At 45.4% G+C, this 50,506-nt stretch overlaps 5 protein-coding genes across 16 annotated transcripts; all 5 read left to right on the forward strand.

The window, feature by feature from the left end:
• The first annotated feature begins 669 nt into the window (after window positions 1-669).
• Window positions 670-2,141, forward strand: LOC117137585 (glutathione S-transferase 1). The gene is made up of 3 exons (XM_033299091.1): window positions 670-773; window positions 853-961; window positions 1,351-2,141. Exons 2-3 carry the CDS (start codon window positions 864-866, stop codon window positions 1,928-1,930), a joined length of 678 nt encoding a protein of 225 aa, XP_033154982.1. The 5' UTR covers window positions 670-773; window positions 853-863; the 3' UTR covers window positions 1,931-2,141.
• Window positions 2,142-11,656: 9,515 nt separating this feature from the next.
• LOC117137270 (sodium-dependent neutral amino acid transporter SLC6A17) lies at window positions 11,657-23,197 on the forward strand. Of its 4 annotated transcripts, XM_033298635.1 has the most exons (10): window positions 11,657-11,861; window positions 15,995-16,306; window positions 17,205-17,437; window positions 17,501-18,078; window positions 18,430-18,571; window positions 18,639-19,000; window positions 19,061-19,223; window positions 19,279-19,482; window positions 19,735-19,803; window positions 19,960-20,466. In XM_033298635.1, exons 2-10 carry the CDS (start codon window positions 16,036-16,038, stop codon window positions 19,963-19,965), a joined length of 2,028 nt encoding a protein of 675 aa, XP_033154526.1. In that variant the 5' UTR covers window positions 11,657-11,861; window positions 15,995-16,035; the 3' UTR covers window positions 19,966-20,466. The 4 variants fall into 4 exon arrangements, with proteins under 4 accessions (XP_033154526.1, XP_033154524.1, XP_033154525.1 ...); XM_033298633.1 differs by lacking the exons at window positions 19,735-19,803; window positions 19,960-20,466 and adding an exon at window positions 20,997-23,197; XM_033298634.1 differs by having other exon boundaries at window positions 19,735-20,466.
• Window positions 23,198-24,186: 989 nt separating this feature from the next.
• Window positions 24,187-31,607, forward strand: LOC117137006 (phosphoenolpyruvate carboxykinase [GTP]). Its single transcript, XM_033298192.1, has 2 exons — window positions 24,187-24,567; window positions 29,633-31,607. Exons 1-2 carry the CDS (start codon window positions 24,533-24,535, stop codon window positions 31,515-31,517), a joined length of 1,920 nt encoding a protein of 639 aa, XP_033154083.1. The 5' UTR covers window positions 24,187-24,532; the 3' UTR covers window positions 31,518-31,607.
• Window positions 31,608-33,729: 2,122 nt separating this feature from the next.
• LOC117136755 (phosphoenolpyruvate carboxykinase [GTP]) lies at window positions 33,730-36,371 on the forward strand. Its single transcript, XM_033297791.1, has 2 exons — window positions 33,730-34,033; window positions 34,193-36,371. The coding sequence occupies exons 1-2, from the start codon at window positions 34,002-34,004 to the stop codon at window positions 36,102-36,104; spliced, it is 1,944 nt and encodes a 647-aa protein (XP_033153682.1). The 5' UTR covers window positions 33,730-34,001; the 3' UTR covers window positions 36,105-36,371.
• Window positions 36,372-36,944: 573 nt separating this feature from the next.
• LOC117137534 lies at window positions 36,945-45,798 on the forward strand. 9 transcript variants are annotated; one of them, XM_033299021.1, is made up of 7 exons: window positions 36,945-37,250; window positions 40,761-40,913; window positions 40,971-42,103; window positions 42,172-42,573; window positions 42,740-43,030; window positions 43,103-43,203; window positions 43,711-45,798. In XM_033299021.1, the coding sequence occupies exons 2-7, from the start codon at window positions 40,771-40,773 to the stop codon at window positions 43,867-43,869; spliced, it is 2,229 nt and encodes a 742-aa protein (XP_033154912.1). In that variant the 5' UTR covers window positions 36,945-37,250; window positions 40,761-40,770; the 3' UTR covers window positions 43,870-45,798. The 9 variants fall into 9 exon arrangements, with proteins under 9 accessions (XP_033154912.1, XP_033154919.1, XP_033154917.1 ...); XM_033299028.1 differs by having other exon boundaries at window positions 42,746-43,030; XM_033299026.1 differs by having other exon boundaries at window positions 40,764-40,913.
• The last annotated feature ends 4,708 nt before the right edge of the window (window positions 45,799-50,506 follow it).

Below are 50,506 nucleotides of genomic sequence, written 5' to 3' on the forward strand. Positions count from 1 at the left end.
GTGACCAAATATTTAAAGGCATTCGACGTGAGCGGCACTTTCAGTTCGGAGTTCGAGTTCGATGGGGCAAAGGCCAAAACGAACCATTATCGACGTTTTTGTCCCCCTGCATGCCACATTAATGTCTCTATCTACCTGATGCCGAGCATCAGAAATCCAATTATATTCACTTTATGTACAAAAAGCTCCTGCAACCGAGCAAAGTGAATCCCTGAATGGAGAACCCTCTGGCCTGAACCATTAACTAATTCCGAAATCCGCTTAAAAATTTAATTTTGTTCACCTTGCAAAAGGGCTGTCAGTTGGGGCTCCGAATCCGCTTAGTTAGTCACCTTTTCAATTGGCCCAAAAGAAGATGCTCATTCGATCGGAGTTTAAAGGGCTTTCTTATATACAATTTAAAATCAATAAATATATTCAATAATCAATAAAAAATATATACCCAGATAGTGGAAAAACTAACAGGAAATTTTTTACATTTTTCTGGCATATCGATCTGTGCAATCTACATACCTAATATAATAGTTAGGATAGTTAGGATACTTTAATGTAAACGACAGTCTCTTTTAAGGTATGTGAGCTTTTGCTCAGGGTAAAGCTTCGATGACACGATCAAATAAAGAGCGCCACTCTTTTGAGAGCGTTGAACAACTCGATGATGAGCTTTGTGAGAGCTTCGACAACGTCAACAATCAACTTGTTTGTCTCTCTTTAATATTTCAGTTGCGTTTTTAACCTCAGCTAAGCCGGTTGTATTTTAGTTCAACGAGAAAGTAAATTAAGTGGCATAATATTTGTGTTTTGTAGTAGTTCATTGGTCACACAAATAAGTAATTAACCAATCTATTTTAGCTGCCTGTACTATGTCGGCCAAACCCATCCTCTATTACGCTCCCCGTAGTCCCCCCTGTCGTGCTGTTCTGCTGACGGCCGCCGCCCTCGGTTTGGAGTTGGACTTGCGGTAAGTTGTTCCCTCCTCTATCGGACTAGCTGATAAACCGGTCTCCAACACGACCACTCTCTTCATTAACCCTACGTTTGAGCAGTGGGGTCTTGATAGCCCCGCGTTTAATATGCTGGCCATTTATTATTTAATAATTAAACATTAGGGTACTTAGCTAGGATAGCAGATGGTAAGATTATACTGTCAACTAATGGGACTAGTCATGTTTAATAACATTTTCATTAGTTATGCTTAGCTTAGTAAATTTAAAAGCTGATCATGAAATGGGTCAAGAATTAGTTGTTGTTTTGACAAACTAATGGCTAAACGACTCTCTGCTCTCTCAGCACCTGTACTCTCGTTCCTCCGCTATCTCGCTCACTTTCTCTTCTGCCATCTCTTTCCAGACTGGTCAACGTAAAGGCCGGAGAGCACAAGTCCGCCGAGTTCCTCAAGTTGAATGCGCAGCACACGATCCCCGTGCTCGATGATAACGGCACCATCGTGAGCGATTCGCACATTATCTGCAGCTATCTGGCAGATAAGTACGCACCGGAGGGCGATGACTCCCTGTACCCAAAGGATGCGGAGAAGCGCCGCCTGGTGGATGCCCGTTTGTACTACGATTGCGGTCATCTATTCCCGCGAATCCGTTTCATCGTCGAGCCGGTGATCTACTTCGGGGCTGGTGAGGTGCCCAGCGATCGAGTGGCCTACCTTCAGAAGGCCTACGATGGCTTGGAGTACTGCCTGGCTGAAGGAGATTACTTGGTGGGCGACAAGCTGACCATCGCCGATCTCAGCTGCATCGCATCGGTGTCCACGGCGGAGGCTTTTGCGCCCATCGAGCCGGATCAATTCCCGCGCCTGGTGCAGTGGGTCAAGCGCATTCAGGCCCTTCCATACTACCAGAAAAACAACCAGGAAGGTCTGGATATGTTGGTGGGACTGGTCAAGGGACTTCTGGCCGAGCGACAGCAGAAGTAATCGAAATGGCTTCGAGGAAGATATATCGGTTTTTATTCGAAATTATAATGGTCTTTGTGTATTTTGCTTGAGTTCTGGTCTAAAAATCTTAAGCTTTAATTTAGCACACAAAAGAATAATTTCCGATTTAAGAACTTTTGATGCCATAAATCCATCTCAAACAATCAATCAATACGGCGAGTAATAAAAACATGAGTTTCATTAGACAGCAGCCAGGACGATGAATCAAGGCCGGAACAGCAAACAATAATAGGAGATGTGATACTGTGGGTGTGGGTGGGTGCTTTGTTGGAAGGTGAGACAGGACTAGAACCGGAGACAGGGACAGCGAATGCGAGAGCGACAGTTATGTGCAGCTGGTCGAAAAGTAATGGCAAAACTTTTTTATGGGGAAAATGGGAAAAGCCGCGTTGGCGAAGGCAACCAGTAACCTGAACTGTGTGTGTGTGAAATTCAAGCCAGAAAGTTTTTCCTGAGTCCGCTCGGCTCCTGGCCATTGTTGTTGTTGTTGTTTGTTTGACTTGTCGGTGTTTGGCGGCGGTTCTCGTTATTGATTACAAGCTGTAAGTGATCGCATTTATAGTTGGTAAAGCTTCTTTTGGCTTTAGCTTGTTGCGGCAGCCTCTTGACTTTGCTTTTGGCTTTTGGTTTGCCATTGCCATTGGCATTGGTTCGGGCCACTTGAACGGAAATAACTCGGAAGTGTGACACGGATTTTCTTTCAGTTTAAGTCTATTTAAACTTGTTCTTCAACTTTGAGGGGGAAAGTCATTTATTCTGTGTACTCGAAGATTACACAAATGGTCGCTAGAAGAGGTTGTGCTACAAGCTTGAAATATTGAGATGATTATTCTATTAATATTTTAGTTTTTTTTTTTTTTCTATGACTAATCTTGCCCATCTTATGGGAACATTTGCTCCTTCATACGTTTTCCACAGTTAATATATTCCCAGTTTGTCAATAAATATTTAAAAAACCTTTCGGCCAACATGTTCGAAAAGTAAATGCAGCCCAGGGACACGGAGCTGCAAAATGGAGCTGACTTTTTGCACACATTCTGCCTTGATGCACTCGGATATGGCTGACGACTTTTCGCAAACGTGATGTGACACTTCACTTTGCACTTATGGCCGCCAGTCATTGTCGATCAGAAGTGGCGACACGAGGCGAGTTGCGTGCATCCAGTGCGGTATCCGGTATCCAGTATACAGTAGCCAGTATTCCAGTATCCAGAGCCCAGTAACCAACAGCCATCAGCCAAGGGGCATCAGGCATCAGCCGCAGGGTGGCACTCCGTTCCGATTGAAGTGCAACACTGCGGGACAAAAGTTTCGCCGCCGAGGAGCAGCGGTCCGTGCAACTGGATTTCGGCCACATTTTCATCATGGTTTTTTCACAGTCTTCAAATGCCATTAACTGTGCGGCGTGGGACGATGGGATACGATGGGGCTTTTACTTTTCTCCCTTTTGTCGGGGCAGCGAGTGTGTTTTTGGGATTAAAATTTAATGCCGCAAAAGGAAAAAAGGCAACCTAAGCGCGTGCCAGGAGCGTTAAGTAAATCGGGGCCAAAAACTGTAGCTACCCATGATTAATGATGCCTTTTTCGGTGGCCAGGACGCCAGGACGGTAGGACGGCAGGACCTTCGCCCATTTCCGGTTCGTTTAAAGTTGAAACGTCGCCGGCCATCTGTTTGCTGCCTTATGCCTTCAGCCGGGGTCGCTTCATTGTTTGCTCTGCGGTTGCGGTTTGTTTAACAATGAAATTAACTTCTCACTGAGCAAAGGTCCATCCAGCAATTGCCAAACAAAATTCAATATTTTGCTGGCATTTGGAATTTGGCATTCGGCCATGAAGCGGGCTAATTAAACTAATTGGAATACGCATTTATTGTGCGCAAATCACAATCTGACCGATTACCAATAAGCCAAACAAAGCTAATCAACGTTAACGATTTGGAAGTTTGATATATAATTCTGACATAATTTGGACACGGGTTTCCAATCACAGCAATCAGAATGCGGGGACATTGATGGATATGATATGTTTTACCATCAAAACGCAATACATGTTGTTTAATGAAAAGGGCGCACCAGACAACTGTATTTAAAATCCTTATTTAATAATCTGTTATCCGAAGATCTTGAAATCCAGCAATGTTTTGTCAATTAAGTGGTAAGCCGCTCAGGACTGTATGCAAATTGGCATAACATCATAGGTATTTGCCATCACGGCGTCAATTGGAGTGGGCCACTTGCCGTCGACATGGTTCTGCTCTTCGGATGGATGGACAAAGGGACGGGAGGACACTCGTGGGGCATACATGTCTCCACTCGATGACCGGACAAGATGCGTTGATGGGCGCACTCTTCGTGTTTCGTGTCCATGTTCAGTTCCGATTCGATGTGTATTCCGACACTCGCACTCAACAATTGACAGGGACAGGCTGGCCATACATAATGCTGAAGATGCCCACTTAAATGGGCATGGGGTGGTCATGATGCGAACTAATCACCGGGCAATGAAACTAAATCTGTTTTGAAAAACCAACTAGCCCAACTAGCCCGTAACGAGCGAGTGCACTTGTGAGTGTGCCACTACAATGAAAGGCGATTATCCTGCTCAACTGTCCTGTCCGTCCGCCTGGATGTCCTTCGGAAAGCCTGCTGCCTGCTGTCTGGCCGGCTCCTGATAAACGGCCGCACAAACTTGTGGGCTTTTGTGCCGAGGCCTGCCATTCAAACGGGGCCAGGTCGCTGCGAGAAAATCCTGCGAGCGCCAGGACTCCGGGCCTCGTTTCGATGCACGTTGATTAAGTGCTCGCCATTCGAATGCCGCCTGCTGACAGCAGCAACATTTGCATTTGCATAATTGGATATGTATGAACGCAGCCAAGTTGATCTGTAACTGCACAATCCCAGACTCCGGTGCAGAGCAAACTTTCTCATTGCCGTTGACATGTCAGTGCGCTTTCATTTAATCAATATCGTGTGGAGCGTATGGCTGGAAAATGCATATATAGATAGGTAAAGTGCTTGCCGGCAGTATAAGTGTCTGGGGAAAATGAAAATATATGTGAGGCTCAAGAAGCAGGCTATAGAATCAATATTCAATAGCCGTGAAAACAGGCGCAGTCCCAGTTTTCTTAAAGTAATAACAATTTAATTATGTGATTATAATTAAGATAATAATTTATTATAAATTGTCTTATTACTACTAGAGGTTACTAGAGGTCTGTATTACTTGCAGATAATTACAATATTCCTATTATATTTCAATTTCCCATCTACTCCTTACTATTTTGTTAGTCACTGTACGCATGGGCCTGCCTTCTTCATTGTTGACTAATTAATTCGGCAAATGTGTTAAAAGTGTACTTTTTCTGGACTGGCTGTTGCAAGTGTAATTAGCTTGAATAATGGACCCTGGCAGCCGAGGATGTGTCGGATTCAGGGCATTCGTGCCTCATTCATTATCCATTTCACGGCTGCCAGCGATGTTTGAACTTTGCTTGCAACCTAAGTGCCCCAAAAAAAAAAGGGGGAGGAATGGTTTCTCGCATAGCAGCAATTATAGACAATAAATTCGTTGACACTAAGTGCTCAACAAACTTTTCCAATTAGAGCCAACAACAAGCGAATTATTGCCCAGGAATGGGGCTGGGAAAATTGTATTTAGGTGTGGGCGTGGGAATGGGTGCTTTTGGGTGACTCTAGGCTGACTTGCAAATGAATTCATTCAGCCATATGACTCGAGCCAAGACCGAGCCTGATTACAGGGCCCCCGGCAGCCCAAGCAACTGGCTTTCACGCCGTTTTCACGCATCCGCCTCATTGCGCTCCGCCAGGCACTTTGGTTGCCATTGCCACCGTGGAGTGCCTATTGCCACTGCCACTTGGCCACCTAGCTGTCTCGCTGCCTCGCCGCCTCCATTGGCAATCTCCTTAAACCAATTAACTTTCATTTGCCGCCGCAACACAACCACAAAAGTGTGCCTGCCAGCTTCATTCGGGCTTTGACTCATTGGGTTATCTATGGCAAGGCAGTGTCGCCCGATTCAGTTGCTAGTAATTTGAAAAAAGCCAGCATATATGGCTTCGCACATGTCCATTGATTTCAACCGTGACTGCTATACACAAGAAAATATAGCATTATAGTTTTCAGTATAATCTAAATATATTAGGTTTGCTTTTCTTTCTTAGTAGCATGGCAAACTGCGTTAATTATATAGGTAAAAACATTAGTTCTCTAGGTGGCATATATTCAACTTCCTCACTAAAAGACTCAAATTGTATTTAAAGTACTTATAATTCTGTGTTTTTTTTTTTGCCATTGCATCACCGGTGGCTTGGTGTTATCGTTTGTACAACACCAGGAGCCAGCTGCCATCCGCCAGATTCCAGATGCATTCAGTTTGCATCCAAAATTTTTGCAACCCTTCTTGCCGCACGGCCAGACACACAAAAGCTTTTGTAATTGCCTGACTCATGGCCCACATGACGTATACGTGTTTTGCATACGTGACTCGACCCCTCGGCGCCATTTGCATCCCCATCTCCCTATAAATCTCTTTCTCTTTTGCAATTTTTGGGGCAGCTCTGGTAATTGGTTTTGAGTTTCCCGCAGACGGATTCAACCTGTCCCAGGAGCGAAGGTGAAATGGGGGCCCACCTGGTTTAATTATGAGCATTATGCCCAATGAATGAGTCCGGCCTGGATGGCATCCCAAGCAGCAACTATGCTCCAACTTTTTGCACCAAAAGCTGACGGCGCTTCTTAATAACTTGGCAACAAAGCATTTTGACGCCCCCAAAGAATGGGGATAAAACGGGAATTAATTATCTTTCGACTTTCACTTTATTCTGAAAAGATTTTTAGACGAATTTTAGGAGGGCGTGTAGTAAATTCTCAAGTCACTTAATGCACTGACGTTAGGATGTTCGAAAAGTACACGAACCAGCTGCCTAAACTGGGGAGTTTATTTTAAACTGAAGTGTGCAAAAGTAGTGCACATAAAAAATGAGTATGAAATGAAGATTAATACATTATAGTGAATTTAAGTGATGGTTAGTCTAGTATGCAGTATGATTTCAAATGATATATAATTCATGAAATAAAAATAAATGTATTTTTGTAGCAAAAAACAAAAGTATTGTTTGCTGTGTAGATCTTTAAATGGGACGAGGATATGGGCTGGCCAAATAAGGAAGCTCGGTAACGAACTCGCATTTAACTTTGTCTAATCCTCGTTAGCATTTATTTGGCCAGCTCAGGTGCGCCGAAGATGGTGGGGGGATTTAATTTTTGGCCATGGTCGTATTTGTTGAGTGTGTGGAATACAAAGGCCCACACGCACACTCACTCACACACAAACTCACACATTCGTGAATATTCATTCAGTTCGCATTACTAAAGCCCATTGTTGTACGCACTCGTTGTTATTGTTGTCCTACGTGGAAATGGCTGGGTGTGTGTGCGTGAGTGTGTAAAGTTATTAAAACCATTCAAAACGTTTGCTTTGGATCCAGACGCACCGTTCTCAGAGCCCCATTGTCCCCATCCATGGATATCGCCCGTGCAGTCATGTGTGCGGGCGTGTAATTTGCATAACTATACATGCCAGTCGAATCCGCATCCTGTTCGGATTTGAATAGGTTTTCCTAGGATGCCCGCTACCCCTCCTCCTCCAGTCGCTCTCGTAACCATCGATAGTCCCAATAAGGGTACACTTAATACCAACAAAATGCCCAGAAAATTACATAACCGTTCCAAATTAGCACACAATGGCCGGTGTAAAGAGACAGAAGTCAATCCAATGTGACGAGCGTTCGTGTGCATTAAAGGTCCTTTTGCCCATTAGAATCGGATAATCGTCGGTTTGACTGCTACTCCTGGGCATTTATATAAGCATTTACCTATTCATGGTGTTGCTTACAAATTACTGGATTAGTTATTGAAACTCTTTGGGGGAAATTTTGGTATCCAAACACAGTCGAGTTGCTATTTGTATATATGTCCCTTATAGATGTTTTCTTTTTGGTAATATGTCAACTCATCGAACAAATAGGATTTATTCCGTAAAAATGTGAAAACGGAAACGGAAATTATTTGAACTGTTCGCAGAAAAAACATGATGTAATTCCTATTAAAATAGTTTAAAGAAATATATTTAGTATTTTCATTTATTTATAAATCGAAATATCTTTGGAAACTACGGCCAAAAACTGGCTGCCATCATAAAATAGAAAAAAAGTACAATCAAGTTTGGAATTTAGCGGCGAACAGCGGGACCTCTATAAAATTACACGTTTACGGCTGGCGAAGATACGTTTTTTTTTTATTCCGGCCCTTTAAGCAATGGGTTTATATCACTCCACATGCAGGGAAGCACTCCCTGGCCGAAGACAATGTCCTCGGAAATGTGTCAGGGGCAATAGCCAGTTGGCCAGTCAACCAGAGTCCGGCCAGTGGGCAACCTGTTGGCAAGGACGGGTCAGGAGCAGGTGCACCTGTCACAAAAAGGAACTCAATGGGCGGTCCAGTGGGTGGGTCTCATTGGGTGCTTCGGTGGGCGATGGGAGGTGGAGTGGAATGAATGCGGCTCCGCCTGCTGCGGAATATGAGAAATTGGGTTTGCGGTATTCCAGTCAAATGCACATTGAAATGGTTTTCATGCGATTCGAACCGAATGTTGTTTGGCTAACCAAAGGTATCATGGAAATTCATTAACACACTTCGTTTGGCAAAAAAAAAAAAAATGAAACTAATTTTGTTTCAAGTTCAAATACCAATGCCTTTCATGTGGCTTTCTTGGCTTCATTTCTCTACTCACTCTCATAGGAAAATACTTAAATATTTGGGGTTTCTTAGCAATATGAAAAAACTAAAGATTTAATATGGAAAATGTTCGTTTGGTTTGTTCAAAACCTAGGTAAATGTGTAGCCACCAATCCTCATCCGCAAATGCCTTGTTTTCACTGCATAAAAAGCACATTTGTAATTTGTTAGCCAGAATCTGAGGTCTGGCTGTTGGTCCTTTGGTCGCTCCGCAAAGTCGGTTGCCTGCATGTTAGACTCTCGGGTAAAATGTACTTGCATAATTTATGCGAAATCAGCGACGTGGCTGAAAAAACAACCCGCACCAGCTGGGGAAGAGAGGAGCACTTTATTTGGCAGCCGGTGGCACGTAAAATGCTTTATCCCCGATTCATTGTCACCGAAAAGATGCTTTATCGCTGCCAGACTACAAATTCCAGCGCAGCTGAAAATATTAACGCTTGAATCTCATCCCAGACAGGTAGGGATATCTGGCGGGCGCAAAAGTGGGTGGATGCGGATGTGTAATGGAGATGGTGTCCCTGTTACGGGGGACATGGCTGGGGGGCAGTAGAGAGAAGTAGGAGCAGGAGGAGTAGCAGGAGCAGTGCCCGCATTTATCTTCTGGGCGAGGGAAAACTTTGTCTTTAGTCATTCAATCCTGCCCGCCACACGGACGCTTTTTTCGGGGGATTATGGATAATCACCTTGGCGAGGAGAGCAAAAGGAAGATGCCCGGTGCCGCGAGGAAGACGCATTTGTTTTTATCGCACTTTTTACTTTGGGCGTGCACTGAGAAAAATGTATCCCTTTATAGAAGAATTTATAGAAGATGCAGTTGAATTAACTTAATTTAATATGAAGCATTACCTGTTCTAATATTTAGTTTAGCTCCATGCTGAAATTTTCATTTTTTGCACACTTTTGATTATTTTGGCTACTTTTTCCGCCTCAGTGTGTGGGCTTTTGATCCAACTTTTTTTTTATCCCTGTTTATTTTTGCATAATTTTCTAAGCGTTGTGCCTCAGTTTTAGTACATTTTCATTTACCTTCTGCCATCGTCGTGCAAATTTGTTTACCTTCGTGCGTGCGCAAGTGATTCCAGATTATGCAAAAGTTGAATTTTTCATTGCATACGCCGTGGCATATTATTCGCACTGCGTGTCAATGCAAAACAAAAACATTTTTCCGAAAATTCAGTGAAAGTGCCATGGGTAAAAGCAACAACGACGTTTATATTAAATTGTATTGTTATTCTTAAGGCGGGAGCCTCATTTTCGGGCTGCCCACGGGCCGCCAAAGATGTTTACTCTACTATATATTCTGTAAACTTGCCGCCGGGTGTTTTTGGCCTGTTATTGTCAGCGTGCCAGGCAAATGAGTTTACGAGCAGGACAAAACAAAAAAAAAAAGAAAATGGGGAAAAGGAAAAGCGAACAAGGAAGGGAAAACTAACTTTGTGCACATCTTACTCGGTTACAGGCCTCCCTTGTTCGACCCTCTTCTTCAGCTTAAAGCTGCTTTGCTCCTTTCGGTAAAAAAAGGATACTCTGCACAGGGTCATAGGTTTTCAATATAAACCAATTTGTACAAATTCAAGACTTATTAAAATAACTTAAAATAACTTCTTAGTTACGCTCATTTAATAGCGACTGGATTACTAGATTTAAAAATATGTTTATTCTATTGTTTATTCGCTTATATAAATATTATACACATAAAAAGTGTACTAATACCATCGGTGCAAATACAAACGAAAGACTCTTTTGTTCACATCCTATCTTTAATGTCCTCGTGTTCGCTGGCTGGGCCTGGAAAAGCAAATTTCAAACATAATGAGGGTCAAACAATATTTGTGATTTGGTTTTTCCGAGGCAGGAAAAAGAGCTTTGTTGCTCGCGAGGCATTCATTGTTTTTCTTTTTTTTTTCTGGCCACGAAACAATATTACAACCTCGTGTACATGGGCAACATGTTTAACCTTTTCAGAGCTAGGGTGAAGTATTTAACATTTTGGTCTGGGTGATTGGGACTTTTAACATAATAAAATGGAATTAGTATTGGTTGAGTGTTTTCAATATTGCAGTGATGTTTCCCAAACAATATAGATGTATAATTCGGGAGGATCTTTAAAATATATAATTTAATGTGGTAATAAGCTATTTTTAATGGGTTGGAGAAATATAAATGACGCATACGATTGCTTGAAAATCTTGGGTAGTACAATAAATGTAACATAAATCTATATTTACGTTGTTTAAACTGCGCGGTGAAATGCAATTATCGATGACTGCTTATCGATATAAATTTAAAGAAATGGTCACACATGTTACATGCGCCATCTGCCGGGCGGTAGGAAAATGCGCCCAAAAGGCTGCAATTGAATTTGATTGCATTTGGCAGGCTATTTGAAAGGAGATTTCTTGTATTATTCAGTTATATACCTTCAATGAAACTATAATGCTTATACTATATTAATTCCTTAAAAATGTATTTAATATAATTAAATATTTTTATTTTCGGAGTAAAATACAAGCGAGTCCTTTTAAATAATAAATTGGTTTTCTCTCCCAACGTAGTTCTCTCCTTCTGAACAACCACCACCACAACAGGCGATAGCGGCGGCATTTGAACTTTCAACCCCCGAAAGCCACGTGCTCCTGCAGCTTTTGGCCTCCTTTCCGCGTGCGGCAATCAATGAAAGTGAAGCTTTGCCCAATTTAAGCCCGTTGCCAGCCCAAAAATTTCCATGCAGAGTCCTGCGTCAACGGGTGACATGTGTGCGTGTGTGTGTAGTGGATGTTCCTGCGCTGGTGGTGGTTAGTTCACCACCGATTCAAACACACCATGCCAATTCGCGAGCTTCGCAGTGCGGCGCCAAGCGATTTGGATTCAGTTTACAACGGAAAGCACAAATCAACGGTCGTGAAAATCGAGCAAAGCTCCGTGAGAAAAACGCAAAAATTCGTCGAACGAAATTGATATCGAGCGTTTGTCTGAATTTAAGCGGAAATCAGGGATAATCGGTGATTTTCCAAAGCGCGCGAGTGTGTGTGTGAAAAATCCGCTTTAAAGCAATCTGGAATTTGAAATCCCACAGCCAAGACAAACTTCGGTACGGAACAAGAAAGCGAGGCGAAACTTTCTGCCTGACGTGTCCTGCCCACTAACACACACACACATACCAAAAGGACTCCCTTCCTGCCCTTCTCTCTCTCTCTCTCTTTGTATATCTCTCTCAGGACAGACTCTCTGGCGCTCTCTTTATCTTGGGCGCTGTGTCAGTAAAACTCGAGGTTGGGGATGCACGTGGACTTCCGTGAAAAACAGTGAACTTAGCTTTATGTTAATTTCATTTGTTTCGTGCCCTTAGCGCCAATCGAAATCTGCATTTTTGTGCATTTACAGCGAATTCGCATTCCAAAAATCAACAAAGTGCAAAACTTTGCCATACATTCAACTTTGCACGTTGACATAAACTACTATATATAGTACATTGTAAGAACATGGGAAGCAAAATCAGATTTTGGCATGGGTACACATCCACCGTTTAATCACTTGACTGAAAGGCCAGCGTAAACAAAATTTTTAATTTGATTCTTTAAGCGATTTGAGTTGGCTTGTTTGGGTTGCTTTCACTAATGGTATTCAATCGATAAGCACACAGCATTTTCTAAACAACTGCTTAAAATAATATTTTATGAATTATTTATTAATTTAATAATTGAAAAATGGGAATAAGTACCTCAAGCGATTTCACTTGAATAATATTTGACTTAAGGTGTGAATACCTTTTCAAATCCCAAATAAATTCAGATAGCCATAAGATACAAAGATACATCATCCTAAATCATCAATTCCGTTTTGACATTCTCTTTCTCTTGGAGATTCTGATAAAATGCATTGGGGCTGGCAATGGCATTGGCCGAGGGGATGTTTTGGGCTCCAACCCTCCCCATCGACCTCAACAGGCCAACAGTTGATGCTGTGCCAAAAAAATAGTGGGAAGCACAAGGAATTGAACTTTGTGCCCGTCTGATTGCACTTCGCTTCCTCCCTTCTCTCTCCGTCTCTCTCGCACACTCTGTAGCCATCTCTCTCGCTCTTGGGTGAGAGCGAAAGTTGAATATGTACAATGGGCTTATACATGGTCCATATAAGATACAGATAAGATTGGGCCAGACAAGTGCAAGAGTCCGCCGGATGCGGCCAAACTGACTTTGTTTGATGAAAAATTAATGTTGCGCTTGGGCTGGGAGTGAAACATTTGCTTGTTATCGATTGTTTACTCGGGGCAAAAGGTTAAGACGCACAAATGCTTCACCACATGCTCTGAACTCATTTGATTAGTTTGTTGCTATTATACGTTATTATTTAATATAACATTTTTTAAAAATCAAGTATTATCCAGTTTTTGAAAACTGAAACTGAAATATATTTGTTTGCTTAATTTATAACTAGAATTGCATTGTTTATAATTTAGTTTCAGGAATAGAAAAAGTCTATAGGTTTCTAGATTTAGATACATCTAGAAGTGGGCTTTAAATGTAACAATAATCTGTGGAAACTTTCCGCAGTTCTGCATAAGAACGTCGGCTGCGTTTATTTACATAATGTTTTAGCAAAACAAACCCCCTATTTTATTCGAACAGCAGCTGACCAAGGTTTAGCAATCGTAAGCAATCGAAATTGGGGCTTGGGAAAGTAATTCAACACCTATCAGCGGGATCCATTGTCTGTTAAAAGTGCTCGCAAAGTTTCAGAAAATCCACAGTGGCGTGCATCAAGGTCAAGCGGAAACGGAAGTGTGGTTGTGTTTTCGCTTGGATTTTGGGGGCCAATTGTCCTCGCAGAGTTTCGGCGTAATTCGCGCCTTGGCGCCAAACGATGGCCAAATCAATTACCAAGAGCAAAGGGCAAAAAGTGCATATTGGCAGCAGCCAGCGAACAAGTTGCGCAACACCTCTGTGTTTTTATTTTGAGTGGATGCGGTTCCGAAAATAGCCACAAATATGGCTATATTAGTTGGCATTTCAAATTTTCAAGAGGCAACATTTTTGAACGATTCACAGTGAATTTATTCTGGCGTAGCGTAAACAAAAGGCCAATAAAATGTGCAAAATCGATTGCGTAAACAGAGTATATTTCATTGGCAATCAAATTGCATGATTTATGCAGAAATAGGAAAAGACAGCTGGCCCTCCCCCTGGATTCCACCTTACCCGCAAAGCCGTTCTTATCGATTTAGCATGCAGCACGCCATGTCAGCAGATTCGCCTACTTGTTTTATTTTCACTACTAACTACTACCTGGTACTTCTGCTTTTTCAAGCTATTTGTAGTTCACCTTAACTGGCAATGAGCTTTAAATACGATTCTTCTAACCCGCGAGTTGAAAGGGGATGAACTTTTGTGTTTTATGGGATTACAGTTTTGCCACGACGCAATTGGGTTTGTCCTTTTTTTTGTGCCCAGAACCCAAGCTTTTCTACCTGTGTGAGAGATTGGGGTAGCGTCGTTTGGCTTGGTAAATTTCCATTCATTTAAATTCTATCCAGATGGGATTAGTTTTCTCCAGCCCAGAGTTATGCAAGCCCGAAAAGCAATTCTTCAATTAGGTCCTGTCACAGCCAATCAGCGGTAATCTTGACCCCTCATTGAGTAATTTCCTACGGCAATGGTTAAACCATTGTGTTTCAGTCCACTTTGCACTGGGTCCAAGTGATTTAACCCATTCCAATGACAGGGCCACGGCCACATCCTCGCCAGAGCTTTATTTAGAAACGCCGGTGATTGAGCGAAAAAGAGCCACCCATCGGACCATCCACCCATTTAACTGCGTCGCAGAAAGCAACAGCACAGCAATCACAGGACTTTAATATTTTCACACACTGGTTTACGTAACAGCAATCGGATTGTGCAATCGGAGGACGAGAGTTTTCCCCGAGACAGCTCAGCGGGTGGAAATGCGGAAAAGTGCACGTTGGCGTCCTTTGATTACTGCTCGTTTCTCTGCAATTTAATCGGAGACTTTGCAGCTGGGTACCCCTAGAAGTAGTTTTTGGTTTCTGCATCCATGAGATACATTCTGTGGGTGTAACTGGATAAATATTTACACGAATAGATGGTCGGGGTGTAACGTTTTGGGAAACGCAATTGGGAAAATGAGGCAGCCATCAAAAGACGTCATAGCGCATTACGTATACGCAAAATATATCAGAATAGACCGAGAATATAGCGTGGAGGTGTGCTCCCCCCCTGCGGGAAATCTGTCCCCCCGAAGTGGCCATCAATGAAGCGGCAGGACGCCAAAAGCTCCGAGCAGCTTTCGGCTCTCTCTCTGCCTCTCTCGCTCGGTGGTGAATTGCTGCTTCTTGCCACACAGCTGCTGCCCCAAACAACACACCCATGGCTCTTCCGCTCTTTTCCGTGTGCTCTCTAGCCCTAATTTACTACGTCAGCAACAGAGGACGAGCCTCCAAGTTAATGGCGCCCACATAGAACTGCGGGTAGTGTCAACCCCCCTTTCAATAAGCCCGCCACCCGAATTGGTCTTTTTTCCGTTTTTGGTTGCTCTTTCAATTTAAAACGACCTTCTGCGGTGTTGGCTAAAATTTTTGGCCTTCCCCTACACAGAGCAACAAGGTTCAGGAAGTCACGATTCCAGAGGAGTAGGGGGGTGGTTTAGTGACTCGTAAACAGTCCTTGGAGCTTCTGGGTTGTTTACTGCAAAAACTAAGTATCTAATTAACCTCTGACCCCCCACATACGTGCCTTAACTCGTACACAGAAAGAATTAGTACTTTGAAAAAGTGATATGTCCACGAGTTTATTGAAAGTGGGTTCAGATTATGCTATATATTGGTATTTAAACTAGATAGCAAGCCAACATACCACACTTAGTTACAAATAAACTAATGAACATGCTTACATATATGTGATCCCAAGGCACTTCACCAAATTTGCATATTAACAAAATTACGAATGCTGACAGGGTCGGAAAGACGAAAAGAACGGCGAAAAGTTTCCATTAACCAGGGGAGAATCCGCCTAATGGCAAACAATTAGGACAGAAATTGAGTTAGCAGCCACTAGAAGCGGTCTCAAGGACGAACCGCCACACAAATGGGCAAACAAGTCCACACACACACACTAGTACACACTCGGATACTCGGGGAGTATCGATCAAACAGTGGGTCTGGGTCGAGTCCAGGCACTTCTCATAATCGGCTGCTCCACTTTTCCGCAGACGGTAACCACGGACACTTCGCCAGGAATATCCGCACGTTGATGGCTGCCACCAAAATCATAGATGCGCCGCGCAACGGCCACGAGATGGCGCCGCTGAACACACGGGCACGGGGCGATGGTACCCACGGGGTGACCATCGTCCTAACCGCCCCCCAGCGCAACTCCGTGCAATCGGTGGACATTCCGGGCAATGAGCCGGAACGCGCCGCCTGGAGCGGCAAGATGCAGTTCTTCCTCAGCATCATCGGATACTCCGTGGGCCTCGGCAACATCTGGCGGTTTCCCTACCTGTGCCAACAGAATGGAGGCGGTAAGTAACGAATTCAAAAAGTCAAAGATATAGCTTGTGTATAAATATTTCAACTAACAGATATAAGATATAACTCTACTTCTCTGTTATATGTTTCTTTATACGTTGAACAGTTTGGTATGCAAAAATACCTTATCGATTACGAGTTATGATTGTTTAGGTCTCTGCACTTTTGCCTGGCATTCAACGCTAAGCCTCGGATTACCGCGGCAAAAAGCGCAAACTGGAGCAGTATTTTCAAATCAATGTCTGTTTGACTGCACTGGTCACCTGAGTGATAACGCTAAATTGGGTAGACCCCTGCCACGCCCCTCCACACCAACCCTCGCCCGACGACATGTGTCATATCCAATATCAGTTGGCCAACGAACTGCAGCTAATCAGGTGCACAGCTTTGACAATAACATTATGGGATTTAATGTGCACTAATTGCCTGGCATTCGACGGCGGAAGGGCCCAATTGATGGCCTTGGGTGGGCCGGTGGGCGTTGTGTGGGCGGGGTGGCTTGTGTGGGTGAAAGGGGGCGTTATAGCAAGTGTACGCACATTTCTAATGGCGATTTAACCCCACCCGGCTTTTAATTCAATTACAATTGACAGCTTGACCAGGCATCGAAGTTGGCATACTCTTTTCAGCTAGTTGGCCAACCAGATATTTCCCGACCTGGCCAGAAATGCAAATTTCCGGCTGGCTTTGAATTGATTTTGTGTCACATCACCCAGTGATTTAACCATGCACAGCGAAAAAATTACACTGAAAATTGAAAATATCTTGATTCGAGAATTAAGGTATTTTATTAAGAATTTATGTACATTTATTAATTATAGAAAATATAAATTTATAGACATTTTAAGTATTTTTCCAAGTGAAATTAAGCACTTAATTTTTCCGTTGCAGGTGCATTCCTGATACCCTTTATGGTTATGCTGATACTGGAGGGCATACCGCTGTTCCTAATCGAGTTGGGAATCGGGCAGAGAATGCGATTAGGTGCCTTGGGTGTGTGGAACACCATTCATCCCTGGCTGGGTGGCATCGGAATCTCGTCGTGCATAGTGACGCTGTTTGTGGCTCTCTACTACAACGTGATCATCACGTGGGTTTTCTTCTACCTCTTCAACAGTTTTCGGGTAAGTGGTTAAGTTATTGGACACAACCAGGATCTGTAATTAATTCACTGGTTACTTCTTTAGTATCCGTTGCCCTGGTCATCCTGTCCCCTGAACGGCACAGGATTTGAGTTGGAGGAGTGCGCCAAATCTTCGGAGACGACGTACTTCTGGTACCGCACCACCTTGGATGCAGCGCCGTCCATGGATGAGCCTGGTGGCCTCAAGTGGTGGATCGTGCTCTGCCTGATGCTGTCCTGGACCATTGTCTTCTTCATCGTGATGAAGGGCATCCAGAGCTCCGGCAAGGTGGTCTACTTCACCTCGCTCTTCCCCTACATTGTGCTGACCATCTTCTTCATTCGCGGCATCACGTTGAGAGGAGCGGGCGCTGGACTGATGCACATGTATACGCCAAAGGTGGAAAAGTTACTAGAGCCCACGGTTTGGCTGGATGCAGCCACGCAGGTCTTCTACTCCTTTGGCCTGGCCTTTGGATCTCTGATCGCCTTCGGGAGCTACAACACGCCGAAAAACAACTGCGTGCGGGATGTGCTCCTGGTGTCCGTGTGTAATGCCGTTACGGCCATCTACGCCAGCGTGGTCATCTTCGCCATTCTGGGCTTCAAGGCCACCGTCAATGTGGACCGTTGTATAGCCAGGTGAGTCGTTGGGGAGCGGCAGTAGGTCGCACGCATCAGTGGGTCCACGTCCATTAGGTGGGTCATCAATATGCTGACCAGTTGTAACCGGCGGAGGGCAACTGTTTTTCTTTCTATTTGCGTATCAATGAAACGCCGGCTCGGTGGGTGTATCTGCGTCCATCCATTGATAAATTCGAATCGATATATGGAATCGCGGTCGTGTCTGTCAATTTGCATCAATTAACGGACCCACGTTGAGTTATGCACAATTGCTCTTGAACGGCCTCTCCATCGGGTTCTAACCGATTTCAACTGGTTCATTCATAGTTTGTTTATTCATTCTTCCTTCCTATTTTGCCCTTCCTCCAGTAACACGGAAATCCTGGTGAAGAACAAACTGCTGGGACTGAATGATACACAGGGCTACGAGCAAGCCATGAGTCTACTGAATGGCACTGAGTTGACCCGTCTGCAATTGAGCGAGTGCAGCTTGGCCCACGAACTGGACAATGTGAGTACTGTCTGGATGGGGATTTCTATGGTTTGGTGGTTCTCATTGTATACTCCCTTCTATGCAGGCTGCCGAGGGCACCGGTTTGGCCTTCATCGTGTTCACCCAGGCCATCGTGGAGCTGCCCGGTGCTCCCTTCTGGGCCGTCCTCTTCTTCACCATGCTGCTGTCGCTGGGACTGGGATCACAGATCGGCATCCTGGAGGGCATGCTGTGCACCCTCTTCGACATTGACATTATCAAGCGGGTTAAGAAACAGCATGTCACTGGCGTGGTGTGTCTCTTCTGCTTCATTGTCGGTTTCATCTTCTGCACAGGTGCCGGGGAGTACTGGCTCAAGATGTTCGACTCTTTTGCCGGCACCATTGGCCTCGTGGTGGTGGCGCTGATGGAGATGATAGCCGTGATCTTTATCTACGGACACGAGCGGTGAGTTTATGCTGGACTTTCTTAAAATATGAGCCATATACTAACGATATTTTCCCGCAGCTTCACCGAGGACATTTTCCAGATGACTGGCTACCGACCTGGTCGCTACTGGCAGTGGACCTGGCGGTACATTGGTCCCGTCATTATGGTCTGCATCTTGGTATCTTCAGTGGTCTTCATGGTCATTAGAAATCCCACTTACGGAGCTTGGAATGCCGATTTGGTATATAGCTTGACATTCTAATATTTAGATCCCTTATTAAGTCATCTTTTTACAGGGTATGATTGAGCAAAAGAGCTACCCCAACTGGGTGATGGGCATCGCACTATCCATGATCCTGGCTGGCGTCCTGCCCATGCCCATCGTGTTCCTCATGCGTAGCTTCCAGTGCCTGAAGGTGGACCTGGACATCCACCAAGGATCGATTCGTCGCAACGAAACAACCGCCTCCACCAAGGAGATGATTGACAATGATGACGATGTAAGTGCAGATCAGCGCTCAAATCGGTTGATAACACTTTTGATTCAATCTCGATTTGAGCTTTCTTTGTACCATTTGTTGTGTTGTTAGGCTAAGTTTACGTCCATCTCTCTTTTGGTCTATACGTGTGACTAATTGTGTCTTTCTCTCACCTAACGAAAATTCCTCACTCTTGCGCTTGTTTTTCCTATCTGACAATGCTTACATCCAATAACCGAATACATTACCAAACTCACGCTCATTGTCGTACAGAATATGAGTCCGGATATGCCACCGCAAGATTCACTAGCGGCGACACGCTTCACAATTGGAGACTTTGAAGTAAGTTGTGCCTCGTCCTGGAAAGAAAGGCTATACCCACTCCAGAAACCCCGATCCCGTCACCTGCACATCTCTGAAAAACACTAAAGCTAATCACACGATTCTCTGCTCTTCTTTCCCTGTGCTCCCGTGTCCACTTTCATTGGTCAATGTTAGAATTAGAACGAAACGAACCCGAACTCAAAATCGAAGCCATGGATACGAACCTAAGTGCAGCGCCATGTCTTAGAGAACCCCAGAGAAACCAGCAACCAGTTAAAACTAGGATAGCTCTAAAAAATAGTTCACTAATGCCCTTCGCATGGCCCAGAAACACAAAACACCGAAAACTGAACACCCAAAAAAATCGAAAAAATCTAAGGACATGCCTCGACTCAAGTAGAAACCAATTGCTCATTCTCGGTTACCAAGCAATTACCCGTACTCAATACCACAAAGAACTAATCAACGCACAGCAATTAATCGTAGCTAGCAAACAATAGCAAACAGCTCTTTTAAACGAAAACCGGATAAGGCCAGAACAATTATTTACAAAACCTAAGTTTAGGGAAAAGACTAGCAAAATCGCTTGAAGGCTCAGCAGGAGTAGGGCAATGAGTGTACATAGATTTAGGCAGTTCATGGACATATAGAAACCCAATTGGCGGCTGATCGTGGCTAATATGCAGGTAAAGTAACAGGGAGACAACTAAAATCTGACCATTTACATTTTGTTTGTTGGTTCGTTCGTTTGTTTGTTAATTGTTTAAATACTTTTAGTATTGTTAAACCCTTAATGTAACACATAAGTAAGTGTCGGATTTTACAGATGGTTATATATTTTATAAGAATAAATAATTGTAAGAGATACATTCTTCAAAATTATTTGACTGGCTTGAAATCCGCCACTGAAACATACATGTAATGTAAATCAACTTTACATCTACAGTATAGTTACAGTGTACCTAAGTTTCACTGAACTTTTCAAGTAGTTTTAATTTACAAATTCAGCTTTTGTGGCCAGTCGCTGGCCGTGTAGAGAGCTTTCGCTTGAGCTTGTGTAGAATATCAAGTATACGCAGCGTGGTGTCAGCTCATTTGATTTATGTACTATAATTTCGTAAGAAGTTCTTGATTTCCTAGAGGACTCTGTCCGCCCATTTTATGTCTGACATGGCACTCTTCATCTTTCATCCTACCCTCTTTCCAAACAGGACGAAGAGGATGACGAGAACGATTTCAGCGGTCCGGCGCTGGGTGGTCATGTGAAGACCCAGAGCGATTTCTCCGACGACGACGAGGAGGACAAGCCCATGACCATGCGGATGATGATGATGCGTCCGACAACAACAACCAAGACATCGAACGTACTAAATGTGCCAACAAGCAGAAAGAAGAACTACAAGAAGGATGCGTACGATGTCTAGAAAAGCCACAGCCCCACTCCCAGGCGCAGCTACAGAAACGAATGCAAAAGATACGGATAAAGATACAGTAAACAGGTAGAGGTAGAAGTCCAGGTACAAGTCCAGATACAGGTCCAGGTGTGAACCGATACAAAATGGCAAGTGAAAAAAAAACCAATTTAACTGAGACGAGCGGTAAGATGAGTGCGTGCCGAGCTGAGCGCAAACATTTATAAATATTTACTATAAGTATTTTAACTTAATTTAAATCTAAACTAAGTAATTACCAGAATAAACAGCCGAAGAATTGCATTCGAGTGCGTAACTAAAATTGTTAAATCGTATTTTAACACAAACTGAACTAAGCCCAAACTAAACTAAATTTAACAAACTGTGTACGAGTACAATGTGCCGCAGGAGGATAGGTATTATCTAAAACGGGTTGCAAATGGTTTAAATTCGATTATGTAGCATTTAGTTGGAATGCTTAAAGCTTTACCCTTAGACACTCGAACACACACAAAACTGAAAGTATTTCCGACTCCCAGGCCGCACTCCTCTCCCCCATCCCCAATATCCCCAAAAATCCCCTACAATTCCCGCCTCCCCCGGAGAAAGCTCTTCGACGGCAAACGCTTATAGTCGACTTAGCCAGCGCATTTCCAAAGAGTTAAACTCAACATTTAGTTTTAGTAGAGATCTGCCGTTTTGTTTTGACCTCAAGTAGAACTCACCAGACCTACAATTAATATATGTATGTAATCTAAGAGGAGTTACACGATTTACAATTACTTTAAACTGGTTAAGAGCGTTGAGACCCAATATTAACACTTCGAGTTCTAGTTGAGTTAAACAAATACCTATACTTACTATACTGATTAGAGAATGATACATGGAATGTGTGATATTCTAAATAATATCCTCAATGTTTAGGTGTTAAGACTCTTCATCCACAGCCCCAAAGTCACCCACTCAATCTATTTCCCCGTTAAAAAAAACCACTCAAAAAGTATTTTCCCACACTGACAGAGCTAAACAAAATAACAAATCAAGAATTATAAACTGCTGTGAATAGTTTTAGTGGTTGTAAAGTTCTATCGAAGAAGGGAAACCATAAAGCGTCTAATATTTAACTAGTTGTTAAGCGGCACCCCATTGTTCACTTCAGTTCACTGCACAGGATACCAATGAAGATAGTCCTTTTCATACTTCCGATTCGGTTTCCGGCAAAATGGTTATCACACAATCCTCCCCCCTCCAACTTTCTCTTATTTCGGTAAGGCAAAGGCAAGTGCAACACTGATATCTAAAAAATTGACAACTGAATCAAAACACATGGAATTTCGAAAGTACTCAAAGTCAATGCAAAGGACGGACGACAGAACGTTGAAGACAATAAGACAAATATAGAAATATACTTATGATATGGCCCGTCGCGTTTAGAGAGATTTGTAGTCACCGACGTGGTAGATTTCCCCATAGCAGAGCAGGAATTTTTCCATTTATATCTTGTTTTTGGGAGACTTGTATCCATTTTGTACACCGCCAATCAAAAGCAGTTCCAATCGAGGATCCGATTAGCCATCAGATTTATATGTACGTTTACACAATTTTAAAGTAAGAGGCCCCATACAGTTAGTTGCCCCTCCCCCACCTTATCCATTAACAAAGTCGAATCCTCGCAATGCAAACGCAACCGAAACCAAATACATAGTACCAAGCCTAATTGTATAGTTTACTTGTTTACGCCACTATATATACGAACATTAAATCTATATATACAGTACATAATAATCTATATACCTAGCTCTACTATAAATATTGTATATCAATTATTGTCGTAGTGCTAAACTAAAGCCCCGGACTCGTGTAAATTTGAATGTATTAAAAAAACAGACACTGCAAGGTGAAGAATACTTATATGAAACATTATTATACCGTACGCAAGAAATTATTATTAATAAAGGTATTTCATGATTAGTGCGTTAAGTTGAAGAAGAGCAAAAGGAGTTCATACTGTTCTTATTTCTGGTTTTGGGAGTTCCACTGTACCACAGCTGGCACGTTTAAGCCCCGGCAGACGAATCTTCAGCTTTTTATGGCTTTCTGATAGAACAGAATATTTCGTATTTGGTTTGCTGCCCCCTGGTCAAAGCACCTTGGACCGAGAGCTAACAGTTCCCGATTAGGCTTATCGCCCAGGGGAAAGTTTCGATTTGTTTTGTTTTGCTTTGGAACCATCTGATTCAACAAGTCCGGCCCCTGCCAAAGTCAGACTTGAGAGAGTTTCCAAGAAAGAGTTCCATTGAATGACCTTCAAAACTTGGTTTTTCGGTTAGTGGTTTTATTGGAAAGCAGCATCGTAAATTGTGCTGGTCTATAAGCATGATAGCCCTAGTAAAACGATATTACCCAAATGGAAGCCACACGATATGGCTAAAATGATAAGAAAAGTGCAGGGTAAGAGAAAATAATTTGCAAAGAGAACCAAAAATTACAAAATGTACTTTAATAATAATAATATTTTACGTTTAAATATTTTTTCCACTGAAATTGTTCATTGTTCTTATATAATCTCTATCTCATTTTACTTTTTACTTTAATGTGTAGAGTGGCTGATCAGCGATGTAGTAATCGCAGTTGGTGTGATAACAGCGCAGACATTGCAAAATAGGACCCGCCAGACCGGTGTGCTGCAAAAGGGGGGCGTGTTTTCCGAGTTTCCCAGAGCTTTTCCCAACCACCTGCTGCATATGCAGTGGGCGGCACGTAGCACGAGCCCCAAATGCAACGGCCGCCGAGTTTGGGCTCTTATCTTATCAGAGCGAAAGCAAAACATATAGGCCATATGCTTCAGCGGCAAGAATCGAATCGAATCGGATCGGATCGGATGGGATGGGATCGTTCTCACATGAGAGCGAGGGAACGGAGCTGAGGCCCAAGCAAAATGCTCGGCTGTCTGCGCACACATGTTACTTGAGCGCAGCGAGTGCCGCATAAAGTCAGTTTGGCTCGTTGTGCCAGAGCAGCAACAAGTGCTCCGCTATATCTGAATCTGAATCTGAATTTGAATCCAAATCCGAAACATAATCTGTTGCCGTGGCTGTAGCTGAATCCGAAGCGCAACAAGTGCGCCAGAGACATCCAGAGGCCAGTGCATTGCAGACGAGGCTGAGATAAATTCAAATTAGGTCGGCAATTTCAGCAAATTAACAGAGGAACCCTGTGGCCCAACAAAGCGCAATAAATTCATTAAGGCGGAGATAAAATTGCAACTGCATTAGCTGCCAAGAGTATTAGCGGGCGAAATTAGAAAGTGAAAGCCAACACGAACAGGTGACAGAATGCTGCTCAAAGGCGCGCAGCTGCTGCGATGCGGGTGAGTCTAATGGGATTCGGGTTCGGATTCGGATTCCGTCGGATTGGCGGGATTCCAGGGTGGCGAAACCCCAAAGGGGATACTTTAACAGCTTGCAGTCGAGTGGTAAATCCATTAACTTGAGTGCTTAAGACAGGCTAATACCGTGTAGCTTATACAAAAGAAACAGCAAGACATTCCTATTATGAGGTGATACTTTCAACAGCTTATCAACTTTAGATATTATGTTTATTTCAGTCAGAACTCACTATTTGACAGTAATTAATCTAATCACTTTAAAGGCACTTCATACTAAACACAAAACTTATCTAAGGGGAATGATCACACAGCAAAATATACCAATCAAGTGTATCAGCTTGCTACATATTTATTTAGATCAGCTATAGATGGCTAATAAATATTAAATGTGTCTATTTAATTTAATTTAAATTAAACTATTTTTGATTGTATACTTATTGCTGATAAGAAGTAACTTTAATGTTTCTAACAAATCACTTATTTCTTAATGACTTATACTAATGCCAAACTGGCTTTGGCCGAACCAATATACCCATCGTTTCTAAATAAATGGGTATCGCAAATCGCCTAATAGCATTCAGTCGTCTACTTGGATTACACGCCCTAAGGTTAATCCAACTTAGTAGATGCCATTGCCTAGTAACTTACCTGCCTCAACTAAAATGTCATGCTAATAGTATTGAATCACTCTTATCGCGTGGCGGGAAAATTCCACACTCTGCCAGTCGCAGAGCCTCCGTTACACTTTCATTCATGTAAACAAGTGGCAAAATCAACCCCAACAACACCGCCATCAATGTTAATGTCATCTATAAAGCTCCCAAGATCATTGCACTCGTCGCTATATATTCTTAATCTCTTAGTGTCTGTGGTCTGCATGAGTAAGAGATAATCTCTCGGCAAAAGCTCATGCTTATACTCAAAAGCTTATACAAAGTACTATCGTTTTGAAGCCAACTTATTGGTCGTCTCAATATTTTCAAAAATGGTGGAATTAATCTTTTAAAAACAATTTGTATTTATATAAACTTGGAAGTGCATAATTTCTTTAAGTGCATTGGAGCTTAGGTATAGTTCGTCGCGGGCACAGAAGCATTTTTACTGCCTACTTTCAGGCGACAGGTGATTGACCAAAGCCCCATAAGTTCTCTGTGGTGGGCGCTCTTGTTTATGCACTACTTATTTTCTTAAAAGATTTGTTCAATGAAAAGCTTGGCGATTGCCGCCGTTTCCTTTGTTTCGGTCTTTATCAGTGCTTCCCGTCTCCGCCACCAGCCTCCCCACCCACAGACGGTTTATTATTTTTGCAGTTTTGTTTTGACTCATTTTCTCAGTGTGAGGCGTTGTGCTTGTGTGTGTGCGATCGCTGGCAAGTTGTCCAACTGGCTCTGCCTCTCTTTTGTGTATGTGTGACGCCATTAGGCGGGCAAAATAAAAACAAAGCGCTGCATGTATGGGTTTTTGAGGCCGCCTAGCAACAATGTCTCGAAGTTGTCGCCGCCTGTTGACTGTTTTTACTTTTGGCTTCTGTTTTGATCGGGTGGCGTGTTTTGTAGCCTCTTTTTTGCCATAAAGCCACCCACTTACAGGGGAAGTGCAGCAAGTAACACTAAAGTATAACACTTGTGTATGGGCTGGAGGTATCCGAAAGATACATTTTTGTTTCATGGAACTGCCATTGATGATAACCTTTAGATACAGCGACGTCGATGAAGTGACAACCAAATGAATAATATTATTGTTGACGACGCGAGCCAATGAATCTATTTTTCAGGCCGAGCCTCCGTTCGCGAATTTGCCATAGCAAATAGCATTATTTATGCAGGCGAGGAATAAAAACAATTTCTTAAATATAATAAAGGTTAATACCGCTTATCAGTTGAATGGCACACGCAGCTTTTTGGAAGGCCCCATCGATCAGCGAATGCTTTGCTGAAAATATGAAGGAAACCAGGCTCATAGTCTGCTAATGATTACCTATCAGTTAATGGTTTGTTTACCACAATTTCCCAGAATTCCCAGAAACTTCTAGATAAGATTCCCCAATATAATGACGATTTGTTTGCATTTCCTCTACATATACTATGAATCATTTCATTCATCGAGTAAGCCGCTTGCCACCAATTTCAATTGCACGCAAAGCTTTCGCAAGTAGATTTTACTGCATGTAACCGATGGAATAAACCAGACCAGACCCAGACCCACATTCAACCATTACCTTATACACAGTATTTCACTCGCGGAACACTTTAATCTACAAGTACATATGTATATTCGTATATGAAAGCGTGGGCAGTCTGGAATCGCTTATCAGTCGGTAAACAAAATACGAAATTAGTTGCTTCCACTCTCTGTGGACTTTGATATGCGGTAATGAGCATTCTATTAGTGCTTATAAAACATCCTCCAGACTGGGTGCCGTATAATCCAGTTCAGACTGAATTTCCCACAGCACTTTCTGCGCATTTTACTGGGAGAAGACATTTCTGGGAACAAAGGTATTTTAAAGAACAAGGAAACCAGTGTAATTACTCATGCTGTGTTTTGTTCTTTGTGATAATCAAACAGTTTAATAATAAACAATGTTTTATTAGGAATGTGCAACCAAGTGTGTTTACTATGATGACGCGGATAACAATCTTTCCAGCGGAAAACTTTGCATTTGCGAAACTGATAAGAGATTTTCCTCTAACCAAACCTCGCGTCACAGCCACTTTTAGTAGCTCACATAGAATTTAAGAATATCAAGCGCATGTTTTGCCTTTATGAAAAGTATCCCATCTCTAGTTTAAGTATCCATAAAATGGTGTTCCCCACCCCTCCTCGATGGTCTACTGGGTCCTCCAGCTGATAAGCCGCAGATTGTGGCCGCCCTTCGCCTTCAATTTCAGATACTGGGCGCTGGGTTGGTTCTTTCATCGAATCTGAGGCAGAGGGGCAAGGCTAATGAACCCTCCGATGAAACCAGTTTCGTTTATTTCATCAGACTGCAAGTACAGTTTTTGGCTGTGGAAAATCTGTTGAATCAGCTGACACCCCCATGACTGTTGCCAAGTGTTTTGGGTGGACATTTTCGTATACCACTAACCGTACTATTATTAGACTGATATGTTCTTTTTCCATATAAAAAAAACCCACACACACACATATGGTACATCAGTGGAACACGCGCTGGCTGAAAATTCGACGAATGTATTTAATGCGTATTTTTTGCAATAAAAAGCGCAAATGAATGCGTAAACGACAAGAGGAAGTCCACGAAGTGGGAAATACACTCGAAGTGCTTACTCATTCATGTTGTACCAAAGTAGTGAAACATTCTGGGAAGCCAGAAAGGCAGGGTATTTGGTATGGCCAAAATAGGAGGGTCAACATTGGTGGCGTCATTAGGGAACAGGGATGAGGGAGGAGGCTCTGTAGTTGCCATTTCAAAAGGCCAGAAGAAATTCCTCGAAAGCGGAGCGCTCTCTGTTATCTCCCAAAATAGAATCGAATACGCAGCGGATTTTCAGCATCCAACTGAGGCGCGTGTCCCTAATCAAATCCAAAGCGACAACTCGAATGCTGCCCAAATAATTAGCTGCTGGTGTCAACAGCGATAGTGGAGCGGTACGATTTGGATTCAAGCGGTTTGCCAATATGCCCACTTATCAGTATCAGTGCCGTCATAAATATCGTTGGGCTATTTAACTAGGGTTTCACGGCCTCCGAGGCTGGTAACTGAAGTTCTCACACGCATGAGCCACGATAAAAGCCAGACGCTGGCCATAAAGTCCCAAAACAAAAGCCAGTTAATATGATTGAATTAAATTTTGATTTTCATTCAATTAAGCTGCCTAATTGCCCATTCTCTACTACTTACTACCCAGAATTGGCAATTCCGAGACACGGAGAGACATCGCTGCCGTTTATCATTCACCTCACACGCCCCGACCATGCAGACGACTTATGCTAATATAGACCAGGCCAGATTGGTATACCTATCTACATATGTAGCTATCTATAATACGAATGTAGAGCGTGTGATGGAGAAAACTGCGCAGTTTCAAAATATAAAACATGCATTAATTTCGAAGGGTATTTCTACGGTTCGCCAGACAATCGACTGACGTCACAAGTGGGGCAACCCTGAGCGCGTGTAAGCGATTATTCCGCTGGTGACTCGGAGGCGGGGGATCTCTGGACTTTGGACCCCATGTAACCGACAGCCGTCTGGCATATGATAGTGACATCCAAAACTGTTCGAGTTTCTGACCCACAGACTACGTATGTCTACAAGTATCTCAACGATTTCCGCTGGAAACAAGGGTTACCATGTAGATACGATACCACGACCAGACTACCTGCTCTTCGCTTATCTGCAGAACCAAAACAGAGAGCCCAAAGAGCAGTTGCTCATGCCGCAAAAAAATGATGATGAAAGATTGCATCATGCTGTCGGGGGAGCTCCGTCTGAACCTGCTTCTAATGAAAGTGACGTGGACTGGCCGCTACACGAAGGTTGCATCGACTGGGGACCCCTTTATGGTAGCCCCCATCCGACTTCGCTCCCTGGATCGCAGAGCTCTGTGCGAATTGCGGCGAGCAAGTTTCTCGAGTTTGGAGTGGTGGAGCCCAACGAAACCTGAACGACCAGACGGCGAACAGCTGATCAGCCAGTTTGGCTGTATCTTTTATGTTTGTATTTGGATTTTATTTGTATTCGTTTCTTTCGCGGCGCTGTCTCTTTTCCACCGGCTGTGCCTTACCGCTTAGAATTTGAAATTCACGTTACGAGGTCCGCCAAGGGGTACAGTTGTGCTCGTTTCGGTTAGTCGGCTACACGACTGGCGGTAGCTGTAGGTAGAGTATCTGAAAAGGTCGTTATCATTAGCTGTATAAATAGGTAGAAAATTGTATTTACCCTTTTACCAAACCGTATCTTTATCCAGGCTAATCTTCAACATTATTTCGTTTACTTTCTCTGATAGAATATATATTTATACACTATACAACAAGCATATTAACACATACCCTTTAAAATAAAAACTTACTGCTCTTTTTCCAGATTGGTTTCCCCACACCGGAGCTTGAACTTCCGCTTGACCTGTCGCTTTCTCTCCGTTCAGTATGGAGATGCCAAGATCCTCACCCCTGCCGTCAAACAGTACGTGGAAAAGTGCGTGGAGCTCTGCCAACCGGAAAGGGTGCACATCTGTGATGGAACTGAGGGCGAGAGCAAGTTGCTCCAGGGCATCATGCTGAAGAAGGGAACCATCATTCCTCTGCCGAAGTACGAGAATTGCTGGCTGGCAAGAACCAATCCAGCGGATGTGGCTCGAGTGGAGGGCAAAACCTTCATCTCAACGGATTCGAAGGAGCAGACAGTACCGGTTACGGAGAAGGCCACGCCGGGAATGCTGGGTAACTGGATGGCCGAAAAGGACCTGCAGGCGGCGATCAAGGAAAGATTCCCCGGCTGCATGAAAGGTCGCACCATGTATGTCATTCCTTTCAGCATGGGTCCAGTGGGCTCACCCCTCTCCAAAATCGGAATCGAGATCACAGATTCACCATACGTCGTGGAGTCCATGAAGATCATGACTAGGGCGGGCAATCCAGTGCTTAATTATCTGCAATCTGGGGATGGGCAGTTCGTCAAGTGTCTGCATTCCGTGGGTACGCCCAAAAGTGGTGTCCAGGCAATGCCATCCTGGCCCTGCGATCCCGAACGCACCATTGTGCTGCACAAGCCAGCAGAAAATGAGATTGTATCTTATGGATCTGGGTATGGTGGAAACTCCCTGCTGGGCAAAAAGTGCTTCGCTCTAAGGATTGGCAGCACCATTGCCAAGCGAGAGGGCTGGTTGGCCGAGCACATGTTGATACTGGGCATCACCAATCCGCAGGGTAAGAAGATCTACATAGCTGCCGCCTTTCCATCAGCCTGCGGCAAGACCAACCTGGCCATGATGACTCCTACCCTGCCTGGCTACAAAGTGGAGTGCGTGGGTGATGACATCGCCTGGATGAAATTCGATAAGAAGGGAGTGCTGCGAGCGATTAACCCGGAGAATGGATTCTTTGGCGTGGCCCCCGGAACGTCGAGGGCCACCAATCCCATAGCCATGGATACGATCTTCCGAAACTCTGTCTTTACGAACGTGGCCTCCACATCCGATGGTGGTGTCTACTGGGAGGGTATGGAGAAGGATCAGCTGAAGGGGGTGACTGTCACGGACTGGTTGGGTAAACTGTGGTCACAGGAATCCGGGAAGCCGGCTGCCCATCCCAACTCCAGGTTCTGCACACCCGCCTCTCAGTGTCCCATTATTGATCCCGCCTGGGAAGATAGCGAAGGAGTGCCCATCTCCGCAATTCTTTTCGGAGGACGCCGTCCCAGTGGAGTTCCCTTGGTTTACGAAGCTCGAGACTGGAAGCACGGCGTATTCATTGGAGCTGCTATGAGGAGCGAGGCCACGGCAGCCGCTGAATTCAAGGGCAAGGTGATCATGCACGATCCCTTCGCCATGAGACCATTTTTCGGCTACAACTTCGGCGACTATCTGGGTCACTGGCTGAGCATGGAGCAGCGGGGCCAGGTACCCAAGATCTTCCACGTAAATTGGTTCCGCAAGAGCAGTGAGGGCAAGTTTCTGTGGCCCGGATTCGGGGAGAACTCACGAGTCCTGGACTGGATCTTCCGGCGGGTGCAGGGCGAGCAGTGCTTTGAGGACTCTCCCATTGGCCGCCTGCCCAGCAAGAATTCATTGAACTTGGATAGTCTGAAGGAAAACATTGATCTCGACCAGCTTTTCGATCTGCCAAAAGACTTTTGGGAGCAGGAGGTGGGTGCCATAGAGCGTTACTTCGAGGAGCAGGTGGGTCACCATCTGCCAGGTCCCGTGGCCGAGGAGCTGAGGGAGCTGAAGGCGCGTGTTGCTGACATGTGATGTGTGTGTTCCATAGGTTACTTCCTAATCTAAGACCCCTTATTGCCTAAAATAAAACGAAACGAACGAGATTTTTATAGCGAAATTCGACTTGTGCCCATTCGGGAATGGAATTGGCATCGAAATTGGGTTTGGGGCGTGGCCTGGACGCGTCTTATCAGTGGTCGCCTCGGCGGAGGCCCGTCCGCAATTGGCGTAAACAAGCGTATAAATCCATAATGCCGTTTAACCTAACTTATCAACAGATCGACGCGATGAAAAACAAGCAAATAAATGCCAGAAAAAGCCAAAAAAAAAGTAAAGTTTATGGGTGAACATTTGCCATTTTGGCTGGGTTGCCAAGGACTGATTTCTAAATTCGAAGCGTGTGGTGTGATGTACACTATGGGGTGAACAGTGATAAGAAGCTAGTAAGCCAGGAATCCAAAAGGCCAAATAGCTCAGAAATCGAATCCCTAAAAATAGTTCATGGGGAATGCAAAGATCCTCATAGTTGATGTTTTCCCTCGGAAAGTTTTCCTGGTCGACAGTACAAATCCGGGTCTGATCTATATTTAGACGAGCTCAGAGGCTCGTCCACTGATAACCCGACCGGCCCCCTCATCCCCATTGCCTTCATCTCAACCGATCGCATTATTGATTATGCATATATTCAGCGAATCGATCGTCTATTGACGTAAATTCCAAAAAAGCCGGAATCATCGAAATGCGCCAAATGGCGGTTAGGTGAGAACAGGAGCGAAGCAGTTAGTGTCTGAGTCCGAGTCCAAGTCTGGGTCCAGCAATTAGCGCCGATGATGAAGATTATCAGGCCCAACTAGAAAAACAAGTCCATAGTTATAAATAAACCAACCGAAAATCACGGCAACGCGTGTAGACGATTTCGATTTAATTCGCAACTGGACTGTTCGCAAAAGGGAGTCAAAAAAGGGGTTGGGGAATGTAAGAGGGGGGAGTCAAGGACCAAGGACAACCATCTGAACAGGTTTCTCCAAGGACGTTGGGCGCCAGTCCCTTCTGGGTCTAGGCTAAGTGAGCGGCTTATTATAATTATTTAAAACAGTTTTAATTTAAATTATATTTGGCTTATTTGTTATGAAGTTGAAGTTAGCTTGAAGTTTTAAATTAGAGTTGACAAGCGTTAATTTGATTTCATAATATAAATAATACTGCTACCAAATACATGTTCAAACAAGCAATGAAAAACAGAGCCATATTTACGTGCAACTTTCCCGACTGTTTCTGTTGAACTTATTCTCCGAGTACCCAGAGGATTCTGGGGCTTCTGGTAAACTGGATTCGGGGGACAAAGTCACACCATCGGCAGCACCTTCATTTCTCCTTCCCCAGACACAAGCAAACAAGAGTGGCCACATGACAACCATCCGGGCCATGCTATTCTTGGTGCGCCCCCAGAGTCACATGAATGTGAATACTGGCCTCCAAGGCGGCCATGGCCAATTGGGGAGGCCCCGCGGCTCATCTGGATGCCGCGAGGGTGGCGGGCGGATTAGTATACAAATTTTCCGTCACCGATTCTGCAAATAAGCGAAAGTTTTTTCGATTTGGCAAATGGCCAAAAACGAGGGGCGAACCCATGTGGTCAGCAGGCGTAGGAGGGCGCGTGTGATGTGGCCCACCATTCGATGTTGCACCAACGTGGCTATATTTGTGGCCAATGCAGCACATCCAGAATTTACCCAGCTGCAGGGAACAACAACTGCTGTTGCCTCAGCTGTCCGTGAACTGGTTTCTATTTTCGCAGCGGCCATATTTTGTATCGCATAAAATCATAAACAGAATAATTAAATTAACGGCGCGAAACTGGCAAATATCAGGGTGTTTAAAATAACAACAAACGCTTATCAATGCAAACGCACTAGAAAACGCTCTCAGCGCCACATGAAAACAACACTCTGCTGTTGCCATGTGGGGACATACCCCATATACGTATCTGTATACCCATGCCCCCCATTCCGTCGACCTACCCCCCACTCACCCACCACCAACTCATCGTAGCTGCCGCCTGTGAAAAACCAAAACAATCGCCGAGCCTCCGCCGGCAGCCAATCAGCTCGTCCGGAGTTTGACCCTCTCGCTCGGCGAGGCGATCGTAAAACCCGATTTGCGAGGCGATCGGCCGACTTGTTCTAGTCGCCTCGATGGCCAGGCGTCGCCGGCTGGGTATAAAAGGCCCCGGATCGGGGCAGTTGGCATCAGTTACTCGTGGCCAGAGTAAATGGAAAGATCAAGTGAAAAGCCTACTTTCAGTGGTCTGAAAACCAAGTTGATGTTTGACAAAAAACTGTGGAAGAACATATGAACGCAAAGTCCTCGACAGTAGAACACTAATTGTGATAATTACTCAAATTGTGATAAGCGAATTAAGCAAAGTGCCAAAAACTCTTTCACGCGCAAAAAAATCTAAAAAAAATATTCCAAACTTTTTTTCGAGAGAAATTCATAAAACACAACACACACAAAATGCCTGAGCTCATTGAACAAAGCAAAATTATGTAAGTATATATGAAAGAGGTCACTCGAAACGCATTCAATGGGGGATTTTAATGGCAATTAATTTATAATGCAGTTTATTATTTGGGGGTCCCACTATCGAAGTCAGTTAATTAAATTGCAATTTTAATAACCCACTTCCTCTCTCTCTCGCTCTTCAGCTCCGGCAATGTCTGCGGTCTGCCCCAGTTGCACAAGCTGCGCCAGGACAATTGCGGTCTGTACAGCCACATCCGTGGCATTCCCATCTCCTATGGAAATGTGGATTCGCTGACCACCGGTGTCCGTGCCTTCGTGGAGGAGGGCATCGCCCTGTGCCAGCCCGACCAGGTGCACATCTGCGATGGCAGCGAGCAGGAGAACAAGATGCTCATCAAGAGCCTCCTGGAGGCTGGCACCATTGTGCCGCTGCCCAAGTACGACAACTGCTGGCTGGCCCGCACCAATCCGGCGGATGTGGCCCGCGTCGAGTCGCGCACATTCATCTGCACCGATCGGCGGGAGGAGACGATTCCCACTCCAGTGGAGGGCGTCAAGGGCACCCTGGGCAACTGGATCTCGCCCAGCGACATGGATGCTGCAGTGCAGCAGCGATTCCCCGGCTGCATGAAGGGTCGCACCATGTACGTGGTGCCCTTCAGCATGGGACCTGTGGGCTCCCCGCTCTCCAAGATCGGAATCGAACTCACGGACTCCGCTTACGTGGTGGCCTCCATGAGGATCATGACTCGCATGGGAGCCGCTGTCCTGCGCCAGCTGGCCAAGAAGGAGGAGTTCGTTCGCGCCCTGCACTCTGTGGGCGCCCCTGCCAACGGACAGGTGGAGCAGCCATCCTGGCCTTGTGATCCCGAGCGCACCATCATTCTGCACAAGCCCGCCGAGAACCTTATTGTGTCTTACGGATCCGGCTACGGCGGCAACTCGCTGCTGGGCAAGAAGTGCTTCGCCCTGAGGATTGGCAGCACCATTGCCAAGCGGGAGGGATGGTTGGCCGAGCACATGTTGATTCTGGGCATCACCGATCCCAAGGGCGAGAAGAAGTACATCACTGCCGCCTTTCCCTCGGCCTGTGGCAAGACCAATCTGGCCATGCTGAATCCCTCGTTAGCCAACTACAAGGTGGAATGCGTGGGCGACGACATCGCCTGGATGAAGTTTGACTCGCAGGGAGTGCTGCGTGCCATCAACCCAGAGAATGGATTCTTTGGTGTGGCTCCTGGAACCTCAATGGAGACCAATCCCATTGCAATGAACACTGTTTTCAAGAACACCATCTTCACGAACGTGGCCTCCACCTCTGATGGCGGTGTGTTCTGGGAGGGCATGGAAAGCAGTCTGGCTCCCAATGTCCAGATCACCGACTGGTTGGGCAAGCCCTGGACCAAGGATTCCGGCAAGCCCGCTGCGCATCCCAACTCCCGCTTCTGCACCCCGGCCGCCCAGTGCCCGATTATCGATGGAGCCTGGGAAGATCCAGCGGGAGTGCCCATCTCCGCCATGCTCTTCGGAGGACGTCGTCCCGCCGGAGTGCCCCTAATCTATGAGGCTCGGGACTGGACCCACGGAGTCTTTATTGGAGCAGCCATGAGGAGTGAGGCCACTGCTGCGGCCGAGCACAAGGGCAAGGTGATCATGCACGATCCGTTCGCCATGAGGCCCTTCTTTGGCTACAACTTTGGCGACTACGTGGCCCACTGGCTGAGCATGGAGAAGCGTGGTCAGGTGCCTAAGATCTTCCACGTCAACTGGTTCCGCAAGAGTGCCGAGGGCAAGTTCATGTGGCCCGGATACGGCGAGAATTCCCGTGTGCTGGAATGGATCCTGCGCAGGGTCAATGGCGAATCCTGCTATGTGGACTCAGCCATTGGACACATTCCCGCCGAGGGTGCCCTCAACCTCAATGGCATGAAGGATAAGGTGGACGTGGAGGAAATTTTCTCGCTACCCAAGGAGTTCTGGTCGCAGGAGGTCAAGGAGATTCGCACCTACTTCGAATCGCAGGTGGGCGCCGATCTTCCGGCCAGCATTTACCAGCAGCTGGACGAGCTGTCTTCCCGCGTAGCCAACCTGTAAGAAGGATCAATGAGGAGAGTCCCATCTAAAGCATCTTTACCTACCCACACACCTGCTCACCCACTGTGCTATCCCATACTGACCCCATATACTCATCAACCCAACTTGTTAACCTGTCCTATACCCCAATACCTTTTTTAGTCGTTTCTCTAGTTCTTAAGCCGAAGACTTCCAAACTATTTATTATATAAGCAGCCATAAGATTAGCAAGTAGGCCATACAAAGAGAAAAAATGAAAAAAAAATAAAACGACGATTTTATAACCTACATCCTATATGAGTATTTATTTATCACAAACTTGGATTTTTGGATGCTATGAACATTCTAAACAGTATGTATACCATGGTTAATAAATTAATTAATGCTTTATAGCTGCACGATTTATTTATTAGCGCTTAAAACAATTAGTTGAATAGATAAACAAGTTTTAATACGTTTTAGGATTTCTAAATGATTGCTGAATAAAATTAAAATGTTATAATTAAAAGATGTGACATTTGTAACTAGTCTTACTCTTGTTTCGTGACTAAGACTTAATATTTTTCTAAATGCTAATTTATGGTGTTAATTTGCCACGATTATAGAAGTACATTAAGTTTAATTTTTCCCACTTGCATTATATAAGATGAAACCGCTAGATGATTTCCCAATCATCTCCTGCAACGGCAGTGCTATCCACTGCATTCGCTAGCTCTCCTCGGCTCCATTTTCCAGCCCAATGGAAGGCCGCGAAAAGCTCGACCGTCGGAGCTTTTCCAGCACTTCGGATTCACGGGAATCGGGAGCCAGGAAAAAGGCAGCCAAGAATCGGGGGGAACCACAGTTCAGCTCGAGCAGCCGCCGCCGCAGCTTCGACCGGGCGGAAGTTCGTGAGAGCGGCAGTCGCCAGCGGAAACGGAAGTGCAGAAAGCCCCGAGCGGCTGGCCGTGCAAACTGTTGCTCGTCGGTGTGTGTTGTGCTGTTTGCGGTGGTGTTTGTGCTAGTGAATGTGATGGTGATGGTGTACCAGTATCGGTGTGCTGATGTTTGTCGTGGTGGCATTGTTGCTGTTGGACAATTAGCCAAGTTGCTATAACAGACCGAATTATCCGACAAATTTGATGAAAATGGTAAACATTAAACAGTAATGCGGCACGCGGAGTAAAAGTGAGTTTCCCTCTGTCTTAGTGGGTGTGTTTAAATGAGCGCGGGATCTATGTGTGTGTGTGTTTGTACAGCACTTTGTAAGCTGCGATTTGACATGTTGATTTATGCGCTGCTCTCACTTTGCCCCCAAACGGCAATTGCCACCCACCCCCGTCCCCTAAGCACCCAGCCCCCAGCTGGGATTACTCGTGTCCTGTGTCTCTTTCAACGCCACTTCGTCCTTTTTGCATACCCCGCTCCTTCAGCGGCACTTGTTGCGCTCACAGGACATTCGCTTAATTGCTAATCCTCGCGCCCAGACGCGTCTAATTACACGTAAGTTTGCGCCATTTCTGTCTATGCAACGACGTCACTTTGTGCCCACCCGCCGGCCGTTTAAAGTGCAAATTGGCAGGCGCTTGGGGCACCAAATGTGGATTGCCTGTTTGGGTGGCTTAGTGAGGGGGCTGGTGTGTTTGAAAAGCGGCCCGGAGGTCACTTAATATGCCATCAACATGAGATTTGCACAAATGGCCCCGGCCTCAAGAATTATGTGTTGCAATAAAATCGATGCGTGGGCGGAGCTTCGGGACTCAAGTGGCGGCTAATGACCAACTTGCGACGTGACTTTGGCCAGGATTTGTAATTTGCGAACTGACCAGCCCAGAACCAGCAACACCCCACTCCACCCTCAGCCGTATACATACTCGTACTCCTAGATCTTAAGTGTTTTATGGACTTTCCCTGTTTGTGTTGTGCACACACTCAGTTTATTTTTACAGCAGAGACAGGGGGTGAAAGTGCCCCGTCGGCTTGGGTGGCTGGGCCGGAAGGTGGGGACAGTTGGGGTCGGGAATAGTGGGCTGGGTGGGTGGTGTTAAGTATGCGTTTAACGGGTGCGGGCTTAATTACAAGCAAAGTTTACCAAAGGGTTGTCCCGAGAACTTCTTTATGACGCGATGGAGGCCTGCAATTTAATGACGGTCCGTGCAGGCAGAGTCATTACTCCGGCCACCTTGTACTCGAATGAGAAATGATGATGGCCAGCCGGAGCACCAAGGGCGCTAGAGGAAGAGCCGCAGACGGAAAACGGAAGGCGCAGAGCAGAAAAGCGGAAAAGCAAAGAGGTGCCAGTGCAGGCGGACCCGAAGCCATAAACCTGATTGAAGCCCAGCCCACGCATTGGCATTTGTATATGCAAATGGGGCTTAACCCCATTCAAATTATCCACACATCGCTCCCTGCCATGCATAAGTTATGGGCTCAGGTAGCGCAACTCGGTTTAAAGTCAATGGAATCCATCAATAATTCCATCTGCTGCCAGAACCAAGGGCTCATATTTCCTTTATAATTCAGAAATCTGTAGCAATTATTATCTTACACGAGCTTACCTTTTCTCGGCAACCCATCCGGGCATCAGGACCCTGGTCTAATACAATAAGCTGGCCAAAAAATCCCCCAAGGCCCCCAACTCGTTGGCCTTTATGCATACACAATTCCGCATTGAAAAAAGCCGATGCGGACCGAACTGCTGAGGAATTGAATGCGCCCAAAGAGAACGTGAACGAGAACGACAGATATTCCTATTGATTTGTTGTCTGCAGATTCTCGCAATGGCGAAACCTGTTGGCCAGAGCGAGAAGGAGTGGGTCAGGTGAGCCCTGGACTCTTGGCCACTTTTCCGTCAACATTTTGTTATCATCCTCGAACCATATCCCCCCTCCCCCCTCCCAATCCACCCCCATTGGTCGGCTAGGTTCGATTCGTTGCGGTGGCAACACGCCATTATATTACGTGAAATGCAAAATACAACGAAAAAAAGATGGGTATACGGAAAAGCGAAGAGCTGGCAGTGGTAGTGAAACAACAAGTTGCCAAACACTTGAATCAATCACTCGAATAATTGATGCCTTGTAAGTGGAATTTACGAAAAGATTGTCTCAAAGATTTAAGGACTCAAGTGAAAACTTTTAAACGACCAACTTTTCACTTCATGAATATGCATTCAAATTTAGTCCAGGCAGTCTACGCAGGAGTTAAGTCACTTTGAGTTACGAATTTAAGTTTGGCAAACTTTGTCTCATAAAGTAAAAGCATTATAACTATAACGTTAAATCGTTGACAAATCACATACAATTGTGGTCCCAATGAAGGGAACAGAAACTTAATCATCAAAAATATGCCGAATTTTATACGGAATGAAGTTCCGAGTGGCACTAAACCGCAAAGGTCCGCATCCAACAGGTAAACTACCAGGTATTCGACGACGGTTATTCCGCACTATTTGCTTTCCCTTATGGGCACGTACTCACGCATATGGATGTGTGTGTCGTGTTGTGTGCGGGTGTGGGTGTCAGGGCTATTTGTACACACGATAGATAATAATGGCCCGCAGGTCGGACGTGAGCCAGCAGTAGAAAGTGGAAATTCGAACGAGCCACGTGTCCCGGGGGCACAGCCAAGTGAACGGCCAGGAGCAGCGGCAACTGCAGCATATGCATGCAGCAGCAATGAGGCACGGGATCTGCGAGCTGCCTCATATAAGTGCAGCAATCGCCACGGGATGTTCCGCCATCGTAAAACTAAAGTGCTGGCCAACATAACCCCTATGCGGGGCATGGAAAACCACTTGCCGGCTCAATTGGAGCTAAAGAAATGGCCATCACTTGCCATCTGCCGCCATAATCAAGTCCGAGGGCGCCCCCCAAATGTAGGCAACAGTTCGCGGCTGCAACTCAAACTCGAGGCTGGCAAATCCCATTAGAGGGAACTTTGTTACCGCCCCAAACAACAACATGAAGTTTCCCGCAAGCGGATTGTTGCCAACTTTTGCATAAGTTAGCATCCAGTGGTGTGTGAATGTGCTGACAGCTAGTGGGTGTGGTTGGGCGGATGGGTGCCTCGGAGGATGGGCGGATGGGGATGTGGAGCGATAATAGGGGCGGCCACTTACGCCACCATCCGATGGAGAACGCACATTTAACAATAATTGCCAGGCCAAATAGAGCACTTCCCCGGGTCTTTATGTCTTCCTGCTATCTGACCAAAGTCGGAAAATGACTTGCGGCCACAACACTCGTCGCCCTGTTTTTGCGGGCTACTCGGACTTGTGGGCGAGTGGGCGCGGTCTTTATAATGCCCGGCTTCTATGGTCCGCTTTTCATTATTTTGATTAAATACAGATAAAGCCATAAATTATGTTTACTTTGTGCCCGTTTGGGCAATGCCCCGGACGGCCAGGACGCACTTTTGTGTGTGTGCATGATGAGGATGAGTAATGGCCCATGATATTTACACATGAGTTGGCCATCAGCGAGTCGTTACCATCTCATCTACTCATCTCATCATCCTGCCACATGCACAGGCATAAATTGATTTACTTTGAACACGTTTTACTCGAATTCTTAAGAGTAGAAGAATCACTATCCTTACTATCTTAATAAACTGCTATCAAGATGTTATATTAGGTTTTTTTGGGTATGCTTAGATTTTTCTCTTAGTGCACTGAGTAATTCATGTTTAACCATCCAGTAGTCGTGAAATGGCCCAGCAACAGCGCAGCTGGGACGAGGGAGCTGTCGGTGGAGGATCCTATGGCCATCCCCACTCCTCGCACCACAAAGTACCTGCTCGAGCTGCCAGCAATCCGCTGCCCTGCAAAGGGGCCACTCCCAAGCTGCCCAGGTAAGATCCCAAGTTAGCCCAAGTCGACAAGTTATTTGGATTCGACAACCCTAACAGGCAATACCATGGAGGTCCAACTTCGAGTTATAACTATGGCGGATACGATACCCCGAGGAGTCCCAAGATCACCACCACATTTGCCCAAGACAGTTGTGATGATGTTAGTAGCTCCACGCCCAGCTCCTATTATCAGACACCCCCATCGGGATCGATAGATGATTCGGCATCTCTGCTCAGTGGACGCACCACTGCCCGCAGTCCCAAGTCGCAGTGCCAGTTCGTCTTTGATGCAGTGAGTCCCAGTCACGGCAGGAAGTTCGAGTACTATGAACCTATCTCACCGGACGATGGAGCTCTCTACTATGATCCTCCCAGTTCGCCGCGACGACAGGGTTCCAAAAAGCTAATGAGGACAAAGACCCCACTGGATCCAGTTCCCCAGTTGACCACAACAGGCGTGGATGAGAGCATGGCGGTGGCTATGGCCATGGGCGGAGCAGGAGGTGGAGGTTACGCTCAAGGAGGACCAAGCAAGCGGCAGAGAGATGAGTGGGAACTACCGGTGATCAGCAAGATCGAGGCGAGAAACCTAAGTGCGGCTGCAGGGGCAGGCTCGGCTGGAGGAAGTTATTATGGCTTGAAACGCGACTCCTGCGTCACTGACTGCACGCAGCTGTCCATGGAATCCGGCGAGACGGGTACCCAGCATACCAATAGCACCATGGTGACCCACACCACCACCAGCTTTAGCTTTACGGAGCCGGAAATGGAGCACGAGGCTGGACAGCCGCAATTGCGGCGCCAACGTCGCCATGCCATCAACATCACCTCCAATCCCGGCTACCAGGTTCTCCACAGCTCTCACTCCACGCTGGATCGTACCTGTTCCGATAGCGTGGTCTCACTTCGCTACCGCAAATCCACCAGTGACCTGACCCAAGATGCTGACCACGAGCTAAGTGGCTGCAAGCCCAACAAGCCGAAGGCCCATGTGGAGCATAAACCGCGTCGCCGGGGCAGCTCCAAAGGTGGACTGGCCTACTTGGCCAGCCGGCGAAGTTCCCGTGAGTCGATGAAGAGCGCCTGCTCCAATGCCTCCATCGTTTCAAACGACGATGTTGGACCACTGGCCTTCCAGAGTTCAAATCGCGGTCGCCAGCGTAGAACATCGAACTTTCTTGAGTTACCAGGTGAGAATGCTTTTGTTTATCATTAGCTGTGTTTGATTATTCTTAATTTACTTTTTTCCTCGTCTCAGTTCCCGACCATGTGCGTCCTCGAGTCTGTTCCCTTCCAGAGCGACCGTACAATCCGCGGGCCAGTGATGACCTGTACCGCCTGCGTCACTTCTCCATCAGCAAGGGCAACGTGGTCAACTGTGGCGACTCAATCATCTCGCGGAGATCGCGGAGCAACACCAGCGTCAACTCGACGAACAGCCGGGCCAGCGAACGATCCCCCTTCGAGGGCAGCTGTTGCGGAGCGGGATATGCCAATGTGGACTCATTGCCGGCGACGCCGGATGACTCGGAGAACCTGGATCCACCTCCGCCCGCCCGCTACCGCGTCGTGATGCTGGGCGATGCCGGCGTGGGCAAAACGGCGCTGGTCAATCAGTTCATGACGTCGGAGTACATGCACACCTATGACGCCAGCCTGGGTAAGTTGTATGCCAAAGTGGGTCCGGGTTATGGTCCGGGTACCTCGGGGACGATTCGCAGAGCGCAGTGAGTAGCCGAGTGACCCCTAGCTGGAACCTATGTGTGTACCTGACCCCTAGCTTCCCGGCTGCCACTGTCGTCTTTAGAGTTTAATTCTGATCTGAGTTTTAGACGACGAGTTCGGCGAGAAGACGGTGAGCGTGCTGCTGGACGATGAGGAGTCGGACATGGTCTTCATAGACCATCCCAGCGTCGAGATGAGCGTGGAGAACTCCCTATCCACATACGAGCCACATGGCTGCGTCGTGGTCTTCTCGGTGGTGGATCGCAGCTCCTTCCGCGTGGCCGAGGAAATCATCAATTACCTGTGGCAGGAGAACTACACCAAGGACAAGGCTGTCATCCTGGTGGGCAACAAGGCGGATCTGGCCCGCGCCCGGCTTATCACATCACAGGGTAAGTCCGGGGGGCCTTAATTATGATGGCTTGATTTCATTTCATTCCCCAATTCACTCTTGCTCCCCCAAGAGGGCAAAGCCCTGGCCGCCTCACGCGATGCCAAATTTATTGAGACGTCCAGCGGCATACAGCACAACGTCGATGAGCTGCTCGTCGGCATATTGAAGCAGGTGAGTCGGAGGTGGAAAGCTAGGACAAGCGGGGCGTTGCGGTGCAGAGAGGAAGTGGGGCAGTGGGGCTGCGGTCGTTGGGGCAAGGTGCCAACCACACGCAACCCACCGATGCATGGCGAAATTGTGCAGGAAATGGAGTTAAATGGATTTACCGCGCTGCTGCGGGTTGGGTTGGTTTTCGGGTTGGGTTACGTTGGCCCTGCTTCCGGATCGGCTCACTAATTAATGAAAATGGTGCGGTAAGCGGGACCGAAGGAAACTCGGTCAGCAAACTTGATTAGGTGATTGGGTATTGTTACTTAACTCGAAGTAAGATATTTCCGATACTGGTAGATAAGGTTGAAAAATTAATAAAGGGATATCTTGATTACAGATACTTTTATAAATACATTTTAACATTTATAGCAACAAATGCTGCTTTATTTTACAACAATGTACAGGGGGAAGATGCTTTATTTAACAACATTTCATTATACCATTTTTCATTCTAACACTATGAAACAGATGCGGCTGAAAGAGAAGCGGGAGAAGAAGGCCACCGCCTCGAAGATGAAGACCTCCCGCACCCACATATCGCTGCACTTGGCCAAGGAACTGCTGCAGAAGATCTGCCTCAGCGACATCTCCAAGTCGAAGAGCTGCGAGAATCTGCATGTGCTATAAAGATATACCCCAGGCGAACCCAATCACATGTGCTGAGCCAACCTCGATGTCTTCGTTTTATCGCCCGGCATTCCTGGGCGAAATTATGCCACAAAACTGTATACAAAAGAGAATTTTATCAAAAGCGGCTGCGGGGCGAAATATTCCAAATGCCATTCAGATGGGACCGCAGAAAACGGACGGAGGGATGTGTTCATCTCCTTTGTTGCGCTCCGTTTATTAAAAGTTTAATGCCGGGTCTTGCTATTCGGCAAGTCATTGGCTGTGGTCAGGCCTCCAGATTCGGCGATAGTCGGCTTGTTTATGGCGGATGTTTTGGATCGGCTTATCGGAGCCAGACGCTCCTCCAACTGGGTGACAAAGGTCACGATTGATAAGGCCCGATCCAATGATCCATTGATCCAGCGAGGCGTGTGCAACCTCCAAGTGGGCGAGGCCATAGAACTATTTATTTATAGGTGTACTTTTTAATGCGTACTTGCATATACATACATATATGATATGTGTTCCAATGCGAATAACTTCAATTCCAATAATGCGCTGTCAATTGAAACGCTTGAGGAGCAGTTCCCAAAGGACGAGAGAAACTTTATAGATGTTGATTTATGTATACACATAGTGGCCATAAGCAGCATATACATATACACGTGACCTCTATCGGATAAGTATATTGTCTAGGCTAGGGTTACTAAACTAAACGCTCCACCTGCTTCGCAAAGAAATTCTTCCAATTGACGAATATCTCATATCGGAATGACTGTTGAATGTTGACTGTTGTTAGTCTAAGCCAAACAAAAAAAAAAAAACATAAAAACAAAGCGAAACTAAAGAGAATACCATTTAATCAAAGTACTTCACTCAGACGTTACTACGAGTATATTGATGTGTATCTTAACGTGTACCTATATTATACATTATATATATATATATTTAGAGATAGATACATATACACATATATTTACGACCGTGCTCGGATGGAACTTCTAACACTTCTGAACTCATACGCTTATATTTGAAAAATACCTTTTACAAAATGCGAAAGGCAAGCAAAAGCAAACGTATCTCTAACTATTTTCATACGCAAACTTACACATTAAAGGGGGAACGCGAGGATCCGAACGAGAGTGGGATTGAAGGCCTGGCCACCGGGCTCGTCCAAAGTCGAGCACTCGACAGCTGTGCACTCATGTTTGCTCTACCCCTTTCCTTCCGCTTCACATCCTTCACGTCCGTCTTTCTGTCGAGTGCACTTTATCATTTTTAACATTTAGCAAACAAAACAGAAAGTTGCTCCGGCGAAAGTTTTAATTTGCAACGCTACGCAATGCAAAAAGCCTGGCTGGCTGGCGAAATTTCAAACATTTCGCAGCCGCACTGTGGCAATCTGCATCGCGCATACGCCGCGTGCGCCAGGGTCGTGGCTAAATTGATTTGCTAATCAAATTGCTGAGGAATCCACAATCGAATCAAAGCCAGCTATGAACTCCCACCGAATTTATTGTGAAATGCCATTTGAAAACGATGAAATTGTACCGCTACCACTTAACCATGACAATTGGCTTAAAGCGTAGCTATATAGATATCCAACCAAAAACCTATATATATTAATATATGTATATGCGTAAAGATCGATGTATATTTATATTTTTCCAAACAAAGACAAAGCAAAGCAGCGCTGTACAACTGAAGGGAACCCTCAACGGAGAATCATTTTTGTGTTGCACGGTATAATCCACAATTGTACGCTTTTGCCCGTCACCGAGATGAGGCTGCAGAAAAGCAAATTAATTAGAGTACACGGAGATAAAATCCGATTACTTGTTTGGTGTATAAAACTTTCCTCCACCTCCGCCTGCCTCTCCATCCTGTCTCCCTTCCCCTCGACTCGATCTCTTCATTCGATAAATAAAGGACAAGGACGCTCTGTAACTAACTTGTGTTTCCTTTGCAGGGGTCAGGGGTCACGGGGTGCAGCCGCAAATTCAATGCCAACTGATGCGGCTGGTCCCGAAGTCCTGTCCTCCTCAGATCTCAGCTGTTGCGCACTTGTGGTTCATTATAGCGGGGGCAGCACGCGGGTGGAAATGTGTTAAGTGCTTGTTGTCAATCGCACCCGAAACTTGGCCGGATTTCACGCTCCTGCGACCCGAAACACTCCGACACAATATTGGTTTTTCCGAGAAACGGAGAATCAATCGGCAGTCGCTGGATGGCCGTAATTAACTTACGAAGATGTCGGTCGGAGATGCTGAAAAGTTGACAATCCGGCTCTGATTGATGGCCCAAATCAGAGGACTCGCATTCCTGACAATGCCATGCCAACCAACCTCTCTCCCAGAGATTTATCGGCGAAACTTTGACGGCTCACCGACCCCGCCACCTGCTGGGTCTCATAATTTTAATGAGCTTATTTTATTACATTTAACGCACCGAGGAGCTGCCGCCCGCAGATCATCATGCAAATGGTTTCCTTCTGAGCAGAGATTGCTTCGCTTCACCTTCGTCCTTCGCCGTGGTCGTCAGTGGCCAAATCAAACTAATTCCAAGTTCAATAAACAAGCCTAAATGAATATCCCCAACCCGGCGCAGCCATTCCTTAATCAGCAGCACCAGCCTCCGGGGCAGTGTAAATTCTTATGAAAATAAGCAACGTTGGCATTGGGCGCGCGGAAGTCATTGAGGGTTCCAAGGATGGCCCATGACCCCGCATCTCTTGCCGCATCGCAATCATAATCGAGTCGCTGGAGAGTCGACAAAAATCGATTAAAAGCTTAACCATTATCCCGCTTAAGCTGGTAAATGCCGTACAGCTAAATGCCAGGCGCACAATTAAATTTGGGGTGGATATTGTGTTAATATATGTATATTGTGTTAATTAAACGCGGGCAGGTATGAGTTATTAAGAACCTTGTTAAAGATGTCCAGCTGGACAGCCATGGCCATCGTTTCTCGAATTTCCCATCGATTATATAGCACACGGGATAACGACACACTGCATTATCCTTTTACGTTTCCGAACGGATTACTCTGTCCTCCGCAACGGGCAGGCAATACCTTGAGAGCTAGCTGGAAAAGGGATCATAAAGGATGCCAGAGTACATACAATTTTTTAGGGCCAAAAGCTGTTGGCCATCTGCACACTTGTGAGTGTGTGGATGTGTGTGCCTAGTGCCAAGCCACCTCAAAATGAAAAAAAAAAAACGAAAAATAAAAAAGAAAAAATGGCCGGGCCACTCAGACGCACAAACAAACAAACAAACAAACACTCAGGTATTCTCGCATGGCAGATGAAGAAATATTCGCGCCGCCAGCCGTCACTCTCGGGGGATTCATAACCAAATAAGCCGAATTTTTAAAGCATACTTTCCACCCACTGCTCCACCGCCAGCCAGGATTCAGCTGGATCCTTGGCAGGGATTCCCGGCGCGGCGACGCAGCTGAAATTTACGAAATGAAACTTTAAGCAGTGTGGAAAATGAAATTTAAATAACGATTTATTGCCTTTGAAGTATGATTATTTGCACGGTGGAACGAGGGACTAGGTAAACATCAGCAGCGCTGGCCAAGTCGACATCTCGCATACCCTAGCATTCCAATGGACACCAATGTTCTCAAACTTAACTTCCGTAAGAATAACTTAACTGTCAACGTGTCACTGTAGTAAAGTAAATGAAATGAGATTCTTGAAAGCCATTTATCAACTGCTACATTTAAGAGAGAACTTGAAGAACATGGTACATGAGGGCTGTTCATCCTCAGTAGTTAAACAATTATAATGCTACTTTCTTTTAATATTTTAATATCGAACTAGAAAGAGAGGAATTCGGCAAAGACATATAAACTTAGTTCCATTATTCTTTCGTGCATTATTAACCTGCTCATTTGCTCGAAATATGTGAAAATAAGAAACGGATATCGGGTATCCTGTAAAAGCAAAGAAACCTATTACCTGTTAGTGGCATTAAAGGATGTGAGTGGCCGTACTCCGCCACCGGATGCGTCCGTTGTGCGTCCTGCCCCATAAGCGTAATGAAGAGCTGGGCATCTGGAATGGATTGGACGGATAGAGGTCGTCGGCAGGCGGTCCGAACCCACGTATGGCACATATTCCACCGGCTCCACCTGCTCCATCTGCTCATATGGTACACCTGTCCGCCCGTGTGTGCTGGGTTATCAGGATCAAACGCCGGCGGCAGCAGACGAGGTCGCTCCTTTCGCTCGCTATCCGGCACTTGCTGCTCCTGCTGTCGCTGTCAATTCATCGCATTGGCATGAAATTGCTTTTTGCGATAGCTGGGAGGCAACAGCCAGCAACAAGTTGCGCCTATACTATACCCATACTATATATAGGACGTCTACACTCGGGCTCACAAAGGAAATGAGAAAAGGTTGCCCGGGTTGTTTGCCCGCCTGTTGATGTTTGTGGGTCTGGATCTACTTGGAAATTTGCGTGGCACAGGAAACAGGAAGTTGTCGAGGGGGCACGGGCATTGTTTATTCTACGTCGGCAGGCGGGAGGCCGCAAAAAGTCACCGGGAACCCTAACGATACGAAAATGCGTAAAGAGCTGCGAAAAGGGGCGCGCGTTGGGCGAGTGGGTGTGGCACTCGCGGCATGCAAATTACAAGCGGAATTTCGACTGCGGCCCACGAACTTCGATCGGTGGTGGGCGGAAGGGCAGCGGGGCGTCGGGTCGGCGGGGCGAAGGGAATTAAATGCGAAAAGCGAAAGGACCACGACAAAATAATCTCTCAAATGTAAGAAAACTGGCGGCGGGGTGCCGTCTCCGCCTTCTGCAGCTAAATGCCAAAATGGCAATTTGCTAAAGTTTTCCCGAGCAGCGAGCAGCAGACAAGGCAGTGGCCAGAGAGCTCAGATGGGGTGCCAGAATGGCAGGTTCAAGGGGGTTGGGACGAGATTTTCCGGGGGCCATAAAAGTCAAAGCTTGTCTGTTACACTCCCAATATTCTGTTGCACTGGAAAAAATAAATTACTCCTACTTCGTAGGTTTGCAAACAAACTAAACGATGGGCTAATTACTTTTGCCAATCAATCATAATTCACACTCCTTACATTAGATTTCCAGAAGAGGTAATCACATAAATCATTAACTGGTTCAGCTAAAAATATATATCATTTTCTATGATGGTCCCATAAAAATAATCGTCAGTGACTTTCAATCGGAAAGAAAGGAAGTGTTGAAAGTATAAGCCTTTCTAAGTAAAACCTTTTGTGTAATTACCAAGAACTCATATTTATCAAATCTACATTTTGGTAGGTTTATATTAACTAGCTAAATTTTCTTACACTTAGACTCAATGGGTGCCTAAGTGCAAAGAGCATAGATTTTCTTTGAGTGCACGTCAGCCTGTAGTAGATACTCGGGCTCCACTGCTCAGCATCCTGGCACTTGTTGAGCGTTTTGCAAACGAACGGCAACAAAAACGTGTCAAAGAAATTGAAATTCTGTGTGTAAGTTAGTGTGTTTTTCTTGTCTCCACTAAAAGTGAGCAGGTAAGCTCGCCTGCGATGTTAGTGGTACAGAAAAGAAAAAAAACTGAAGGCGACCTCCACGCCAGCGGGGTTATAACATAATGCAGTCAGCTCACGATTGGTAAAATGCTCGGGGCGTTGGGGAAAATGGAGCTCCCTTGGTACTGGAAAACTCAGCTGCAAACCGATTGAACGACTACGCTTGTCTGTTGGATGGAGTTGGTCTTTGGCCTAGACACTCTCGACCTTGCCCCTTGGAAATGAGCTGTGAACCCGGCTTGGCCTTCTGCCTGCAGCTGCATCCTGTGGCTCCTGGTCTGCGCCATTAAATACATTCAACTGTCAAGGACATTTGTCCAGTTTAACCAAATGGTATATATCCGGATGATACTTTTGAACTTCTGCCAACTCCAAGTGCGTTAAATAGTTGAAACTGTTTGCACGAATGCGGATTTGAGTGGGCGACTCATAATTGCACGGTCATTTGGCCCATGAATTATGCAAACGCAAATTAACGTGGATTTTTTGTCGTTTGAAGGTGGAAACACCGTGTTGACACTGTTGATATATGTGCACTTGGGTGGGGATACACATCGCATTTAATTTTCCGGCAGATTACGTTAACGGTCGCCAATGGCACATGGCAGCCTGATTTTCATCATTGTTCAATGGCGGAACCTCCAGAGAAATGGTCAAAGTGTGCATAATCAGTGGAGAGCTGCTGCACAGCCGTATAATTCACCCAAAAATATTCCGGACTGTATAAGTGGATTATGGTACGTCATGGAACTTGTCTGACCGGTCCTGGAATTATAAAAATTTGAAATTTGAATTATAAATTTAATTTCGTCGTAATTATCAGGCGAGTGATTGTCAATCAGACCATTTAGCAGGTAACAGGATTAACATTCAAATGAGTTTAAATTATGATAATTTTCTCATACTAGTCATGATTTCGAAGAATAGGGGAGAGTTTGTTAAATAATCTGATTTAGAATAAATAGGATTTAAAATAAGCTTGAATAATTAAAGAAAGAGCATTGATTTAACTGTTATTAAATATTTAATATAAAAAGCTCACTATAAAAGGTATAGTACATATACAGTCATTAAGTCATTTATAACAATCAAATCAAAATCTTGA

Source organism: Drosophila mauritiana, chromosome 2R (assembly GCF_004382145.1).
Source record: "Drosophila mauritiana strain mau12 chromosome 2R, ASM438214v1, whole genome shotgun sequence".
Lineage (NCBI taxonomy): Eukaryota > Metazoa > Arthropoda > Insecta > Diptera > Drosophilidae > Drosophila > Drosophila mauritiana.

Coding starts and splice junctions, on each gene's coding strand:
- LOC117137006 (XM_033298192.1), top strand. CDS start 24,533: ATGCTGCTCAAAGGCGCGCAGCTGCTGCGATGCGG. Junction 24,568..29,632: donor GCGCAGCTGCTGCGATGCGG/GTGAGTCTAATG, acceptor CTCTTTTTCCAG/ATTGGTTTCCCCACACCGGA.
- LOC117136755 (XM_033297791.1), top strand. CDS start 34,002: ATGCCTGAGCTCATTGAACAAAGCAAAATTAT. Junction 34,034..34,192: donor ATTGAACAAAGCAAAATTAT/GTAAGTATATAT, acceptor CTCGCTCTTCAG/CTCCGGCAATGTCTGCGGTC.
- LOC117137585 (XM_033299091.1), top strand. CDS start 864: ATGTCGGCCAAACCCATCCTCTATTACGCTCCCCGTAGTCCCCCCTGT. Junction 962..1,350: donor GGTTTGGAGTTGGACTTGCG/GTAAGTTGTTCC, acceptor ATCTCTTTCCAG/ACTGGTCAACGTAAAGGCCG.
- LOC117137534 (XM_033299021.1), top strand. CDS start 40,771: ATGGCCCAGCAACAGCGCAGCTGGGACGAGGGAGCTGTCGGTGGAGGA. Junction 43,031..43,102: donor CCGGCTTATCACATCACAGG/GTAAGTCCGGGG, acceptor TGCTCCCCCAAG/AGGGCAAAGCCCTGGCCGCC. Junction 43,204..43,710: donor TCGTCGGCATATTGAAGCAG/GTGAGTCGGAGG, acceptor ACTATGAAACAG/ATGCGGCTGAAAGAGAAGCG.
- LOC117137270 (XM_033298633.1), top strand. CDS start 16,036: ATGGCTGCCACCAAAATCATAGATGCGCCGCGCAACGGCCACGAGATG. Junction 16,307..17,204: donor GTGCCAACAGAATGGAGGCG/GTAAGTAACGAA, acceptor TTTCCGTTGCAG/GTGCATTCCTGATACCCTTT. Junction 19,001..19,060: donor TTTATCTACGGACACGAGCG/GTGAGTTTATGC, acceptor ATTTTCCCGCAG/CTTCACCGAGGACATTTTCC.